We start from the raw sequence: 71,096 nt of genomic DNA, 5'->3' as shown, positions 1-71,096 counted from the left end.
GTGGAACAGTTTGATATCACGCGTGGTCCTTGCATGCAAAGCCATACTAGTGCATTGATATAACATAGCCATTGAGTTAGAAGTACATCAGCCGGTATTTAGTTAGGCAACAACATTCACCCTTCATCCTCCACACGTGGGCAAAATTATCGGTGTACATATGGTGAGTTCAACCATCTCTCCCAGATACAATAGTATTTTGTTTCAGCACATCTACTCATATACACATATCTTTCGTGTTTGACAACCTCATTGGTAAGGGATATCCAGGCTGCGGTACAAGGACCGTCGGAGGACATCCATAGTCTTGGCCATCGTACAGAGGTTGGCAATATATCGTTGCATATTTTTGTCAAGGGCATCATCATCAAAAGCCGCTAGCAGGCACACAGCAGGTGTGCATACGCCCAGAGGTATCCCGGTGGCAGTCATAATCCGAATAACCTTAGTCCAAAACGCCTCAACAATAGGGCAGTCCCATATCAAATGCCAAAATGTACCCTCCATCGAGCCACATTTAGGGCACTTGGAATCTCCCCTACCCCCCATCTGAAGCAAGCGCTTAGGGGTAATGTATACTCTGTGCAGTATGAATAGTTGGATCTGTTGAAACCTCGCTGAAGTGGAGGAGATGCGAGGGCCACTCAGAGCAGCATCCCAAGCATCCTGAGACAGGGACCCCAAGTCTGCCTCCCATTTTAAGCGGAGGAGTGGCATGTCAGTCGGATGCTGTGAGGTGATGAGGCTAGAATATATCTGGGACATGAGGTGAGAGCCATCCAGGGATTGCAACATTAGCCTAACAGGGGACCGCTGTAATTGGATTGAGCTATCAGGGAACTGAGCAGAGCATGCATGTCGCAACTGTAAGTATCGATAAAAATAAGTATGGGGAATTAAATAGTCTGATTGTAGTCGTGAAAAGGATTTAAACACATTTCCAGAGTATAACTGCCCAATAGCGTATATACCCCATCTACCCCATATAACCCGAAGCCCAAGACCCCTCAGCTCCCTGAACCCAATAGTACCATCCAGTGGGGCATCTGGATCCCAGCCCTCACTTTGAAGCATAAACCCAGCTTGTTTTCAAATCATCACTGCCTGCTTAAATAATGGCAAATCAATCAAGTTGCCATTCCCAGACAGCAAGCAGTTCAACGGCGTGAGCCCAGGAGCCATTATAGATACCACCAAAGAAGGGAGGTCCAACCCCGACCCGTCCTTAAGCCAATCATGAATATGTGCCAGTTGAGTGGCCCAGTAATACAGTTTAAAAGATGGGACCGCCATGCCCCCAGATTCTCTATCCCGCGTTAGGGTGTCTAGTTTGATCCGTACCCTCTTGCTAGACCATATTATGGAGGATATGTAACTGTCCATGCGTTTAAATATCGCTTGAGGGATTTAGATTGGGGAGTGCTGTAATATATATAGCAACTTAGGTTGTGCCGTCATTTTTATGAGATTAATTCTCCCGGTGACAGTCAGTGGAAGCCTGCCCCACACCGCTATCCGGGATTTCAAGTAGTCCAATTGGGGTTTTACATTAAGGATTATATATCGGGATGGGTCGTTAGATATCCAAATACCTAGGTACTTAAAGATCTCCACCCATTGGAGTGGAAGGGATATTCTGCTAGTTACCGGACACCGACCCCTGCGCGGCATTATACAGGATTTGTCCCAGTTGATCAGAAGGCCCGAGTATAACCCAAATTCATTGATTATATTGAGGATCATAGGCATGGTGACGGGGTAATTGGAGACAAAGAGTAATATGTCATCTGCGTATAAAGCTATTTTGTCCTCTCTCGGGCCAAGTTTAAAACCGGTTATAGTGGCAGTATTTCTAATGATGCACGCCAACGGTTCTACCACCAGTGCGAACAAGGCAGGGGACAGGGGGCAGCCTTGCCTGGTCCCCCTCTGCAGTGGGAATGAGGAGGAGACAAAGCCATTAACCGATATCCTAGCCCTAGGGTTTGAGTACAGCAATTTAACCCATTTTATAAAGCCAGGACCTATCCCGAATCTCTCCATGGTCCCCCAAAGGAACTTCCACTCCACAGAGTCAAACGCTTTAGCAGCGTCCAAAGAAACAATAATCGAGGAGTGGTCGTCCCCATGTGGGACCTGCAGGTGGGTAAACAATCTCCTAAGATTGATCAGAGTAGATTTCCCAGGCATGAACCCGGTTTGGTCGTCATGAACCAGTTGGGTTATAACTGAGTTGAGTCTAATCGCAAGTATTTTAGCTAGTATTTTGACATCAGTGGGTAGCAGGGATATAGGCCAGTAAGACTCCACTTTAGTGGGGTCCTTATCGGGCTTCAGCAGAACAATAATCAGTGCCTCAGACATTGATTCAGGTACCTTACCCTCCTGAAACATTCCCTCATAAAGAGCCAGCAATTTAGGTGCGCAGAATTCCCTATGCTTCTTGTAAAGCTCTGCAGGTATACCATCCAACCCCGGCGCCTTACCACCAGGGAAGGACTGTATGGCCCTCTCCACTTCAGCCAGAGAGATCGGGGAATCAAGGAGTTCTCGCGCATCAGGGGTCAGTGTAGGCATGGGGACAGCGTTAAGGTATGATACGAGGTCTCCCTCAGTGCAGGTCAACTTAGTATTGTATAGATGAATATAGTAGTCTAGAAATTGGTTGACTATGTCTGGGGTATGGTCATACACCGTGCCATTCTGACCCAGGAAACTAATCACAGTATTAGATGGCTGTTCAGTGCGTGCCAGTCTGGCCAAGAACCCACCCGGTCTGTCGCCTGTGGCATAAACTGAATGTTTAGTAAAGAGTAGTCTATACTTGGCTTTGTCAGTCAGACAGTCAGTCCATTCCCTCTGTGCTCTCAGCCAGGCCTCCTTAGAGGAAGACGAATTATCAGTCAGGTAGGCAAGTTCCAGGGACCTACAGGAGGCCTCAAGAGTAGTCTCCCTTTCCCTATATGATTTCTTCAAAGTCGAAACCGCCCGTATAAGGGTGCCCCGTAAGTGGGACTTAAATGCATCCCAAAGTATAGATAGAGGAGCAGTACCTTCATTAAACTGCAGAAACTCCGCCCACTGTTTCTCCAGTTCCCCATCACCATCCAACCTAGTAAGCCAGAAAGGGTTTAGCTTCCAAAACGCCTGGCCCCGCATCCCCCCCATGTCCAGAACCAAGGAAACCGGGGAGTGATCAGAGATCCCCCTGGTTTCAAGCTGTACCGAGCGGACCCGCGGCAACAAGTCAGGAGAGATCAGAGCAAGGTCTATTCTAGAAAAGGTAGAATGTGTGAGTGAGAAGCAAGAATACTGTTTAATTCCAGGGTGTCTTTGACGCCACACATCTACTAGTCCCATGCCCTCCACCATAGCTCTGAATGAACCTCTGCCAGGTCCGGGGGATATTCCAGCAGCCGAGAGCCGATCTAAGATCGGGTCTAAGGTGTTGTTGTAGTCCCCCAGGCTAATGACGGGAGCATCAGGAAATAAAGCTAAAAATTCTGCAGCCTTTTTAAGGATTTCCGGGGAGTATGGGGGAGGTATATAAAGTGCTATCAGCACGAGTGATATGGCATGGATCTGGCATGTAATAAAAACTGATCTGCCCCATGGGTCGATTTGTACCTGCTCTATCTTAAACGGGACACGTTTCTTGATCAGGATGGAGACTCCCCGAGAAGAGGAGGTGTGGGTTGAATGATAAGACCAACCCACCATGGTTTTTTTAACGACAGGACTCTAGCCCCAACTAGGTGAGTCTCCATCAGGCAAATGACGTCTGCCCCCATCTGTTTAAGTTGTCTAAGGACCAGCGTACTTTTAACCTTGTCATTAAGACCCCTTACGTTCCAGGAGATAAATTTAACTAAGTTAGTTGCCGTAATATCGCTGTATATCGTATATCTAGGACTTCGCCGGCCCACACGTCATTCAGCAAGCTCCACATATCACCACCAATATCATAGCATTTCACATCTTCCACATACCATAATGCAGTTAAAAAGGAAAAACAGAAACAAGTCAGCAGTTGCATAATAATCCTGATAACTATACCCCAGGGTACCGCCCCAGATCTCAAGGTACCTCTACTCCCAAATCCCACCCTCCCCACCCTGTATACCACCCCCAACATTGGCATACTTGGATCCCTACAACAAGAAACTATCCCCACCCCCCGTCTACTAGAAAAGACTCTCTAAAATCCTAACTACCCAGCAAAGAACTGGCGGGCAAAAAATACAGTGACGACTAGACATGTCACAGCGCCCTCCGTACATTTAAAACATACTCCCATTAGGCAAGAAAAAATTTCCCCACATAAAACGGTCTATGTGGCATTGCATCCTGGCGTAAAGCAAAACCTTCAGGCCATTCCTAAACCCAAGAATCCCCTTAAGTGTACCAGTAATGAGTCCAACCTTCTCAGGCAGGTCTCCCTGCAACCAACACCCAGCCTCCCACCACTAAGGGGGCATGGCATAGAGCCCCTATCAAACATAGTAAATTCAACAAACAGGGAGAGGTGACCCAAACGTGACATACACCCCATCTGCCCCCACATGAATAGCAGACAGGAATAGGTGTCGAGTTGTGTAAGAAAGTGTCCTTAGCAAAAGAGCAATCATGCGTCCTCTTTAATCTTCTGCCATAGCCCGTCTGGCCGGCCTAGCAGTGTCCAGCCACACAGAGGCCTCCCGAGGGGTGGTAAAGAATTTCGCCTCGCCATCTACCACAACTCTCAACTCTCAACTTAGAAGGGAACATCATGGCATAGGATATGTTGAGTTCACGAAGACGTCTCTTAACCGGGGCCCTGTTCTTTTGGACTTCCACCGCAAAGTCAGGGAATATGGATACACGGGAGCCATTCCATAACAGTGGACCCTTAATACGATTCAGTCGCAGTAGAGCATCCCTGTCACGGTAGTTGAGGAGCTTAGCTATCAGGGTGCGGGGAGGCGCCCCCGGTGGGGGAGGACGGAAGGGAACCCGGTGAGCCCTTTCCACAGTGAAAAAAGGTGAGAAGGATTCCATCCCGTAGCTGTCAGTGAGCCATTTTTCAACAAATTTTTCAGGAGCCTGGCCTTCCTCGCGCTCCGGGAGGCCCACAAAACGCACGTTGCATCTTCTCAAGCGCCCTTACATATCGAGCAGTTTGTGTTGTACATCCGTCATTTGGGCGGTAATGTTAGTAATCTTGGCTCCCAGTGGCTTAACTGAGTCCTCAAGGGAGGAAGTGCGAGCTTCCACCTCTCCTACCCGTTCCCGGACCCGTTGAAGGTCGTGATGTATAATAGATAGATCAGATTGTACTTGACCAATTTTATCCGCCAAACTGGCCTCGCTTGCCGCCACGGCCTCCAGAACTTTCTGTAGGGCAGCATCAGGAGAAGCGTCCGAGGTGGCCAAGTCACTCAGAGATTTAGGCGGAGGGGAGGGGGTGCGGTCAGGAGTCACCTCTTTACGGGCAGGAGTGGATGACCGGGAATACTTCTCTAGCTTAGCAGCAGCAGATTGCTGTGGTTTCACCATTATACTGTAGTGTAAAAAGAAGCTCCCAGGCAAAAGTTGATAGTATATAATAAAATAGTGAAAAAGTTCTGCAGGATAAATATCAGACTCCAGTCAGAAGGGAGCAAGCAGCCCCACTGCAAAGGTATACAGACACTGTGTGAGTAAACTGACGGCACTTCACGCCGCCGTCCAGGATACAGACTTATGGGGTGCGGGTCCCAGCAGAAGAGCAGTCACATGCGTGCAGGAGGTTATTGGGGCCAGGGCAATGCGTAGCCCAGCATAGACATGGGGCTCCCTCCCCCCCTCAGTAGTCTCCGGCAGCAGGCACGGGCCGTATAGGCGTCATGATTTGGTCTAAGGGGGAGGCACAGCAAAGCCCAAGCGTACCGCTAACCTTACCCCTCCAGGCCTCCGAGTTGGTAACTCCGTCCGTTGTCCCCGACCTCTGCTGTGTCCGGCGCCGCTCTATACACGAGCCGCAGCTGCAGCGTCTTCCTCCTGTAATGGCGCCGGCTCCTTCCCGCGCTGTGAACCCGGCAACACTCTTCAGGCCCGCATTGCCGCGGCAGCCGCCGTATGCCTCCAGAAGTGCGAACACCACAGGCAGGGCAAGTTCCCCCAAGCATAAATGCCTCTCAGGGTGTAGATGGGAGATCAGGATATGTTATTCAGGATAATGGAGACGGAGAGCGCCGATCAGAAGCAGCTACTCCATGTCCGTGAAGCCACGCCCCCATACATATGCAAATTTATAGGTGCATGTTCAGGTGTATGGAGGCCGGTTCATATATAATTATGTATATATGTGCATACCGATATATAGATATATATGCACCTAGAACTCATGGTCCCCCGTGCGCGTATACATTATTATTATGTTCACTTCTATATTGAATCATTCTTGATTATTACAACAATATATTTACCCAATAATAGCCCAAGCATACAAATGACACCATAATTTAGCTTATCTCATTTAAACCTAATTCCTTCCTGTGAGTTTACTTAATTTCACAATGCAACCAGTCCAATTATCAATATTCAATCAGGTATAATTGTTTGCAATTACACACATTAGTTCATATTCTCCGGTCTACAGGTCCCACTTTATTATTTTTATATTTTTTAATTTTAAATTTGTTATTTTTTTATTTTTTTTTATTTTTATTATATTTATTTCTCAATATTTTTCAACAAAGTTTATTGTTTTTCATTCAATGCCGCAATTCATAGGTTTTTCACAATCATTAATACTCCCCTTCATGTTACAAGACCTTATTACGGCTTTAACCAGTCAATCACTGTAATCATTCCCAATTAATTGGACCCACTATGCCTTTATAAGGAGGTACGAGGGAGCCAGGGAGCAGGCACCCAGTGAACAAGCTCCACCGAGCGAAACGTACGTCACTTCCGGTCCGGTGCTCCGAACTTCCGGTCGGCGGACCGCGGACACCGGCGTCTCCTTGCCAGGCTCACCTTTCTTCACGGACACTTTAGAGGCTGCGTCCAGCTACCTGAGGGTGTACTTTACCCCTCCATGTAACAGTAGGTCTCTGGGTTTCTCTTTGAAGCAACACCATTTTCGAGTTGCCACGGACTCTTTGTTGTTTTTTGTAATTATCATGACAGCCGCATGTATGAACTAACAAGGGACATATGCATATACCAGCATTTATCAGAGGCATATTTTTCTGTCAATTACATCAACAACTGTGGAGACATTTATATCTTTAACAGCTAAAGCAGCTCTAGGGTCCGTTTTTCATTATTATTATGTCAGTATCTACCTATTACTGTTTTCATGATTATATATAAGGGACTCTTTTTTGGATACATCATATATTCAAAATAAGTTGTATATCGCTTTTGTCACCATTGTTTTTTTTCAAACAGTGTTCACTACACATGACTCATTAGAGAGTATTATTTCAGTACAATATACAACACATGTGATTTATTATAGATTAATATCAACAGTCCCTTAAGCAACAATAATCTATATTAATCATAACAGATTTCTGGGACACCCTCTCATTCTGTTTAAACCATTGTGGGGGCTCTGCAATGCAATCTGGCAACAGAGCACCGCATTGTTAAAAAACAGGACAGTAGAAGTGCCCCCCTTTGCTTTCTTCGGTTTCAGTTTCGTCTCACCCCACCCTCTCATTTTTTCATTCGATGCCCAGGCAGATGATCAAAAAACAGAAGTGGTGTGTCACTCCAAACTGATCCCTCTTTTTTTCTTTTCTCTTTCTCTTTTGTTTCATTCTCTCTCAGTTACTCCACCCCTCCAATTCCTAGCAGGGCCACACCGTTATCAGGACTTCCACCAACCTGGGAAGCCCCACTTGACATTTTTTGACAAAAACCTGTGATCGCTCTGGTTTCCATAGGACCAATAGCCATCATCATATGGGATTCAAGACCTACCATGCAACAGAGGTGGCACCTCAACGGTTCACATTTTGAAGCCAAGACCCAGTAGACCTAATATTAATTCTCAAGTGCAGGAGAATACCAGAGACAATCCTCTCAGGATATATGATACAGAATTCCTGGTGTCATTCAGTGTGGGATATATCTACCTGCGGTCAAACCATACTGAGTATGCCCAACCTCGTCTGATCTTGGAAGCCAAGCACTGTGGGCCAGGTCAGTACCTGGTTGGGAGACCACCAGGGAATACCGGGTACTGCAGGTATTTTTATCCAAATCCAGGACACGGGATCTGGAAATACCATCTTCAACCTTTTTTTTTTCCCTTCCTTTGCAGATTCCTGAGTTAATCAGGAATTCTAAATGAGCCTGGCACACATTATATTAATTTGAGGTTTTTCTTTTCGGATCATATTTTCACCAATATATATTGTTATAATCTCAGAAAGAAAACCTCACATAAACACACACAATTTTTTATACTGGAGACATCCACATATTTTCGCTTATAGATCCATTAAGCCTAATTATATCGTTATTACATCAAGTGAATTATTATTATTATTTTAGGATAATATTATAACAATCAATAATAATTTTTGATTAATAGCAACTCCCCCCTTTTCCCCTCCCTTTCTTTGCCTCTTTTCCAATATTTTAGGAAGGTTAACAATAAAAGTTATATTTTAATTACAATTCATCATTTCATTTACAATAAAAGCGTGCCCCAGAAAAGACATATAGTCTTTCTTTTTCTTCTTGGCTCCAGTACTATACGGGAACCATTCCTTTTTCTGTTCATTAAGTTTACTGAACTATCTCTGGGAGCACCACCAACCCAGCGCCCAATACTAATCATGTGTTTTGTATATTGGCCAGATGTTGGTTTATATTAGAGCTATTGCTTTAATGATATTATCTTATAGTATCAAATACTCAAATTGAGTGATCCTGTGCAGACTCTACCAATCCTTTTTCAGGGACAGATGAGTCATCAGTGATATGCAAATCATCTTTTATTACAATAAACATATATTGAATACTTTTCTGCCAATCTGGCTGTAATTTTGCATTATCGTAGTCGACACTGGAGTCAAACTCCATGTCGATATCAGTGTCTATTATCTTGGATAATGATAATTGAGAGACTCTGACGGTCTCTGCGACATAGGGACAGACATGGGTAGATTTCCTGTCTGTTTTCTAACCTTCTTTGTGCAGTAACTTTACCTTAGCACTAAATTACACATATCCAAACAGGTGTCGGCGTTGTTGACGGCGACACCTTCTCACACACATATTTGCTCCATCTCCTCCTTATGGGAGCCTTCTACATCAGACATGTCGACACACATGTACCGACACACCACACACTCAGGGAATGCTCATCTGAAGACAATTCCCCCACAAGGCCCTTTGGAGAGACAGAGAGAGAGTATGCCAGCACACACCCCAGCGCTATATAACCCAGGAATCACAGAGTCAATTAATGTTAACCCTGTAGCTGCTGTAGTATGTAATTGCGCCGAATTATGTGCCCCCCCTCTCTTTTTACCCTCTTCTATGGTAACTGCAGGGCAGAGACTGGGGAGCTTTCTCTCAGCGGTGCTGTGGAGAAAAACATGGCGCTGGTAAGTGCTGAGGAAGAAGGCCCGTCCCCTCAGTGGCGGGCTTCTGTCCCGCTATTTTGTGTATAAACTGGCTGGGGCTCATGCATATATACAGTGCCCAGCTGTATATATGCCCTATTTTGCCAGGAGGTACTTAATTGCTGCCCAGGGCGCCCCCCCTGCGCCCTGCACCCTACAGTGACCGGAGTGTGTGGGTGTAATGTGGGAGCAATGGCGCACAGCTGCAGTGCTGTGCGCTACCTCATATGAAGACTAGAGTCTTCAGCCGCCGCTTTTGCTTCTTTCCACGCCGGCTTCTTGCTTTTGACTCTGCGAGGGGGGCGGCGGCGTGGCTCTGGGATCGGACGACCAAGGGTGAGTTCCTGTGTTCGAGCCCTGTGGAGCTAATGGTGTCCAGTAGCCTCAGAAGCGCGACCTATCCGCAGTTAGTAGGTTTGCTTCTTCCCCTCAGTCCCACATAGCAGAGAGTCTGTTGCCAGCAGAAGCTCTCTGAAAATAAAAAACCTAACAAAATACTTTCTTTTTAGCAAGCTCAGATTCTAACTGAGGTCATGAGGAGGGGCATAGAGGGAGGAGCCAGTGCACACCAGTAGACCTAATTTTTTTTTTGGAGTGCCTTGTCTCCTGCGGAGCCAGTCTATTCCCCATGGTCCTTACGGAGTCCCCAACATCCACTAGGGCGTTAGAGAAAAGGGAATTGTACATTCCTTAAGAAAAGTATTAAATAGTTTGGTCAGTGGATCTATTAGGGTAGTGGCTAAGAGTTTGTAGAATTCCCAGAGAATCCATCTGTCCCAGTAGTTTTAAAATTCTTAAGTTGGCGAATTGCCTTTTCTATTTTTGAGTGTGGGATAAGGGGCACATATGGCTTCTGCCAAAACAGGGTGAGGAGAGGGGGTAACAATACGTTCCCAGAAAGATGTTTTAGCTGGCACATCAATTATAGGGGAATCATATATTTGTAAAATTCCGAGAGTACATTAGTAATATCTTTGGATGACGAGGCCATTTGACCATCTGAGTGGAGACGGGATTGTATCAGAGATTCGGGGGAGATACCTTTCAGCATATTGGAGAGCAGTTACCCCGTTTTATTCCCGAATCTGTAGAATCTTTGTTTTTTGTGGAAAGTGTGTCTATCGCCCTGATATGAAAGTACTGCATCAAATTTAACTTTTGCAGCGGAATTGTTTTTTATTTTGAGGGGGAAGGATCTTGCTTAAATAAAACACATACTTCTGTCAGATGTTTTTGGATTCATTTGTAATTTTCAGCAAATATTTTTTCCTCTGAGATGTAGTTTATAATTTGACCTCGTATAACTGCTTTTGCAGTCTGCAGAAAGAGCATAGGATCGGATTGAGCAATTTGCGCATTATCTTTACTATATAGGTCCCAAAATTCCTCTAAACACTACCTGGAAACTCTGAGAAGAGAAGTCCGTAGGGAAACGCCACCTCTTAAAGGAGCCTACATCCAGCATGGTAGAGAAAGCCATCCAAGCTAATGAGTGGTCTGAAATTGCCATTGGTATCATTGTTAGTTTCTACTACGTTGGGAGCAATCAGACGTCAGAAGGAAATCTATCCTAGAAATAGTGTTATGAGGGGCAGAGGCGCAGGTGTAATCCTGCTCTGTAGGATGGAAAAATCTCCAAATATCTGTTACTTTCAGTTGTTCAAAAAAATAAGAATTTACTTACCGATAATTCTATTTCTCGTAGTCCGTAGTGGATGCTGGGGACTCCGTAAGGACCATGGGGAATAGCGGCTCCGCAGGAGACCGGGCACAAAAGTAAAGCTTTAGGACTACCTGGTGTGCACTGGCTCCTCCCCCTATGACCCTCCTCCAAGCCTCAGTTAGGATACTGTGCCCGGACGAGCGTACACAATAAGGAAGGATTTTGAATCCCGGGTAAGACTCATACCAGCCACACCAATCACACCGTATAACTTGTGATCTAAACCCAGTTAACAGCATGATAACAGAGGAGCCTCTAGAAAAGATGGCTCACTACAGCAATAACCCGATTTTTGGTAACAATAACTATGTACCAGTATTGCAGACAATCCGCACTTGGGATGGGCGCCCAGCATCCACTACGGACTACGAGAAATAGAATTATCGGTAAGTAAATTCTTATTTTCTCTGACGTCCTAGTGGATGCTGGGGACTCCGTAAGGACCATGGGGATTATACCAAAGCTCCCAAACGGGCGGGAGAGTGCGGATGACTCTGCAGCACCAAATGAGAGAACTCCAGGTCCTCCTCAGCCAGGCTATCAAATTTGTAGAATTTTACAAACGTATTTGCTCCTGACCAAGTAGCTGCTCGGCAAAGTTGTAAAGCCGAGACCCCTCGGGCAGCCGCCCAAGATGAGCCCACCTTCCTTGTGGAGTAGGCATTTACAGATTTTTGGCTGTGGCAGGCCTGCCACAGAATGTGCAAGCTGAATTGTACTACAAATCCAACGAGCAATAGTCTGCTTAGAAGCAGGAGCACCCAGCTTGTTGGGTGCATACAGGATAAACAGCGAGTCAGATTTTCTGACTCCAGCCGTCCTGGAAACATATATTTTCAGGGCCCTGACAACGTCTAGCAACTTGGAGTCCTCCAAGTCCCTAGTAGCCGCAGGCACCACAATAGGCTGGTTCAGGTGAAACGCTGACACCACCTTAGGGAGAAACTGAGGACGAGTCCGCAGTTCTGCCCTGTCCGAAAGGAAAATCAGATAAGGGCTTTTACAGGATAAAGCCGCCAATTCTAACACGCGCCTGGCCCAGGCCAGGGCCAACAGCATGACCACTTTCCATGTGAGATATTTTAACTCCACAGATTTAAGTGGTTCAAACCAATGTGACTTTTGGAACCCAAAAACTACATTGAGATCCCAAGGTGCCACTGGAGGCACAAAAGGAGGCTGTATATACAGTACCCCTTTTACAAACGTCTGAACTTCAGGGACTGAAGCTAGTTCTTTTTGGAAGAAAATTGACAGGGCCGAAATTTGAACCTTAATGGACCCCAATTTCAGGCCCATAGACACTCCTGTTTGCAGGAAATGTAGGAATCGACCCAGTTGAAATTCCTCCGTCGGGCCTTACTGGCCTCGCACCACGCAACATATTTTCGCCAAATGCGGTGATAATGTTTTGCGGTTACATCCTTCCTGGCTTTGATCAGGATAGGGATGACTTCATCCGGAATGCCTTTTTCCTTCAGGATCCGGCGTTCAACCGCCATGCCGTCAAACGCAGCCGCGGTAAGTCTTGGAACAGAGCCACGAATATAGTGCTTACTCCTCTCCATCTTATAATTCTCAGTACCTTGGGTATGAGAGGCAGAGGATGGAACACATACACTGACCGGTACACCCACGGTGTTACCAGAGCGTCTACAGCTATTGCCTGAGGGTCCCTTGACCTGGCGCAATACCTGTCGAGTTTTTCCCAACGGTTTATAATCATGTGGAAGACTTCTGGGTGAAGTCCCCACTCTCCCGGGTGAAGGTCGTGTCTGCTGAGGAAGTCTGCTTCCCAGTTGTCCACTCCCGGAATGAATACTGCTGACAGTGCTATCACATGATTTTCCGCCCAGCGAAGAATCCTTGCAGCTTCTGCCATTGCCCTCCTGCTTCTTGTGCCACCCTGTCTGTTTACGTGGGTGACTGCCGTGATGTTGTCCGACTGGATCAACACCGGCTGACCTTGAAGCAGAGGTCTTGCTAAGCTTAGAGCATTGTAAATGGCCCTTAGCTTCAGGATATTTATGTGAAGTGATGTCTCCAGGCTTGACCATAAGCCCTGGAAATTCCTTCCCTATGTGACTGCTCCCCAGCCTCGCAGGCTGGCATCCGTGGTCACCAGGACCCAGTCCTGAATGCCGAATCTGTGGCCCTCTAGAAGATGAGCACTCTGCAACCACCACAGGAGGGACACCCTTGTCCTTGGTGACAGGGTTATCCGCTGATGCATCTGAAGATGCGACCCGGACCATTTGTCCAGCAGGTCCCACTGGAAAGTTCTTGCGTGGAATCTGCCGAATGGGATTGCTTCGTAGGAAGCCACCATTTTTACCAGAACCCTTGTGCATTGATGCACTGAGACTTGGCTCGGTTTTAGGAGGTTCCTGACTAGCTCGGATAACTCCCTGGCTTTCTCCTCCGGGAGAAACACCTTTTTCTGGACTGTGTCCAGGATCATCCCTAGGAACAGAAGACGAGTCGTCGGAACCAGCTGCGATTTTGGAATATTGAGAATCCAACCGTGCTGCCGCAACACTACCTGAGATAGTGCTACACCGACCTCCAACTGTTCTCTGGATCTTACCCTTATCAGGAGATCGTCCAAGTAAGGGATAACTAAAACTCCCTTCCTTCGAAGGAGTATCATCATTTCGGCCATTACCTTGGTAAAGACCCGGGGTGCCGTGGACCATCCAAACGGCAGCGTCTGAAACTGATAGTGACAGTTCTGTACCACAAACCTGAGGTACCCTTGGTGAGAAGGGTAAATTGGGACATGAAGGTAAGCATCCTTGATGTCCAGAGACACCATGTAGTCCCCTTCTTCCAGGTTCGCAATCACTGCTCTGAGTGACTCCATCTTGAATTTGAACTTCTCTATGTAAGTGTTCAAAGATTTTAGATTTAAAATCGGTCTCACCGAGCCGTCCGGCTTCGGTACCACAACAGTGTGGAATAATACCCCTTTCCCTGTTGCAGGAGGGGTACCTTGATTATCACCTGCTGGGAATACAGCTTGTGAATGGCTTCCAAAACTGCCTCCCTGTCGGAGGGAGACGTCGGTAAAGCCGACTTTAGGAAACGGCGTGGGGGAGACGTCTCGAATTCCAATTTGTACCCCTAAAATACCACCTGAAGGATCCAGGGGTCTACTTGCGAGTGAGCCCACTGCGCGCTGAAATTCTTGAGACGGGCCCCCACCGTGCCTGAGTCCGCTTGTTAAGCCCCAGCGTCATGCTGAGGGCTTGGCAGAGGCGGGAGAGGGCTTCTGTTCCTGGGAACTGGCTGATTTCTGCAGCCTTTTTCCTCTTCCTCTGTCACGGGGCAGAAATGAGGAACCCTTTGCCCGCTTGCCCTTATGGGAACGAAAGGACTGCGCCTGATAATACGGCGTCTTCTTATGTTGAGAGGCGACCTGGGGTAAAAACGTGGATTTCCCAGCTGTTGCCGTGGCCACCGGGTCTGAAAGACTGACCCCAAATAACTCCTCCCCTTTATAAGGCAATACTTCCATATGCCGTTTGGAATCCGCATCACCTGACCACTGTCGTGTCCATAACCCTCTTCTGGCAGAAATGGACAACGCACTTACTCTTGATGCCAGTCGGCAAATATTCCGCTGTGCATCACGCATATATAGAAATGCATCTTTTAAATGCTCTATAGGCAATAATATACTGTCCCTATCTAGGGTATCAATATTCTCAGTCAGGGAATCCGACCACGCCACCCCAGCACTGCACATCCAGGCTGAGGCGATTGCTCGTCGCAGTATAACACCAGTATGTGTGTAAATACATTTTAGGATACCCTCCTGCTTTCTATCAGCAGGATCCTTACGGGCGGCCATCTCAGGAGAGGGTAGAGCCCTTGTTTTTACAAGCGTGTGAGCGCTTTATCCCCCCTAGGGGGTGTTTCCCAACGCACCCTAACCTCTGGCGGGAAAGGATATAATGCCAATAACTTTTTAGAAATTATCAGTTTTTATCGGGGGAAACCCACGCTTCATCACACACCTCATTTAATTTCTCAGATTCAGGAAAACTACAGGTAGTTTTTCCTCACCGAACATAATACCCCTTTTGGTGGTACTCGTATTATCAGAAATATGTAAAACATTTTTCATTGCCTTAATCATGTAACGTGTGGCCCTACTGGAAGTCACATTTGTCTCTTCACCATCGACACTGGAGTCAGTATCCGTGTCGGCGTCTGTATCTGCCATCTGAGGTAACGGGCGCTTTAGAGCCCCTGACGGCCTATGAGACGTCTGGACAGGCACAAGCTGAGTAGCCGGCTGTCTCATGTCAACCACTATCTTTTGTAAAGAGCTGACACTGTTAATTCCTTCCAACAGTTCACCCACTCAGGTGTCGACCCCCTAGGGGGTGACATCCCTATTACAGGCAATTTGCTCCCCCTCCACATAATTTTCCTCCTCATACATGTCGACACAAACGTACCGACACACAGCACACACACAGGGAATGCTCTGATAGAGGACAGGACCCCACTAGCCCTTTGGGGAGACAGAGGGAGAGTATGCCAGCACACACCAGAGCGCTATATATATATACAGGGATAACCTTATATAAGTGTTTTTCCCCTTATAGCTGCTGTATTGTTAATACTGCGCCTAATTAGTGCCCCCTCTCTTTTTTAACCCTTTCTGTAGTGTAGTGACTGCAGGAGAGAGCCAGGGAGCTTCCCTCCAACGGAGCTGTGAGAGAAAATGGCGCCAGTGTGCTGAGGAGATAGGCTCCGCCCCTTTTTTGCGGACTTTTCTCCTGCTTTTTTATGGATTCTGGCAGGGGTTAAAATTCATCCATATAGCCCTGGGGGTTATATGTGATGTATTTTCGCCAGCCAAGGTATTTTTATTGCTGCTCAGGGCGCCCCCCCTAGCGCCCTGCACCCTCAGTGACCGAAGTGTGAAGTGTGCTGAGGAGCAATGGCGCACAGCTGCAGTGCTGTGCGCTACCTTGGTGAAGACAGGATGTCTTCTGCCGCCGATTTTCCGGACCTCTTCTTGCTTCTGGCTCTGTAAGGGGGCCGGCGGCGCGGCTCTGGGACCGGACTCCATGGCTGGGCCTGTGTTCGATCCCTCTGGAGCTAATGGTGTCCAGTAGCCTAAGAAGCCCAATCCACTCTGCACGCAGGTGAGTTCGCTTCTTCTCCCCTTAGTCCCTCGATGCAGTGATCCTGTTGCCAGCAGGTCTCACTGAAAATAAAAAAACTAAAACTAAACTTTTCACTAAGCAGCTCAGGAGAGCCACCTAGTGTGCACCCTGCTCGTTCGGGCACAAAAATCTAACTGAGGCTTGGAGGAGGGTCATAGGGGGAGGAGCCAGTGCACACCAGGTAGTCCTAAAGCTTTACTTTTGTGCCCAGTCTCCTGCGGAGCCGCTATTCCCCATGGTCCTTACGGAGTCCCCAGCATCCACTAGGACGTCAGAGAAAATGGGATACCTAGGGGAGGGGGGTAGGTGTGTATGAGAATTAGTGTCTAAATACCTGGAGGCAATAATATTAAAATCACCACCTATCAGAAGGTGCATGTTCGCAAAAAGTAGCAGATTTGCTAATAAATGGATAAAGAACGGTTTGGAATAGGCATTGGGAGCATATACTGTACATAAGACATGGCATATTATAAATAGTGACATGTAGAATTAGAAAGCGACCTTTAGGGTCTATGACAGAAGAGACAATCTTGATTGGAAGTTGCTTCCTTGCCAAAATTAATACACTTCTAGCTTTGGAAGAGAAAGGTGCATCTGCTAGCACCCTCGTTTAAGTGCTTTAGGGGAGAATAAATGCGTTTCCTGTAAGAAAATTTTATTTTTATTTAATTTTATTTAAATATAGAAAAATTTTCTTTTTGATGGGTGAATCATCCCACCTACATTCCACGTGCCTAGTTTCTAAGTAACCATACATTTTCACAAAGTACGGGCACACACATATATATCACAAGGAAAATTTTCTCTAACACGTTTAGCAGAGCCGCACGAAAAGGCCACATGGTCAACCAAATACAGAGTGAGTGGGGAGGGAGGACACATGAGGAAGGAGGGGGAGACAAGACAACATACAGAAGTAAAGTATAGAAACAACAAGGAATATAACCGTAAATAGAGTGGCCTATGTACTGAGACATAGGAGACTTCATGGTTATAATTATCAGAACAGTAGACTATATAATGGAGGCTACATCTCCTGGCCATAGGTACAACAGTATAAAAGCAATATATAACTAAAGTTGACTCCAATTAAACAATCAAAAGAACACTATTTCTGAATAAAAGTAGTTAGAGGGATATAGTGGAACTAGGAAATATATCTAGACCCTAATATAAAACAAGAACATAGAAGGAATAATATAGCACATAAAATAATAGCGGGAAAAAATGGACCAGACATCACCAGTAGTCACACAAAGAAATGTAAAATAAAGGGACTAAAACATTCCAACATTCGCGCCCTCCCATTCCAAGTCTTTGTTGCATCTGGAAGCAGACAACAATGCTTCTTTGTTCAGAAAGTTCAGGCAGCGGAAAAGTAGTCCCAAAATACAAATTGAAAGAGGACTTATCCTGCGCTCCACAGTGTAGTCACAGTTCAAGCGGTTCCAGAGATTTAAGACTTGTACGTATAACATAAAATTGAAAGAGGAGATGCGCATATAGTACAGTTTTAATATGGCACATAAAACAAATTAAAATCAGATAAAAGACAAAATACATATAAATAGCAGCATATTTTATACATAGGACTTCCAATTTATCTCCGGCTTACTCTGACGAAGCGAATGCGAAACGTACGTACCTGAGCATCCTACGTATCGGTTCCTCATGTCTGATTACATTGTACACTCCAATTAATATTACTCTTGTATAGTAGAGATTGTGCAGCTTCTAAATTTATATACTAATATCGAGCAGTACAGCGATATCCGGAGATAGGGGCGATTGTGGCCAGTACAGGGGCGGCCCTGCACCGTTTGTACTAATTAAGATCCTAGACTGCACATACATGCCTGGATAGCAGATGTTATTGTAACTAAGGGACTCGTTACACTGTTACCTTTTAGAGCCAGCAAATATATATTATAAGGGTCACAGAGACAGTGGGAGTTACGACAAACATATTACACGTGCAGAATGTGTCACGAGGTCCAGACCATATTATATGCACAATTGGATGGTACCCCTCTGGAATAGATATGTATATCACATATTTATACAATAATTGAGTAATACTCAAACTACATTCTTACCTGGTATTTATTAGCATATTAAAAAATTAGATTTTCCTCATAGGTACATTAACAGGGATGTGTTAGGATCATGATTAGGTGTTTAGTCGCATGTTACATTTTAAAAGAAAGATACACACACGGTTAATTTATATGTGAATAAAAAAAGAAGGTACCTGAGTCAATCTACTGTATATAATGTGCGTATGAGGAATCCTATAGAATTATAATACAGGTAGTATTAATCTATCTGAAATCATATATGCCTACAATTGTGTGCACATGTAATTATTGTCAAATAACTAATGTCTAAATGAGAGGTCTCAATAAGGAGGTTCAATCATATACATTACGGATGGATGGGATATAAGCAAGCCAGAATATCTACTGAAAGATGCTATCACTATTTGTATCAGTAGGAGAAAGGAATTTCTGTGGGTGAAAGGGAAGATCATAGAGTCACTCCCTCTGATATTATATAATTAAGTCTGATACCTACAAGTTAGAGACCCAGAGGAATAAAATCTAACATATAAGGAAAATATTAGCTTCAGAATTTTTCTAAAAAAGATCTGATGCTAGAAAATAATTTGTGATGTTATTGTTTTTTTATTTATTCTATATCGAATTGCTCATACATCTAGCAATACCTGACACTTTAAGTGAGAGGTAGAATTATTGTTCATCTGACACTATAGGTGAGAGATTATTCACTGACACATACAGTGGAATTATATATGGACGACACCTGACACTATATGTGAGAGGTGACTTGTTGATTTAATCATCACTTGGTACATCTGACACTAGAAGTGAGAGATGATCCACGTATCTATACTGTGGGGATATATGTGAAGGACACCTGACACTATGAGAGGTGACCTGTTGATTGAATCCATACTACAATATTAAAGTACTTTCACTCTATAGCCGGATTCTATAAGTGAATAAATAATGTTTCGGATTATACAGAATTATTCCCATTATTGTAGAGGATATAATTAATCTTTTCCTTTATCATCATTTAAAGTTAAATCAACTATAAGGCTTGCTGGTCTCCTATTCATTAGGCTGAACGGAATCAGATAGTAAGGATCTATATATTCAGATCCCCTCCTACAGAAGAATTACATGGCATGCATGTGTGCAATATTAGCTGTAGGACATGAAGGATTATTCTGTAACTAAATTCCATGTAAGGACTATGTCTGGCCAGTGAGCCAATGACCAAAGACATTAATAACGAGAGACATTGTTACATATTCATGATTGTATCATATACAGCTGTATCTAGTCTATCTGCCAGGCAGTTTATTTTACATCTATATAGGAATACACAACAATAAAGGAGTTATATGAAAACTTAGAAACAATTTCATAAGAAACAGATCGAGATCTATACGGAGTGTACTTAGACGTTATATTCGGAGAACAGATACGAAAGAGACGCTCATCAGTTTTTTATATTTTTTATTGTTTTGTGCAATTCACAGTCTTGTTATGTCGTCACATTAAATGTACATGTTAGAATATTACGCAGAAGTTATCTGAGGAAATGAAATAGAACATGTCAACACATATTTTTAAGAAATTAATTAAAAGTGAATTTTTATCCTAATATACTACTTAGTGCACCAGAAACAGATCCTTTTCCTTTTTTCCTCTTATATCCTAAATGTACTCTTACATGATCTGTGGTAGCACCCCCACAAACTCTACGATTATTTGACATAGTATCAAGATTTGGGGTTTCCGTCAATATTGATCCATAGATATTTATACAAGACAGACACAACAATTCCATTGCAACAGTTCCCTTTACTCCAGAATAAAATGGTTCCTCACCTGAGTGAGGTCTATTGTGTTCAAAAAGAGCGGATTTATTTCTCAGAGTATGGAAATGGCCTCTCACCTGTGTGACTTCGCTGATGTTTAACAAGGTGTGATTTCTGGATAAAACATTTACCACACTCAGAGCAAGAAAATGGCTTCTCACCTGTGTGACTTCTCTGATGTTTAACAAGTTGTGATTTGCCTGCAAAACATTTCCCACACTCAGAACATGGAAATGGTTTCTCATCTGTGTGAATTCTCTGATGTATAACAAGTGTTGATTTCTGGGTAAAACATTTCCCACACTCAGAGCAAGAAAATGGCTTCTCACCTGTGTGACTTCGCTGATGTTTAACAAGTTGTGATTTGCCTGCAAAACATTTCCCACACTCAGAACATGGAAATGGCTTCTCATCTGTGTGAATTCTCTGATGTATAACAAGTGTTGATTTCTCGGTAAAACATTTCCCACACTCAGAGCAAGAAAATGGTTTCTCACCTGTGTGACTTCTCTGATGTTTAACAAATTCTGATTTCTCAGTAAAAAATTTCCCACACTCAGAGCAAGAAAATGGCTTCTCACCTGTGTGACGTCTGTGATGTGTAACAAGTGATGATACCTGTGTAAAACGTTTCCCACACTCAGAGCAAAAAAATGGCTTCTCACCTGTGTGACTTCGCTGATGTGTAACAAGATGCGATTTGTATGTAAAACATTTCCCGCACTCAGAACATGGAAATGGCTTCTCACCTGTGTGACTTCGCTGATGTTGAACAAGATTTGCTTTCTGTGCAAAACATTTCCCACACACAGAACATGGAAATGGCTTCTCACCTGTGTGACTTCGCTGATGTATAACAAGTTTTGATTTCTGTGCAAAACATTTCCCACACTCAGAACATGGAAATGGATTCTCACCTGTGTGACTTCGCTGATGTATAACAAGTTTTGATTTCCGTGCAAAACAGTTCCCGCACACAGAACATGGAAACGGCTTCTCACCTGTGTGACTTCTCTGATGTACAACAAGATATGATCTCTGTGTAAAACATTTCCCGCACTTAGAACATGGAAATGGCTTCTCACCTGTGTGACTTCTGTGATGTCTAACAAATTCTGATTTCTTGGTAAAACATTTCCCACACTCAGAGCAAGAAAATGGTTTCTCACCTGTGTGACTTCTCTGATGTTGAACAAGATTTGATTGCTGGGCAAAACATTTCCTGCACTCAGAACACGGAAATGGCCTTTCACCTGCCATACCTGTCTGTGGCTTTGTGTTCTGTGTAAAACATTTGGCATCTGTAGAACAGGGAAACTCTGTATCTACTCTCAGAGCTGTAACAGATGCACCAATATCAGAGTGATCAGGAGAACATTCCCCAGGATCAGGGGGACCAGCTGATAGAGCTGGATGTATCATTGGGGTAATGGGGTTATCTCCTGGAGAATCCTGTCTACTGTCATTATCTTTTATGTCACAATCCAGGGATAACATTAGATGTCCTTCTGAGATATTCCTGCTTGTGTGTCCATCTGCTGGAAATAAAACACATTACATGGCATGACATTTTCTGTAACAATATTAATCTTGTAATCAATAGGAGAAGATGACTTTCTGGGACACTTAGGGTGAGAATCAAATGATATATCACGCCCAATTTCCTTGCTAAAATGATCTCCGTTATCGCGCATATTGCGCCCATAGTAATCAGGTTTAGCTGTGTAAAAGGTTGGGTGCCTCGCTAGTCCGGGCGTAGCGAGCTGAAATAATGATACAACGTCCCTGAGGGCAGAAACAGAACGGGTGTGAAAAGTGGTGAAAAGAATTGAATCCCGCCCTCAATTGTAAATGTGTGTAATAAAACATACCTTTTAATGAAGGCTTTATAATATTGCGTCTCAGACTATCATTGTGTCCACCCTCCTGAGAACACTCACAATAACAAATGTAATATTATAATAAGACTTCGATATCTCTCTCTCTTGTACTGGTAACTAACCATGAAGTATAAATGGAGATGTAGGCACTCTCCAAGTCCTATGTCAGTACCAATGTAAAACAATGGATGGGGAACATATCTTATGAACTGGAGATTCTAGATAATCAATAACATCAGTCATATGAGCTGATGGATCAGAGAAAAGGAGAGTTATGGTGGACTGACCATGGTTAATGCTCTTTCTGCGAGGTACACTGGGTTCCACAGGGAAACTTTGGGGTGTAGAGTGGATCTTGATCCAGAGGCACCAACAGGCTAACACTTTAGCTGTCCCATGATGCATTGGGGCCTTCTCTATAACCCCACCTCCAGGCACTGAGAGCTCAGTTTCGTTAACCAGTCCAATGTAGGAGCATTAAGAGAGAAGGCAGATGTTAGTCAAATAGAACCACATTCTCATGACAGGAGAAGAGACCATTGGCTAATGCCATACAAACAGCCCTGTGGAACCCAATGTACCTAACAGAAAGAGAGCGTCAACCATGGTAAGTCTACCATCTACTTTTCTGCAGCATGGTACACTGTATTCCACAGGGAAACATCAGGGATGTCCTAAAGCAGTTCCTCAAGGGAGGGGTCACGCCTTAGCATGTATGAGAACCTGGCGTCCAAAGGAAGCATCCCGGGAGGCGGAAGTATTAAAGACAGAGAACCTAATGAACGGGTTCTCTGAGGACAATGTAGTCGCCTTGCACAATTGTTCTGGGGACGCACCACGGCGGGTCGCCCAAGAAGGTCCAACCGCCCGAATAGAATGGGCTTTAATAGCAGTAGGAGCTGAGAGTCCAGCCTGTGCATAAGGTTGTGCAACCACCATTCTAATCCATCCGGCTAAGGTTTACTTATTCGCAGGCCAGCCACGTTTTAGGAAACCAAACAGCACAAAAAGGGTATCTGACCTCCTGATGGAGGCAGTCCTCTCCACGTAGATACAGAGAGCCCTTACCACACCCAAAGACCACTCTTTGGAGGACAATTCAGAAGAGATAAAGGCCGGAACCACAATCTCTTGGTTAAGGTGAAACGATGGCACCATCTTAGGTAAATAACTGGGACGAGTTCGTAGAATTGCCCGGTCACAATGAAATATCAGAAAGGGTGGACGACAGGGCAATGGGCCTAAGTCTGACACCCTTCTAGAAGAGGCAATAGCCAGTAAAAACAGGACCATGGTCGTGAGCCATTTAAGGTCCGCCGACTCAAGAGGCTCAAATGTAGACTCTTGCAGTGCATTCAGGACAACAGACAGATCCCATAGAGCCACAGGAGGGACAGGGACATAGGGAGGCTGAATCCGGAACACACCCTGAGTGAATATATGAACGTCCGGTATAGACGCAATCTTTCTCTGAAACCATATGTGAACTTTGAGGGAAGCCAGACGAAGACCAAAGTCCAGGCCTCGTTGCAAAAAATAGGATTTTAATTACCTACTGGTAAATCCTTTTCTTTGGCTCCTAGTGGACCCGTCTATACCCCATGGTACTAAATGGATCCCCAATAACCTCTACGGACTACGAGAAAAGGAATTCCCAGTAGGTAATTAAAATCCTATCTTCTCTTATGTCTTAGAGGATACTGGGGATCCATTTAGTACCATGGGGAAGTACCAAAGCTCCCAAACCGGGTGGGAGAGTGCTGAGGGTCCTGCAGAACTGACTGACCAAACTGAAGGTCCTCAGAGGCCAAGGTATCGAACTTCTAGAACTTTGCAAAAGTGTTCAAACCTGACCAAGTAGCTGCTCGGCAGAGCTGTACAGCCGAAACACCGCGGGCTGCCGCCTAAGAAGAACCCAGTGACCTAGTCGAGTGGGCCTGTACAGATTTTGGAGTCGCCAATCCTGCCGTGGATAAGCATGCTGGATAGTGAGCCTGATCCAACGTGCAATAGACTGCTTTGAAGCAGGACACCCAATCTTATTGTTGTTAAAGAGCAAACAGCGAGTGTTCTCTTCACATACACCTTCAAAGCCCTCAAAACATCCAAAGACTTTGAAGTAATAGGAGGTGTTGGTAACAATCGGAACCACAATTGGTTGGTTGATGTGAAACGCCGACACCACCTTAGGAAGAAATTGCTGACGAGTCCTGAGTTCAGCTCTATCCCCATGGAAGATTAAATAGGGGCTCTTGTAAGACAACGCTACCAGCTCCAACACACGTCTTGCAGAAGCCAAGGCCAACAGTGTGACGGCTTTCCAGGTAAGAAATTTTACATCTACCTCCTGTAACGGTTCAAACCAGTCCGATTGAAGGAACAGCAGCACCAAATTGAGATCCCAAGGTGCCGTGGGAGGCACAAAGGGAGGCTTGGTGTGCAGAAGCCCTTTCAAGAACTTCTGGACCTCAGGAGAGAGACACCAATTGTTTCTGAAACAAAATGGACAAGGTCGAAATCTGGACTTTTACTGCTCTCACACCAAGAGACGTATTTCTTCCAAATACAGTGGTAATGTTTAGACGTTACCCTCTTCCTGGCTTGGATCATAGTTGGGATGAAAACGTCAAGCGTAGCCGTGTTAAGTCTTGATAAACAAACGGCCCCTGTTACAGGAGATCTTCGTGAAGAGGTAGAGGCCACAGATCTTCCAGGAACATCCCCAGAAGGTCCACGTACCAGGCCCTTCTTGGCCAGTCCGGAGCAATGAGAATTGCTTTAACTTTCTCCCTTTATATTCTTTTGAGAATTCTTGGGATCAGCGGAAGTGAAGAGAACACGTACACCACCTGATAGACCCATCAGAGCGTCCACTGCCTGTGGGTCTCTTGACCTGGAATAATACTGCTTGAGCTTCTTGTTGAGACAAGAGGCCATCATGTCGATTTGTGGACATCCCCATCGACCTGTCAAGCACCTGAACACCTCCGGGTGAAGGCCCCACTCCCCCGGATGCAGGTCGTGTGTGCTGAGGAAGTCTGCTTCCCAGTTGTCTACTCCCGGAATGAAGACCGCCAACAACGCCACAGCATGTTTTTCCGCCCAGAGGAGAATTCTTGATATCTCTGACATTGCTGCTTTGCTTTTCGTTCCTCCCTGTCAGTTTATGTACGTTATTGCTGTCACATTGTCCGACTGAACCTGAATTGCCAGATCTTGATGAAGATATGAGGCCTGCAGAAGGGCATTGTATACAGCCCTGAGTTCCAGAATGTTTATTGGAAGAACTTCTTGACTTGACCATCTTCCTTGAAACTGCACCCCCTGGTTGACCGCTCCCCCACCCTCTAAGGCTTGCGTCTGTGGTTAGCAGAATCCAATTCTGAATCCCGAACCTTCGGCCCTCGAATGGGTGAGAAGTCTGTAGCCACCACAGAAGGGAGAGCCTGGCCTTTGGCGACAGACAGATCCTCTGGTGCCCATGAAGATGCGATCTGCACCATTTGTCCAACAGGTCCAGCTGGAAGGGCCTCGCATGAAACCTTACGTACTGAAGTGACTTGTAAGAAGCCACCATTTTAGATGCACCAATATCCATGTTGGCTTCAGGACATCCTGAACCATCGAATGGATTACCAATGCCTTTTCCAATGGAAGGAACACCTTCTGCGACTCTGTGTCCAGTATCATTCCCAGGAATGGAAATCTCAGAGTTGGCACTAAATGAGATTTCGGGAGATTTAGAATCCAACCATGATCCAGGAGTAGTTTGTGTGTGAGACCAATGCTGCTCAACAACCTTTCCATGGACTGTGCTTTTTTCAGGCGATCGTCCAGGTACGGAATTATGTTCACTCTCTGCTAGCGAAGGAGAAACATCATCTCTGCCATCAACTTGGTGAACACCCTCAGTGTCGTGGAGAGACCAAATGGCAGGGCCTGGAACTGGTAGTGACAGTCTTGTAGTGCAAAGCGTAGATAACCCTGGTGAGGTGGCCAGAGCGGAATGTGAAGGTACGCATCCTTGATATCCAGAGACACTAGGAATTCCCTCCCCCCCAGTAGCTTTGGAGATCCATTTGTCCAGTTCATCTCCAAATAAGGACTCTCCTGTGAAGGGTAGACCTTCCACGTCTTTCCTGGAGTCCGCATCAGCAATACACTGGCGTAACCATAAGCCGCTGCGTGCTGATACTGCCATAGCAGTGGTGTGTGCATTAAGCAAACCTACGTCTTTTATGGCTTCCACCATAAAGTTCGCAGAGTCCCGTTTATGTTGCAGGAATAACACAATCTCCCCCCTAGATAAGGAATCCAACCCTTCAATAAGGTTACCTGACCATTTAGCAATGGCTTTAGTAATCCACGCACATGCTATAGTGGGTCTCTGAGCCACCCCAGCATCTGTATACAAGGATTTGAGTGTAGTCTCAATCTTACGATCAGCTGCGTCTTTCAGGGAGGCTGCACCAGGGACAGGCAATACTATTTTCCGTGACAACCGAGACACAGATGCATCCACTATCAGTGGATTTTCCCATTTTTTCCTATCCTCAGGAGGAAAAGGACAAGATGAGAGTAACCTTTTAGGGATTTGAAATGTCTTATCAGGATTAACCAACGGTTCTTCGAACAGGGTACTTAATTCCTTTGATAGAGGAAAAGTGACTGAGGACTTCTTTTTCATATTAAAATAAGATTCCTCACACTCCTCTGTCACCTTATCAGATATTTGCAGAACATCTCTGATAGCGTCTATAAGAGCCTGTATTCCTTGTGACAGAGCTCCATCACCCCCTTCTGAATCCACCTCATCCTCTACCATGTCTGACACCTCAGCGTCAGAGTCAGTCGGCAAGATATGGGCCAGAGTTTGTTTTTGTGCCACGCCATCAAAGCCAGGTCTGGGTAGAGACAAGGGCCCTGTACGAGGCGGTCCGGGCGTTGAGGAAGTAGAAGAGGACGCTCTGTCGATAGAGAAGCAATGCCGCCTGGGCCATTCCAGAGCGACTAACAGTAGCATTCCTCCTTCTTGCTTGCAAGAAGTCCCAGAATCAGTGCAGCATGTAGTGATGGCGCCAAACGCCGACAGGGAGTGAGGGAGAAAGAGAAATATGCAGCTCCAGGGCGGGAACATTTCAGAAATGTGCACCAACTTACACACTGAGCTCCTGTGCACGGAGGCGGGGTTATATAGAGGAGGCGGTGCAATGCATCCTGGGAACAGTCAAAGCATTTAGACCGTTGGTGCCTCGGATCAAGATCAAACTCTACACCCCGGTGTAATTCCCTGTGGAATCACAGTGTACCCCGCTGTAGAAAAGTGGTTTATATATAGACCGGCGTGTCCTAATAGTGACACTCTCAGGGCATGTAATACCATAGGCAGAGGTACTGCTAGCACACAGTATGGCTGCTGGTAACACACAATGACATGATGTGAGGGAAAGAGCAGGAGTGTAATAGGGGCTGATTCCTCCTGACGTATGAGATACACCAGAGAGTGTGGGGAGGAGACTGGTCAGATCTCTGGGCTGGTAACACACAGTGACATGATGTGTGGGGAGAGCAGGAGTATAATAGGGGCTGATGGCTCCTGATGTATGAGATACACCAGAGAGTGTGGGGAGGAGACTGGTCAGATCTCTGGGCTGGTAACACACAGTGACATGATGTGAGGGTAGAGCAGGAGTATAATAGGGGCTGATGGCTTCTGATGTATGAGAAACATCAGAGTGTGGGGAGGAGACTGGTCAGATCTCTGGGCTGGTAACACACAGTGACATGATGTGAGGGGAGAGCAGGAGTATAATAGGGGCTGATGGCTCCTGATGTAAAAGATACACCATAGAGTGTGGTGAGGAGACTGGTCAGATCTCTGGGCTGGTAACACACAGTGACATGATGTGTGGGGAGAGCAGGAGTATAATAGGGGCTGATGGCTCCTGATGTATGAGATACACCAGAGAGTGTGGGGAGGAGACTGGTCAGATCTCTGGGCTGGTAACACACAGTGACATGATGTGAGGGTAGAGCAGGAGTATAATAGGGGCTGATGGCTCCTGATGTACGAGATACACCAGAGAGTGTGGGAAGGAGACTGATCAGATCTCTGGGCTGGTAACACAGTGACATGATGTGAGGGGGAGAGCAGGAGTATAATAGGGGCTGATGGCTCCTGATGTATGAGATACACCAGAGAGTGTGGGGAGGAGACTGGTCAGATCTCTGGGCTGGTAACACAGTGACATGATGTGAGGGGGAGAGCAGGAGTATAATAGGGGCTGATGGCTCCTGATGTATGAGATACACCAGAGAGTGTGGGGAGGAGACTGGTCAGATCTCTGGGCTGGTAACACACAGTGACATGATGTGAGGGGGACAGCAGGAGTATAATAGGGGCTGATGGCTCCTGATGAACGAGATACACCAGAGAGTGTGGGAAGGAGACTGGTCAGATATCTGGGCTGGTAACACACAGTGACATGATGTGAGGGGAGAACAGGAGTATAATAGGGGCTGATGGCTCCTGATGTATGAGATACACCAGAGAGTGTGAGGAGGATACTGGTCAGATCTCCGGGCTGGTAACACACAATGACATGATGTGAGAGGAGAGCAGGAGTATAATAGGGGCTGATGGCTCCCGACTCCCCCACTGGGCAGATACATTTCCCTCATTAGCCTGTACTGAGAGAGGAGGATGTAGGATAAGAGATTGCTGTAGTGACTGAGAAAGGAGAATATGTGACTCTCTTCTGTAATAAGTGTTTATTACTCACCTGTGCTGATATCTGTAGGGATCTCCTCATCCTTACACCACTGATCACCTCTCACATACGTCTCTTCTTCTCCCTCTATATCTTCTGCCTTCATATCAGTCACATACGTCTCTTCTTCTCCCTCTATATCTTCTGCCTTTATATCAGTCACATACGTCTCTTTTTCTCCCTCTATATCTTCTGCCTTTATATCAGTCACATGCGTCTCTTCTTCTCCCTCTATATCTTCTACCTTTATAACAGTTAGATACGTCTCTTCTTCTCCCTCTATAGCTTCTATTTTAATATCAGACAGACGTTCAACCTAAAAAAACAAAACCACTATAATGACATTTACATACAGTCAGTTTAAACAGAGATAAAACAGTATAATATCAGTGTATAAGACACACAGCTCCTCTACAGATCATATAGTGACAGTCACTTTGGTATATTGGGGAGACCCTAAATCCCACCTACCTGATCCTCCTGTGGGATCCTGTGATTCTCCTCTGTACAATCCTGGGAATACAGAGGACGGGGACATCTCTCTGGGGTATCTCTGTTACTGGGACCATCTGTAGGAGACACACAGTGACTGAGTACAGTGTATATATGTGATTATCAGATGATGTGTGTATATAGGGGGCCCCATACCTGCTCTCCTCTGTACAATACATGACCGTCTCCTCTTACCCAGTGATGTGAGGGGCCGGTGATTCTCCATCATCACGTCCTTGTACAGACCCCTGTGTTCCTCTATATACTCCTCCTCCTGCATGGAGACATAGACAGTGACATCCTGACACCTTATAGGAACCTGACACACACAGTGATACAGTCATCACCCAGACACATCCCCTGGTGTTACTGTATAATGCCCCATTCCCAGCAGTCACCTCTCCAGTCACCACCCAGACACATCCCCCGGTGTTACTGTATAATGTCTTATTCCCAGCAGCCACCTCTCCAGTCATCACCCAGACACGTCCACCGGTGTTACTGTATAATGTCCCAATCCCAGCAGTCACCTCTCCAATCATCACCCAGACACGTCCCCTGGTGTTACTGTATAATGTCCCATTCCCAGCAGTCCCCTCTCCAGTCATCACCCAGACACGTCCCACGGTGTTACTGTATAATGTACTATTCCCAGCATTCACCTCTCCAGTCATCACCCAGACACGTCCCCATGTGTTACTGTATAATGTCCCATTCCCAGCAGTCACCTCTCCACTTATCACCCAGACACGTCCCCTGGTGTTACTGTATAATGTCCCATTCCCAGCAGTCACCTCTCCAGTCATCACCCAGACACATCCCCCAGTGTTACTGTATAATGCCCCATTCCCAGCAGTCACCTCTCCAGTCAACAGCTGAATGATCTTGTTGGTGAGTTACAGGATCTTCTGATGTATCAGTGAGTGAGGTGGAGGCACCGTGATGGGACTCTGGGTTCTGGTCCGTCCTACTGACACAATGCGGTGGCTGCTGGGTGCCTTACACTCATCGGATGTCTTCTTCACTACTACGTAACTCTGCGAAATGGGGAAGACATCATTATCACTGTGACACTCCGAGATCCCCTCACCTCCGCAGTCATGTCCCTGTATTATTACTATAGATATAAGTGGCATCACTGTGACACTCCCAGATCCTCTCACATCCCCAGTCATGTACCTGTATTATTACTATAGATATAAGTGATGTCACTATATACACTCCCAGATCCCCTCACCTCCCCAGTCATGTCCCTGTATTATTACTATAGATATAAGAGATGTCACTGTAAATACTCCCAGATCCCCTCACCTCCCCAGTCATGTCCCTGTATTATTACTATAGATATAAGTGATGTCACTGTAAATACTCCCAGATCCCCTCACCTCCCCAGTCATGTCCCTGTGTTATTACTATAGATAGGGCTAACAGACAAGGGTGACATAGAAGTGGTAGACTGTGAGCATGGATAATAGGGTTAGGAGGACAGTTGGCTGGGTTTGGTGAAGAAGTGGGACTTGAGAGTCCATTTGAAGTTTTGTAGAGAGGTGGAGAGTCAGATGGGGAGAGCACGTGAGAAATCTTATAGGTAGGAATGGGAGGAGGTAATCAGTTGGCAGGAGAGACAGTGTTCATTAGCGGAGAGAAGAGGACAGGTGGAAGTGTCCAGAGAGAAGGTCAGAGATGCAAGAGGGAGAGGGGTGGGTGAGGGCTTTGCATGTGAGAAGCTTGAATTGGATTCTGAAAGGGAAGGGAAGCCAGCGAAGGGCTTGTAGGAGAGGAGAGGTGGACGTAGTACATTTGGTGAGAAATATGAGCCGGGCAGCAGCATTGAGAATAGACTGGAGTGGAGAGAAGCGTATGTCAGGAGTGCCAGTCAGGAGGAGATTACAGTAGTCCAATCTAGAGATGACCAGTGAGTGGATGAGGGTCTTAGTAGCGTCCTGGGTGAGAAAGGGTCTGATCTTGGATATGTTTTTAGGTGGAAACGGCAGTACTGTGAGAGGTGCTGAATGTGTGGTGTGAAGGAGAGGGAGGAAGGAAGGATTACTGCAAGACCTCACACTTGGGGGATAGAGGAGATAGTAGTGCCATCAATAGATAATGAGAGTGTGGGAGGGAGGGAAGATGATCAGCTCAGTGTTAGACATAAGTGTAAGCTAGTGCTGGGACATCCAGGAGACAGCAGAGAGACAGCTGGAGATACGAGGACAGCGGGGGAGAGGTCCGGGGAGGGAAGGTAGATTTCAGTATCATTAGCGTAGAGATGATATTTTAACCACCTGCCTGGCATTGTGGCATCAGATGGGACCATGCCTGCAAGTGCTTTATCTGACCTGGTGGCACAGGATGCGACCAATCAGATAGAGAATGTTAGCAGCGGCAGGGAGGAGAAACTTCCCTCCGCTGCTGCTCTCAGAGGGACCGGAAGATTCCTCTGCCTCCCCGCACTCTCCCCTACTGATTGCCGTGCTGCCCATCACTGCTGATTGGTCAGCACGGCAGGAACCCCCCTCCAGCGACTGCAGACAATGACACCCCCTGGGGAAGTGTAAATTAACTCCAGCAAGCCCCCCCTGTATCCCTGGAGGCTGTCCCGGCTTTCAAAATGAAAGCTGCGATGGTCGCAATGTTTTCCAATGTTCTGATGGTTGTGATGTTTGAAAAAATATAAAAATAAATATACATATTTATTCTTTTTAAAACTAAAACAGTGGACGCATAAATGTGGTATAGCGCATATTTTACCCCAGAATTGATGGTGGGGACACAAAAATAAACGCTGGGTCCCTCAGGACGCGCTGTAACCAGCAGCGCTGACCTGTCCTGTGCCGTCCGGTATACATACCAATGGAGGGAGGAACTTGGAAGAGTCGGAGACCATGAAGAGTATGATCTACCGCCCTCCCCCTCCTCCTCTGCTCCGCAGGCTTTCCCCCCGATTAGTGGCTGCAGGTGCCCTCCCTCTGCAAGTAGCGTGACTCAACCACTGGCAGCCCACTGGACCACTGCCCGGCTGACTCCGCTGCTGCTGGCAGTGTCCATGGAGCAGACCGGAGTGCTCTTTTTACAGGTAAGCGGTGGGGGCCTGGTCCCTGGAGGGTGGTGGTATGGTGGTGAGGTTTCTGTCTGCACTCTCTCCTGCCTCTCTGTCCCTCCTCCCCGCCGCCACTCTCTGTCCCTCCTCCCCGCCGCCACTCTCTGTCCCTCCTCCCTGCCGCCACTCTCTGTCCCTCCTCCCCGCCGCCCTTCTCCGTCCCTCCTCCCCGCCGCCACTCTCCGTCCCTCCTCCCTGCCGGCCCCTCTCCATCCCTCCTCCCTGCCACCCCCTCTCTCTGTCCCTCCTCCCTGACGCCCCCTCTCTCTGTCCCTCCTCCCTTCCGCCCCCTCTCTCTGTCCCTCCTCCCTGCCGACCCCTCTGTCCCTGCTCCCTGCCGACCCCTCTCTGTCCCTGCTCCCTGCCGACCCCTCTCTGTTCCTGCTCCCTGCCGACCCCTCTCTGTCCCTGCTCCCTGCCGACCCCTCTCTGTCACTCCTCCCTGCCGACCCCTCTCTGTCACTCCTCCCTGCCGACCCCTCTCTGTCCCTCCTCCCTGCCGCCCCTCTCTGTCCCTCCTCCCTGCCGACCCCTCTCTGTCACTCCTCCCTGCCGACCCCTCTCTGTCCCTGCTCCCTGCCGACCCCTCTCTGTCCCTGCCGACCCCTCTCTGTCCCTCCTCCCTGCCGCCACTCTCTGTCCCTCCTCCCTGCCGCTCCTCTCTGTCCCTCCTCCCTGCTGCCCCTCTCTGTCCCTCCTCCCTGCCCGCCCCTCTCTGTCCCTCCTCCCTGCCGCCCCTCTCTGTCCCTCCTCCCTGCCGCCCCTCTCTGTCCCTCCTCCCTGCCGCCCCTCTCTGTCCCTCCTCCCTGCCGCCCCTCTCTGTCCCTCCTCCCTGCCGCCCTTCTCCGTCCCTCTTCCCTGCCGCCCCTCTCTGTTCCTCCAGCCCACTCTCTATCCCTGCTGCCCCCTCTCTGTACCTGCTTCCCGCTGCCCCTTCTGTCCCTACTCCCCTGCCGCTCCGCTCTGTCCCTGCCGACCCCTCTCTGTCCCTCCTCGCAGCTGCCCCTCTCTGTCCCTGCCGCCCATCTCTGTCCCTCCTCCCCGCTGCTACCCTCTGTCCCTCCTCCCTGCCGCCCCTCTCTGTCCCTCCTCCCTGCCGCCCCTCTCTGTCCCTCCTCCCTGCCGACCCCTCTCTGTCCCTGCTCCCTGCCGACCCCTCTCTGTCCCTGCTCCCTGCCGACCCCTCTCTGTCCCTGCTCCCTGCCGACCCCTCTCTGTCCCTGCCGACCCCTCTCTGTCCCTGCCGACCCCTCTCTGTCACTCCTCCCTGCCGACCCCTCTCTGTCCCTGCTCCCTGCCGACCCCTCTCTGTCCCTCCTCCCTGCCGCCCCTCTCTGTCCCTGCTCCCTGCCGACCCCTCTCTGTCCCTGCTCCCTGCCGACCCCTCTCTGTCCCTGCTCCCTGCCGACCCCTCTCTGTCCCTGCTCCCTGCCGACCCCTCTCTGTCCCAGCCGACCCCTCTCTGTCACTCCTCCCTGCCGCCACTCTCTGTCCCTCCTCCCTGCCGCCCCTCTCTGTCCCTCCTCCCTGCTGCCCCTCTCCCCTGCCGACCCCTCTCTGTCACTCCTCCCTGCCGACCCCTCTCTGTCCCTGCTCCCTGCCGACCCCTCTCTGTCCCTGCCGACCCCTCTCTGTCACTCCTCCCTGCCGCCACTCTCTGTCCCTCCTCCCCGCCCCTCTCTGTCCCTCCTCCCCTGCTGCCCCTCTCTGTCCCTCCTCCTGCCGACCCCTCTCTGTCACTCCTCCCTGCCGACCCCTCTCTATCCCTGCTCCCTGCCGACCCCTCTCTGTCCCTGCCGACCCCTCTCTCTCCCTCCTCCCTGCCGCCCCTCTCTGTCCCTCCTCCCTGCCGCCCCTCTCTGTCCCTCCTCCCTGCCGCCCCTCTCTGTCCCTCCTCCCTGCTGCCCCTCTCTGTCCCTCCTCCCTGCCGCCCCTCTCTGTCCCTCCTCCCTGCCGCCCCTCTCTGTCCCTCCTCCCTGCCGCCCTTCTCCGTCCCTCTTCCCTGCCGCCCCTCTCTGTTCCTCCAGCCCACTCTCTATCCCTGCTGCCCCCTCTCTGTACCTGCTTCCCGCTGCCCCTTCTGTCCCTACTCCCCTGCCGCTCCTCTCTGTCCCTGCCGACCCCTCTCTGTCCCTCCTCGCAGCTGCCCCTCTCTGTCCCTGCAGCCCATCTCTGTCCCTCCTCCCTGCTGCTACCCTCTGTCCCTCCTCCCTGCCGCCCCTCTCTGTCCCTCCTCCCTGCCGACCCCTCTCTGTCCCTGCTCCCTGCCGACCCCTCTCTGTCCCTGCTCCCTGCCGACCCCTCTCTGTCCCTGCTCCCTGCCGACCCCTCTCTGTCCCTGCTCCCTGCCGACCCCTCTGTCCCTGCTCCCTGCCGACCCCTCTCTGTCCCTGCGCCCTGCCGACCCCTCTCTGTCCCTGCTCCCTGCCGACCCCTCTCTGTCCCTGCTCCCTGCCGACCCCTCTCTGTCCCTGCTCCCTGCCGACCCCTCTCTGTCCCTGCTCCCTGCCGACCCCTCTCTGTCCCTCCTCCCTGCCGACCCCTCTCTGTCACTCCTCCCTGCCGACCCCTCTCTGTCCCTGCTCCCTGCCGACCCCTCTCTGTCACTCCTCCCTGCCGACCCCTCTCTGTCCCTGCTCCCTGCCGACCCCTCTCTGTCCCTGCCGACCCCTCTCTGTCACTCCTCCCTGCCGCCACTCTCTGTCCCTCCTCCCTGCCGACCCCTCTCTGTCCCTGCTCCCTACCGACCCCTCTCTGTCCCTGCTCCCTGCCGACCCCTCTCTGTCCCTGCCGACCCCTCTCTGTCCCTGCTCCCTGCCGACCCCTCTCTGTCCCTGCTCCCTGCCGACCCCTCTCTGTCCCTGCTCCCTGCCGACCCCTCTCTGTCCCTGCCGACCCCTCTCTGTCACTCCTCCCTGCCGACCCCTCTCTGTCCCTGCTCCCTGCCGACCCCTCTCTGTCCCTGCCGACCCCTCTCTGTCACTCCTCCCTGCCGCCACTCTCTGTCCCTCCTCCCTGCCGCCCCTCTCTGTCCCTGCTCCCTGCCGACCCCTCTCTGTCACTCCTCCCTGCCGACCCCTCTGTCACTCCTCCCTGCCGACCCCTCTCTGTCACTCCTCCCTGCCGACCCCTCTCTGTCCCTGCTCCCTGCCGACCCCTCTCTGTCCCTGCTCCCTGCCGACCCCTCTCTGTCCCTGCCGACCCCTCTCTGTCACTCCTCCCTGCCGCCACTCTCTGTCCCTCCTCCCTGCCGACCCCTCTCTGTCCCTGCTCCCTGCCGACCCCTCTCTGTCCCTGCTCCCTGCCGCCCCTCTCTGTCCCTGCCGACCCCTCTCTGTCCCTGCTCCCTGCCGACCCCTCTCTGTCCCTGCTCCCTGCCGACCCCTCTCTGTCCCTGCTCCCTGCCGACCCCTCTCTGTCCCTGCCGACCCCTCTCTGTCACTCCTCCCTGCCGACCCCTCTCTGTCCCTGCTCCCTGCCGACCCCTCTCTGTCCCTGCCGACCCCTCTCTGTCACTCCTCCCTGCCGCCACTCTCTGTCCCTCCTCCCTGCCGCCCCTCTCTGTCCCTGCTCCCTGCCGACCCCTCTCTGTCCCTGCTCCCTGCCGACCCCTCTCTGTCCCTGCTCCCTGCCGACCCCTCTCTGTCCCTGCTCCCTGCCGACCCCTCTCTGTCCCTGCCGACCCCTCTCTGTCACTCCTCCCTGCCGCCCCTCTCTGTCCCTCCTCCCTGCCGCCCCTCTCTGTCCCTCCTCCCTGCCGACCCCTCTCTGTCCCTGCTCCCTGCCGACCCCTCTCTGTCCCTGCTCCCTGCCGACCCCTCTCTGTCCCTGCTCCCTGCCGACCCCTCTCTGTCCCTGCCGACCCCTCTCTGTCACTCCTCCCTGCCGCCACTCTCTGTCCCTCCTCCCTGCCGCCACTCTCTGTCCCTCCTCCCTGCTGCCCCTCTGTCCCTCCTCCCTGCCGCCCCTCTCTGTCCCTCCTCCCTGCGCCCTTCTCCGTCCCTCTTCCCTGCCGCCCCTCTCTGTTCCTCCAGCCACTCTCTATCCCTGCTGCCCCCTCTCTGTACCTGCTTCCCGCTGCCCCTTCTGTCCTTACTCCCCTGCCGCTCCTCTCTGTCCCTGCCGACCCCTCTCTGTCCCTCCTCGCAGCTGCCCCTCTCTGTCCCTGCCGCCCATCTCTGTCCCTCCTCCCTGCTGCTACCCTCTGTCCCTCCTCCCTGCCGCCCCTCTCTGTCCCTCCTCCCTGCTGCCCCCTCTCTGTCCCTCCTCCCTGCCGACCCCTCTCTGTCCCTGCTCCCTGCCGACCCCTCTCTGTCCCTGCTCCCTGCCGACCCCTCTCTGTCCCTGCCGACCCCTCTCTGTCACTCCTCCCTGCCGACCCCTCTCTGTCCCTGCTCCCTGCCGACCCTCTCTGTCCCTGCCGACCCCTCTCTGTCACTCCTCCCTGCCGCCACTCTCTGTCCCTCCTCCCTGCCGCCCCTCTCTGTCCCTGCTGACCCCTCTCTGTCCCTGCTCCCTGCCGACCCCTCTCTGTCCCTGCTCCCTGCCGACCGCTCTCTGTCCCTGCTCCCTGCCGACCCCTCTCTGTCCCTGCTCCCTGCCGACCCCTCTCTGTCCCTGCCGACCCCTCTCTGTCACTCCTCCCTGCCGCCACTCTCTGTCCCTCCTCCCTGCCGCCCCTCTCTGTCCCTCCTCCCTGCTGCCCCTCTCTGTCCCTCCTCCCTGCCGACCCCTCTGTCACTCCTCCCTGCCGACCCCTCTCTGTCCCTGCCGACCCCTCTCTGTCCCTGCCGACCCCTCTCTGTCACTCCTCCCTGCCGCCACTCTCTGTCCCTCCTCCCTGCCGCCCCTCTCTGTCCCTCCTCCCTGCCGCCCCTCTCTTTCCCTCCTCCCTGCCGACCCCTCTGTCACTCCTCCCTGCCGACCCCTCTCTGTCCCTGCTCCCTGCCGACCCCTCTCTGTCCCTGCCGACCCCTCTCTGTCCCTCCTCCCTGCCGCCCCTCTCTGTCCCTCCTCCCTGCCGCCCCTCTCTGTCCCTCCTCCCTGCTGCCCCTCTCTGTCCCTCCTCCCTGCCGCCCCTCTCTGTCCCTCCTCCCTGCCGCCCCTCTCTGTCCCTCCTCCCTGCCGCCCTTCTCCGTCCCTCTTCCCTGCCGCCCCTCTCTGTTCCTCCAGCCCACTCTCTATCCCTGCTGCCCCCCTCTCTGTACCTGCTTCCCGCTGCCCCTTCTGTCCCTACTCCCCTGCCGCTCCTCTCTGTCCCTGCCGACCCTCTCTGTCACTCCTCCCTGCCGCCACTCTCTATCCCTCCTCCCTGCCGCCCCTCTCTATCCCTCCTCCCTGCTGCCCCTCTCTATCCCTCCTCCCTGCTGCCCCTCTCTGTCCCTCCTCCCTGCCGACCCCTCTCTGTCCCTGCTCCCTGCCGACCCCTCTCTGTCCCTGCTCCCTGCCGACCCCTCTCTGTCCCTGCTCCCTGCCGACCCCTCTCTGTCCCTGCTCCCTGCCGACCCCTCTCTGTCCCTGCTCCCTGCCGACCCCTCTCTGTCACTCCTCCCTGCCGACCCCTCTCTGTCCCTGCCGACCCCTCTCTGTCACTCCTCCCTGCCGCCACTCTCTGTCCCTCCTCCCTGCCGCCCCTCTCTGTCCTTCCTCCCTGCCGACCCCTCTCTGTCACTCCTCCCTGCCGACCCCTCTCTGTCCCTGCTCCCTGCCGACCCCTCTCTGTCCCTGCCGACCCCTCTCTGTCCCTCCTCCCTGCCGCCACTCTCTGTCCCTCCTCCCTGCCGCCCCTCTCTGTCCCTCCTCCCTGCTGCCCCTCTCTGTCCCTCCTCCCTGCCGCCCCTCTCTGTCCCTCCTCCCTGCCGCCCCTCTCTGTCCCTCCTCCCTGCTGCCCCTCTCTGTCCCTCCTCCCTGCCGCCCCTCTCTGTCCCTCCTCCCTGCCGCCCCTCTCTGTCCCTCTCCCTGCCGCCCTTCTCCGTCCCTCTTCCCTGCCGCCCCTCTCTGTTCCTCCAGCCCACTCTCTATCCCTGCTGCCCCCTCTCTGTACCTGCTTCCCGCTGCCCCTTCTGTCCCTACTCCCCTGCCGCTCCGCTCTGTCCCTGCCGACCCCTCTCTGTCCCTCCTCGCAGCTGCCCCTCTCTGTCCCTGCCGCCCATCTCTGTCCCTCCTCCCTGCTGCTACCCTCTGTCCCTCCTCCCTGCCGCCCCTCTCTGTCCCTCCTCCCTGCTGCCCCTCTCTGTCCCTCCTCCTGCCGACCCCTCTCTGTCCCTGCTCCCTGCCGACCCCTCTCTGTCCCTGCTCCCTGCCGACCCCTCTCTGTCCCTGCTCCCTGCCGACCCCTCTCTGTCCCTGCCGACCCCTCTCTGTCCCTGCTCCCTGCCGACCCCTCTCTGTCCCTGCCGACCCCTCTCTGTCACTCCTCCCTGCCGCCCCTCTCTGTCCCTGCTCCCTGCCAACCCCTCTCTGTCCCTGCTCCCTGCCGACCCCTCTCTGTCCCTGCTCCCTGCCGACCCCTCTCTGTCCCTGCTCCCTGCCGACCCCTCTCTGTCCCTGCTCCCTGCCGACCCCTCTCTGTCCCTGCCGACCCCTCTCTGTCCCTGCCGACCCCTCTCTGTCACTCCTCCCTGCCGCCACTCTCTGTCCCTCCTCCCTGCCGCCCCTCTCTGTCCCTCCTCCCTGCTGCCCCTCTCCCCTGCCGACCCCTCTCTGTCACTCCTCCCTGCCGACCCCTCTCTGTCCCTGCTCCCTGCCGACCCCTCTCTGTCCCTGCCGACCCCTCTCTGTCACTCCTCCCTGCCGCCACTCTCTGTCCCTCCTCCCTGCCGCCCCTCTCTGTCCCTCCTCCCTGCTGCCCCTCTCTGTCCCTCCTCCCTGCCGACCCCTCTCTGTCACTCCTCCCTGCCGACCCCTCTCTGTCACTCCTCCCTGCCGACCCCTCTCTGTCCCTGCCGACCCCTCTCTGTCCCTCCTCCCTGCCGCCACTCTCTGTCCCTCCTCCCTGCCGCCCCTCTCTGTCCCTCCTCCCTGCTGCCCCTCTCTGTCCCTCCTCCCTGCCGCCCCTCTCTGTCCCTCCTCCCTGCCGCCCCTCTCTGTCCCTCCTCCCTGCCGCCCTTCTCCGTCCCTCTTCCCTGCCGCCCCTCTCTGTTCCTCCAGCCCACTCTCTATCCCTGCTGCCCCCTCTCTGTACCTGCTTCCCGCTGCCCCTTCTGTCCCTACTCCCCTGCCGCTCCTCTCTGTCCCTGCCGACCCCTCTCTGTCCCTCCTCGCAGCTGCCCCTCTCTGTCCCTGCCGCCCATCTCTGTCCCTCCTCCCTGCTGCTACCCTCTGTCCCTCCTCCCTGCCGACCCCTCTCTGTCCCTGCTCCCTGCCGACCCCTCTCTGTCCCTGCTCCCTGCCGACCCCTCTCTGTCCCTGCTCCCTGCCGACCCCTCTCTGTCCCTGCTCCCTGCCGACCCCTCTCTGTCCCTGCTCCCTGCCGACCCCTCTCTGTCCCTGCTCCCTGCCGACCCCTCTCTGTCCCTGCTCCCTGCCGACCCCTCTCTGTCCCTGCTCCCTGCCGACCCCTCTCTGTCCCTGCTCCCTTCCGACCCCTCTCTGTCCCTGCCGACCCCTCTCTGTCACTCCTCCCTGCCGACCCCTCTCTGTCACTCCTCCCTGCCGACCCCTCTCTGTCCCTCCTCCCTGCCGACCCCTCTCTGTCACTCCTCCCTGCCGACCCCTCTCTGTCCCTGCTCCCTGCCGACCCCTCTCTGTCCCTGCCGACCCCTCTCTGTCACTCCTCCCTGCCGCCACTCTCTGTCCCTCCTCCCTGCCGACCCCTCTCTGTCCCTGCTCCCTGCCGACCCCTCTCTGTCCCTGCCGACCCCTCTCTGTCCCTGCCGACCCCTCTCTGTCCCTGCTCCCTGCCGACCCCTCTCTGTCCCTGCTCCCTGCCGACCCCTCTCTGTCCCTGCTCCCTGCCGACCCCTCTCTGTCCCTGCCGACCCCTCTCTGTCACTCCTCCCTGCCGACCCCTCTCTGTCCCTGCTCCCTGCCGACCCCTCTCTGTCACTCCTCCCTGCCGCCACTCTCTGTCCCTCCTCCCTGCCGCCCCTCTCTGTCCCTGCTCCCTGCCGACCCCTCTCTGTCCCTGCTCCCTGCCGACCCCTCTCTGTCACTCCTCCCTGCCGACCCCTCTCTGTCCCTGCTCCCTGCCGACCCCTCTCTGTCACTCCTCCCTGCCGACCCCTCTCTGTCACTCCTCCCTGCCGACCCCTCTCTGTCACTCCTCCCTGCCGACCCCTCTCTGTCCCTGCCGACCCCTCTCTGTCACTCCTCCCTGCCGCCACTCTCTGTCCCTCCTCCCTGCCGACCCCTCTCTGTCCCTGCTCCCTGCCGACCCCTCTCTGTCCCTGCTCCCTGCCGACCCCTCTCTGTCCCTGCCGACCCCTCTCTGTCCCTGCTCCCTGCCGACCCCTCTCTGTCCCTGCTCCCTGCCGAACCCTCTCTGTCCCTGCTCCCTGCCGAACCCTCTCTGTCCCTGCCGACCCCTCTCTGTCACTCCTCCCTGCCGACCCCTCTCTGTCCCTGCTCCCTGCCGACCCCTCTCTGTCCCTGCCGACCCCTCTCTGTCACTCCTCCCTGCCGCCACTCTCTGTCCCTCCTCCCTGCCGCCCCTCTCTGTCCCTGCTCCCTGCCGACCCCTCTCTGTCCCTGCTCCCTGCCGACCCCTCTCTGTCCCTGCTCCCTGCCGACCCCTCTCTGTCCCTGCCGACCCCTCTCTGTCACTCCTCCCTGCCGACCCCTCTCTGTCCCTGCTCCCTGCCGACCCCTCTCTGTCACTCCTCCCTGCCGCCACTCTCTGTCCCTCCTCCCTGCCGCCCCTCTCTGTCCCTGCTCCCTGCCGACCCCTCTCTGTCCCTGCTCCCTGCCGCCCCTCTCTGTCCCTCCTCCCTGCTGCCCCTCTCTGTCCCTCCTCCCTGCCGACCCCTCTCTGTCACTCCTCCCTGCCGACCCCTCTCGGTCCCTGCTCCCTGCCGACCCCTCTCTGTCCCTGCCGACCCCTCTCTGTCACTCCTCCCTGCCGCCACTCTCTGTCCCTCCTCCATGCCGCCACTCTCTGTCCCTCCTCCCTGCTGCCCCTCTCTGTCCCTCCTCCCTGCCGACCCCTCTCTGTCCCTGCTCCCTGCCGACCCCTCTCTGTCCCTGCCGACCCCTCTCTGTCCCTCCTCCCTGCCGCTACTCTCTGTCCCTCCTCCCTGCCGCCCCTCTCTGTCCCTCCTCCCTGCTGCCCCTCTCTGTCCCTCCTCCCTGCCGCCCCTCTCTGTCCCTCCTCCCTGCCGCCCTTCTCCGTCCCTCTTCCCTGCCGCCCCTCTCTGTTCCTCCAGCCCACTCTCTATCCCTGCTGCCCCCTCTCTGTACCTGCTTCCCGCTGCCCCTTCTGTCCCTACTCCCCTGCCGCTCCTCTCTGTCCCTGCCGACCCCTCTCTGTCCCTCCTCGCAGCTGCCCCTCTCTGTCCCTGCCGCCCATCTCTGTCCCTCCTCCCTGCTGCTACCCTCTGTCCCTCCTCCCTGCTGCCCCTCTCTGTCCCTCCTCCCTGCCGACCCCTCTCTGTCCCTGCTCCCTGCCGACCCCTCTCTGTCCCTGCCGACCCCTCTCTGTCCCTGCCGACCCCTCTCTGTCACTCCTCCCTGCCGACCCTCTCTGTCCCTGCTCCCTGCCGACCCCTCTCTGTCACTCCTCCCTGCCGCCACTCTCTGTCCCTCCTCCCTGCCGACCCCTCTCTGTCCCTGCTCCCTGCCGACCCCTCTCTGTCCCTGCCGACCCCTCTCTGTCACTCCTCCCTGCCGCCACTCTCTGTCCCTCCTCCCTGCCGCCCCTCTCTGTCCCTCCTCCCTGCCGCCCCTCTCTGTCCCTCCTCCCTGCCGACCCCTCTGTCACTCCTCCCTGCCGACCCCTCTCTGTCCCTGCTCCCTGCCGACCCCTCTCTGTCCCTGCCGACCCCTCTCTGTCCCTCCTCCCTGCCGCCACTCTCTGTCCCTCCTCCCTGCCGCCCCTCTCTGTCCCTCCTTCCTGCTGCCCCTCTCTGTCCCTCCTCCCTGCCGCCCCTCTCTGTCCCTCCTCCCTGCCCGCCCCCTCTCTGTCCCTCCTCCCTGCCGCCCTTCTCCGTCCCTCTTCCCTGCCGCCCCTCTCTGTTCCTCCAGCCCACTCTCTATCCCTGCTGCCCCCTCTCTGTACCTGCTTCCCGCTGCCCCTTCTGTCCCTACTCCCCTGCCGCTCCTCTCTGTCCCTGCCGACCCCTCTCTGTCCCTCCTCGCAGCTGCCCCTCTCTGTCCCTGCCGCCCATCTCTGTCCCTCCTCCCTGCTGCTACCCTCTGTCCCTCCTCCCTGCCGCCCCTCTCTGTCCCTGCTCCCTGCCGACCCCTCTCTGTCCCTGCTCCCTGCCGACCCCTCTCTGTCACTGCTCCCTGCCGACCCCTCTCTGTCCCTGCTCCCTGCCGACCCCTCTCTGTCACTCCTCCCTGCCGACACTCTCTGTCACTCCTCCCTGCCGACCCCTCTCTGTCCCTGCTCCCTACCGACCCCTCTCTGTCACTCCTCCCTGCCGACCCCTCTGTCCCTGCTCCCTGCCGACCCCTCTCTGTCCCTGCCGACCCCTCTCTGTCACTCCTCCCTGCCGCCACTCTCTGTCCCTCCTCCCTGCCGACCCCTCTCTGTCCCTGCTCCCTGCCGACCCCTCTCTGTCCCTGCTCCCTGCCGACCCCTCTCTGTCCCCTGCCGACCCCTCTCTCTCGTCCCTGCCGACCCCTCTCTGTGCTCCCTGCCGACCCCTCTCTGTCCCTGCCGACCCCTCTCTGTCACTCCTCCCTGCCGCCACTCTCTGTCCCTCCTCCCTGCCGCCCCTCTCTGTCCCTGCTCCCTGCCGACCCCTCTCTGTCCCTGCTCCCTGCCGACCCCTCTCTGTCCCTGCTCCCTGCCGACCCCTCTCTGTCCCTGCTCCCTGCCGACCCCTCTCTGTCCCTGCCGACCCCTCTCTGTCACTCCTCCCTGCCGACACTCTCTGTCCCTCCTCCCTGCCGCCCCTCTCTGTCCCTCCTCCCTGCCGCCCCTCTCTGTCCCTCCTCCCTGCTGCCCCTCTCTGTCCCTCCTCCCTGCCGACCCCTCTCTGTCACTCCTCCCTGCCGACCCCTCTCTGTCCCTGCTCCCTGCCGACCCCTCTCTGTCCCTGCCGACCCCTCTCTGTCCCTCCTCCATGCCGCCACTCTCTGTCCCTCCTGCCTGCCGCCCCTCTCTGTCCCTCCTCCCTGCTGCCCCTCTCTGTCCCTCCTCGCTGCCGCCCCTCTCTGTCCCTCCTCCCTGCCGCCCCTCTCTGTCCCTCCTCCCTGCCGCCCTTCTCCGTCCCTCTTCCCTGCCGCCCCTCTCTGTTCCTCCAGCCCACTCTCTATCCCTGCTGCCCCCTCTCTGTACCTGCTTCCCGCTGCCCCTTCTGTCCCTACTCCCCTGCCGCTCCTCTCTGTCCCTGCCGACCCTCTCTGTCACTCCTCCCTGCCGCCACTCTCTGTCCCTCCTCCCTGCCGCCCCTCTCTGTCCCTCCTCCCTGCTGCCCCTCTCTGTCCCTCCTCCCTGCCGACCCCTCTCTGTCACTCCTCCCTGCCAACCCCTCTCTGTCCCTGCTCCCTGCCAACCCCTCTCTGTCCCTGCCGACCCCTCTCTGTCCCTCCTCCCTGCCGCCACTCTCTGTCCCTCCTCCCTGCCGCCCCTCTCTGTCCCTCCTCCCTGCCGACCCCTCTCTGTCCCTCCTCCCTGCCGCCACTCTCTGTCCCTCCTCCCTGCCGCCACTCTCTGTCCCTCCTCCCTGCCGCCACTCTCTGTCCCTCCTCCCTGCCGCCCCTCTCTGTCCCTCCTCCCTGCCGCCCCTCTCTGTCCCTCCTCCCTGCCGCCCCTCTCTGTCCCTCCTCCCTGCCGCCCTTCTCCGTCCCTCTTCCCTGCCGCCCCTCTCTGTTCCTCCAGCCCACTCTCTATCCCTGCTGCCCCCTCTCTGTACCTGCTTCCCGCTGCCCCTTCTGTCCCTACTCCCCTGCCGCTCCTCTCTGTCCCTGCCGACCCTCTCTGTCACTCCTCCCTGCCGCCACTCTCTGTCCCTCCTCCCTGCCGCCCCTCTCTGTCCCTCCTCCCTGCTGCCCCTCTCTGTCCCTCCTCCCTGCCGACCCCTCTCTGTCCCTGCTCCCTGCCGACCCCTCTCTGTCCCTGCTCCCTGCCGACCCCTCTCTGTCCCTGCCGACCCCTCTCTGTCCCTCCTCCCTGCCGCCCCTCTCTGTCCCTCCTCCCTGCCGACCCCTCTCTGTCCCTCCTCCTTGCCGCCCCTCTCTGTCCCTCCTCCCTGCCGCCCCTCTCTGTCCCTCCTCCCTGCCGCCCCTCTCTGTCCCTCCTCCCTGCCGCCCCTCTCTGTCCCTCCTCCCTGCCGCCCCTCTCTGTCCCTCCTCCCTGCCGCCCTTCTCCGTCCCTCTTCCCTGCCGCCCCTCTCTGTTCCTCCAGCCCACTCTCTATCCCTGCTGCCCCCTCTCTGTACCTGCTTCCCGCTGCCCCTTCTGTCCCTACTCCCCTGCCGCTCCTCTCTGTCCCTGCCGACCCCTCTCTGTCCCTCCTCGCAGCTGCCCCTCTCTGTCCCTGCCGCCCATCTCTGTCCCTCCTCCCCGCTGCTACCCTCTGTCCCTCCTCCCTGCCGCCCCTCTCTGTCCCTGCTCCCTGCCGACCCCTCTCTGTCCCTGCTCCCTGCCGACCCCTCTCTGTCCCTGCCGACCCCTCTCTGTCCCTGCTCCCTGCCGACCCCTCTCTGTCCCTGCTCCCTGCCGACCCCTCTCTGTCCCTGCTCCCTGCCGACCCCTCTCTGTCCCTGCTCCCTGCCGACCCCTCTCTGTCCCTGCTCCCTGCCGACCCCTCTCTGTCCCTGCTCCCTGCCGACCCCTCTGTCCCTGCTCCCTGCCGACCCCTCTCTGTCCCTGCCGACCCCTCTCTGTCACTCCTCCCTGCCGCCACTCTCTGTCCCTCCTCCCTGCCGACCCCTCTCTGTCCCTGCTCCCTGCCGACCCCTCTCTGTCCCTGCCGACCCCTCTCTGTCCCTGCTCCCTGCCGACCCCTCTCTGTCCCTGCTCCCTGCCGACCCCTCTCTGTCCCTGCTCCCTGCCGACCCCTCTCTGTCCTTGCCGACCCCTCTCTGTCACTCCTCCCTGCCGCCACTCTGTCCCTCCTCCCTGCCGACCCCCTCTCTGTCCCTCCTCCCTGCCGACCCCTCTCTGTCCCTCCTCCCTGCCGACCCCTCTCTGTCCCTCCTCCCTGCCGCCCCTCTCTGTCCCTCCTCCCTGCCGCCCCTCTCTGTCCCTCCTCCCTGCCGCCCCTCTCTGTCCCTCCTCCCTGCCGCCCTTCTCTGTCCCTCCTCCCTGCCGCCCCTCTCTGTCCCTCCTCCCTGCCGCCCCTCTCTGTCCCTGCTCCCTGCCGCCCCTCTCTGTCCCTGCTCCCTGCCGCCCCCACTCTCTGTCCCTGCTCCCTGCCGCCTCCTATCTCTGTCCCTGCCGCCTCCTCTCTCTGTCCCTGCCGCCCCCTCTCTCTGTCCCTGCCGCCCCCTCTCTCTGTCCCTGCCGCCCCCTCTCTCTGTCCCTCCTCCCCTCCCTCTGTCCCTGTTCCCTTCTGTCCCTGTTCCCTTCTGTCCCTGCTGCCCACCTCTCTGTCCCTGCTCCTCGCTGTCCCCTCTGTCACTACCGCCCCTCTCTGTCCCTGCTCCCTCCCTCTGTCCCTGCCGCCCGTCTCAGTCCCTCCTCCCTGCCGCCCCTCTCTGTCCCTCCTCCCCCTCTCTGTCCCTGTTCCCTGCTGCCCCTCTGTCCCCTGCTGCCCCCTCTGTCCCTCCTCCCCCTCTCTGTCCCTGTTCCCTTCTGTCCCTCTGTCCCTGTTCCCTTCTGTCCCTGTTCCCTTCTGTCCCTGTTCCCTTCTGTCCCTGCTGCCCCCCTCTCTGTCCCTGCTGCCCGCTCTCTGTCACTACCGCCCCCTCCCTCTGTCCCTGACGCCCGTCTCAGTCCCTCCTCGCTGCTGCCCCTCTCTGTCCCTTCTCCCTGCTGCTACTCTCTGTCCCTACTCCCTGGTACCATATAAAACGTGTGTAACGAGCTCTGCCTGGCGCAATGTGTGCAACGAGCTCTGCCTGGCGCAATGTGTGCAACGAGCTCTGCCTGGCGCAATGTGTGCAACGAGCTCTGCCTGGCGCAATGTGTGCAACGAGCTCTGCCTGGCGCAATGTGTGCAACGAGCTCTGCCTGGCGCAATGTGTGCAACGAGCTCTGCCTGGCGCAATGTGTGCAACGAGCTCTGCCTGGCGCAATGTGTGCAACGAGCTCTGCCTGGCGCAATGTGTGCAACGAGCTCTGCCCGGCGCAATGTGTGCAACGAGCTCTGCCCGGCGCAATGGGTGCAACGAGCTCTGCCCGGCGCAATGGGTGCAACGAGCTCTGCCTGGCGCAATGGGTGCAACGAGCTCTGCCTGGCGCAATGGGTGCAACGAGCTCTGCCTGGCGCAATGTGTGTAACGTGCTCTACCTGGCGCAATGTGTATAACGTGCTCTACCTGGAGCAATGTGTATAACGTGCTCTACCTGGAGCAATGTGCTCTACCTGGAGCAATGTGTATAACGTGCTCTACCTGGCGCAATGTGTATAACGTGCTTTACCTGGTGCAATGTGTATAACGTGCTCTACCTGTGTGGTGTAATGTGAATTGGTACTCTTATGTGGCCACGCTCCTTCCCCATGAAGCCACGCCCCTACATTTTTGGTGCACTCCTTCGGCACGCACTGTCCTTGATTTAAAGTATGGAGCAAATGTACTTTCTGCCAAGGGCACTGAAATGTCTAGACAGAGCGGGACAGGAGAGGACGAGGGCAGGAGAGGGGGCGTTAGGAGAGGATGGAGGCAGGAGAGGGGGTATTAGGAGAGGATGGGGGCAGGAGAGGGGGTATTAGGAGAGGATGGAGGCAGGAGAGGGGGTATTAGGAGAGGATGGAGGCAGGAGAGGGGGTATTAGGAGAGGATGGAGGCAGGAGAGGGGGTATTAGGAGAGGATGGAGGCAGGAGAGGGGGTATTAGGAGAGGATGGAGGCAGGAGAGGGGGTATTAGGAGAGGATGGAGGCAGGAGAGGGGGTATTAGGAGAGGATGGAGGCAGGAGAGGGTGTATTAGGAGAGGATGGGGGCAGGAGAGGGTGTAATAGGAGAGGATGGGGGCAGGAGAGGGGGTATTAGGTGAGGATGGGGGCAGGAGAGGGGGTAGTAGGAGAGGTTGGGGGCAGGAGAGGGGGTAGTAGGAGAGGTTGGGGGCAGGAGAGGGGGTAGTAGGAGAGGTTGGGGCAGGAGAGGGGGTACTAGGAGAGGATGGGGGCAGGAGAGGGGGTAATAGGAGAGGATGGGGCAGGAGAGGGGGTAATAGGAGAGGATGGGGGCAGGAGAGGGGTATTAGGAGAGGATGGGGGCAGGAGAGGGGTATTAGGAGAGGATGGGGGCAGGAGAGGGGGTATTGGGGGAGGATGGGGCAGGAGAGGGGTATTAGGAGAGGATGGGGCAGGAGAGGGGGTATTAGGAGAGGATGGGGGCAGGAGAGGGGGTATTAGGAGAGGATGGGGGCAGGAGAGGGGGTATTAGGAGAGGATGGGGGCAGGAGAGGGGGGTATTAGGAGAGGATGGGGCAGGAGAGGGGGTATTAGGAGAGGATGGGGGCAGGAGAGGGGGTAGTAGGAGAGGATGGGGGCAGGAGAGGGGGTAGTAGGAGAGGATGGGGGCAGGAGAGGGGTAGTAGGAGAGGATGGGGGCTGGAGAGGGGGTATTAGGAGAGGATGGGGGCAGGAGAGGGGGTATTAGGAGAGGATGGGGCAGGAGAGGGGGTATTAGGAGAGGATGGGGGCAGGAGAGGGGGTATTAGGAGAGGATGGGGGCAGGAGAGGGGGTATTAGGAGAGGATGGGGCAGGAGAGGGGGTATTAGGAGAGATTGGGGCAGGAGAGGGGGTATTAGGAGAGGATGGGGGCAGGAGAGGGGGCATTGGGGGAGGATGGGGCAGGAGAGGGGGGTATTAGGAGAGGATGGGGGCAGGAGAGGGGGTATTAGGAGAGGATGGGGGCAGGAGAGGGGGTATTAGGAGAGGATGGGGTAGGAGAGGGGGTATTAGGAGAGGATGGGGGCAGGAGAGGGGGTATTAGGAGAGGATGGGGCAGGAGAGGGAGTGTTAGGACAGGATGAGGGCAGGAGAGGGGGTATTAGGAGAGGTTGGGGCAGGAGAGGGGTATTAGGAGAGAATGTGGCAGGAGAGGGGGTATTAGGAGAGGATGGGGCAGGAGCGGGGGTATTAGGAGAGGATGGGGGCAGGAGAGGGGGTATTAGGAGAGGATGGGGCAGGAGAGGGGGTATTAGGAGAGGTGGGGGCAGGAGAGGGGGTATTAGGAGAGGTGGGGGCAGGAGAGGGGGTATTAGGAGAGGATGGGGGCAGGAGAGGGGGTATTAGGAGAGGTTGGGGGCAGGAGAGGGGGTATTAGGAGAGGATGGGGGCAGGAGAGGGGGTATTAGGAGAGGATGGGGGCAGGGGAGGGGGTATTAGGGTAGGATGGGGCAGGAGAGGGGGTATTAGGAGAGGTTGGGGCAGGAGAGGGGGTATTAGGAGAGGTTGGGGGCAGGAGAGGGGATATTAGGAGAGGATGGGGGCAGGAGAGGGGGTAATAGGAGAGGATGGGAGCAGGAGAGGGGGTAATAGGAGAGGATAGGGGCAGGAGAGGGGGTATTAGGAGAGGATGGGGGCAGGAGAGGGGGTATTAGGAGAGGATGGGGTATTAGGAGAGGATGGGGCAGGAGAGGGGGTAATAGGAGAGGATGGGGGCAGGAGAGGGGGTAATAGGAGAGGATAGGGGCAGGAGAGGGGGTATTAGGAGAGGATGGGGGCAGGAGAGGGGGTATTAGGAGAGGTTGGGGCAGGAGACAGGTGGGATGAGGGGACATTACCTGGAGGATGAGGCGGCAGGAGAGATCACACCGTGGACACAGAGGGATGTGTACCGGAAGTGGGCGGGGCTGTATTTCCGAGTCATCGTTACCATAGCGCATTGGATTATGGGGAGTGACTATCACGGTAACTCAGCAACCAGGAGCAGCCCCGCCCACTAACTGTCCATTGGCCGCAGGCTCGTCACACACACAGCCCCGCCCTCTTTCCCTCTCATAAACCGCAAAGCTCCGTCACTCATTAGCCGCAAACCCCGCCCACTCACTGCCCATAGGCCGCTGCTTAAAGACACTACCACTGAGCCCCGCCCTCTCTCCCTCTCATAGGTCGCATTGCCCCGTCACTGAATTACCGCCAGACCCGCCCACAGCACGCAGCTCCCGTCACTCATCATAAGCCCCGCCCACTCTCTGGCCCCGACTCCCTGTTACGTCTTTATCAGCGCAAACTCAGACTAAGCCAACATGGCGGCGCCCATAGGGAGCCGGGAACATGGCGCCTGCCCCGTCCTGATGCTGTGATGTGTGTATAATAATAATGGGTGATGTGTGGTCACAGCTGCTGTGTTACTGACCGGGCTGCAGCCACCTAGGCTTCATATTCCAGCACACACAGTGCCAGCCATGGTGGAGAGCCAGTGAGGGACTGGGGGGCGATGGCCCCATGGGGGGGAATGTAGAGACAGGGGCCCATGGGGGGGGGATGTAGTGACAGGGGCCCATGGGTGGGGAATGTAGTGACAGGGGCCCATGGGCGGGGAATGTAGTGACAGGGGCCCATGGGGGGGGAATGTAGTGACAGGGCCCATGGGGGGGGAATGTAGTGACAGGGGCCCATGGGCGGGGAATGTAGTGACAGGGGCCCATGGGGGGGATGTAGTGACAGGGGCCCATGGGGCAGAGTTGCCGACTTCTGGGCTGCTCTCTCCGGGAGAGAGCAGCCCGTCAGCTCAGCAGGGGGGGGGGCGGGTCTGAGATGCCGTGCAGGGGGCGGACCAGAGGCATAACGGGGGCGGGCCAGAGGCGTAACGGGGGCGGGGCTTCTGACGGCATCATTTAAGCCACACCCCCTGCTGTGTAATGCCGCGATTACCGGCATTATACAGCAGGGGGCGTGGTTACGATGACGCGATTCAACAAGAATCGCGCCATCACCTGCCCGGACCGCCCACTTTACTCGTTAAGTGGGCGGCTGGGCAGAGGGGGACCCCTGTGACCGGGAGACTTGCCTGCTCTTCCGGGGGGGCGGGAGGGTCACCCGTTTTTCGGGAGCCTCCCGCCCATTCCGGGAGGGTAGGCAAGTATGCCATGGGGGGAATGTAGTAACAGGGGCCCATGGGGGGAATGTAGTGAAAGGGGCCCATGGGAGGTATGTAGTGACAGGGGCCCATGGGGGGGAATGTAGTGACAGGGGCCCATGGGGGGGAATGTAGTGACAGGGGCCCATGGGGGAATGTAGTGACAGGGACCCATGGGGGGGAATGTAGTGACAGGGGCCCATGGGGGGGGGGGTGTAGTGACAGGGGCCCATGGGAGGAATGTAGTGACAGGGGCCCATGGGAGGAATGTAGTGACAGAGGCCCATGGGGGGGAATGTAGTGACAGGGGCCCATGGGGGGAATGTAGTGACAGAGGCCCATGGGGAGGAATGTAGTGACAGGGGCCCATTGGAGGTCTGTAGTGACAGGGGCCCATGGGAGGAATGTAGTGACAGAGGCACATGCGGGGAATGTAGTGACAGAGGCCCATGGGGAGGAATGTAGTGACAGGCACATGGGGGGAATGTAGTGACAGAGGCACATGGGGGGAATGTAGTGACAGAGGCCCATGGGGGGAATGTAGTGACAGAGGCACATGGGGGGAATGTAGTGACAGAGGCGCATGGGAGGAATGTAGTGACAGAGGCACATGGGAGGAATGTAGTGACAGAGGCACATGGGAGGAATGTAGTGACAGAGGCACATGGGAGGAATGTAGTGACAGAGGCACATGGGGGGAATGTAGTGACAGAGGCCCATGGGTGGAATGTAGTGACAGAGGCACATGGGAGGAATGTAGTGACAGAGGCACATGGGAGGAATGTAGTGACAGAGGCACATGGGGGAATGTAGTGACAGGGGCCCATGGGAGAAATGTAGTGACAGGGGCCCATGGGAGGAATGTAGTGACAGGGGCCCATGGGGGGAATGTAGTGAGAGGGGCCCACGGGGGGGAATGTAGTGACAGGGGCCCATGGGAGGAATGTAGTGACAGGGGCCCATGTGGGGAATGTAGTGACAGGGGCCCATGGGTGGAATGTAGTGACAGAAGCACATGGGGGGGAATGTAGTGACAGGGGCTCATGGGGGGAATGTATTGACAGGGGCACATGGGGGGGAATGTAGTGACATGGGCCCATGGGGGGGGAATGTAGTGACAGAGGCACATGGGAAGAATGTTGTGACAGGGGCACATGGGGGGGAATGTAGTGACAGGGGCCCATTGGAGGTCTGTAGTGACAGGGGCCCATGGGAGGAATGTAGTGACAGAGGCACATGCGGGGAATGTAGTGACAGAGGCCCATGGGGAGGAATGTAGTGACAGGCACATGGGGGGAATGTAGTGACAGAGGCACATGGGGGGAATGTAGTGACAGAGGCACATGGGAGGAATGTAGTGACAGAGGCACATGGGAGGAATGTAGTGACAGAGGCACATGGGGGGAATGTAGTGACAGAGGCCCATGGGTGGAATGTAGTGACAGAGGCACATGGGAGGAATGTAGTGACAGAGGCACATGGGAGGAATGTAGTGACAGAGGCACATGGGGGAATGTAGTGACAGGGGCCCATGGGAGGAATGTAGTGACAGGGGCCCATGGGAGGAATGTAGTGACAGGGGCCCATGGGGGGAATGTAGTGAGAGGGGCCCACGGGGGGGAATGTAGTGACAGGGGCCCATGGGAGGAATGTAGTGACAGGGGCCCATGCGGGGAATGTAGTGACAGGGGCCCATGCGGGGAATGTAGTGACAGGGGCCCATGGGGGGGAATGTAGTGACAGAGGCCCATGGGTGGAATGTAGTGACAGAGGCACATGGGGGGGAATGTAGTGACAGGGGCTCATGGGGGGAATGTATTGACAGGGGCACATGGGGGGGAATGTAGTGACATGGGCCCATGGGGGGGGGAATGTAGTGACAGAGGCACATGGGAAGAATGTTGTGACAGGGGCACATGGGGGGGAATGTAGTGACAGAGGCACATGGGAGGAATTTAGTGACAGGGGCCCATGGGGGGGGAATGTAGTGACAGAGGCCCATGGGGGAATGTAGTGACACGGGCCCATGGGGGGAATGTAGTGACATGGGCCCATGGAGGGAATGTAGTGATAGGGGCCCATGGGGGGAATGTAGTGACAGGGGCACATGTGGGGAATGTAGTGATAGGGGCCCATGGGGGGAATGTAGTGACAGGGGCCCATGGGGGGGAATGTAGTGACAGGGGCCCATGGGGGGGAATGTAGTGACAGGGGCCCATGCGGGGAATGTAGTGACAGGGGCCCACAGGGGGAATGTAGTGATAGGGGCCCATGGGGGGGAATGTAGTGACAGGGGCCCATGGGGGGGAATGTTGTGATAGGGGCCCACGGGGGGGATGTAATGACAGGGGCCCACGGGGGGAATGTAGTGATAGGGGCACATGGGTGGAATGTAGTGACAGGGGCCCATGGGGGGGAATGTAGTGATAGGGGCCCATGGGTGGAATGTAGTGATAGTGGCCCATGGGGGGGAATGTAGTGACAGGGGCACACGGGGGGATGTAGTGACAGGGGCCCACGGGGGGAATGTAGTGACAGGGGCCCATGGAGGGGAATGTAGTGATTGGGGCCCATGGGTGGAATGTAGCGACATAGGCCCATGGGGGGAATGTAGTGACAGGGGCCCATGTGGGGAATGTAGTGATAGGGGCCCATGGGGGGAATGTAGTGACAGGGGCCCATGGGGGGGAATGTAGTGACAGGGGCACATGCGGGGAATGTAGTGATAGGGGCCCATGGGGGGAATGTAGTGACAGGGGCCCATGGGGGGAATGTAGTGACAGGGGCCCATGGGGGGAATGTAGTGACAGGGGCCCATGCGGGGAATGTAGTGACAGGGGCCCACAGGGGGAATGTAGTGATAGGGGCCCATGGGGGGGAATGTAGTGACAGGGGCCCATGGGGGGGAATGTTGTGATAGGGGCCCACGGGGGGGATGTAATGACAGGGGCCCACGGGGGAATGTAGTGATAGGGGCCCATGGGAGGAATGTAGTGACAGGGGCCCATGCGGGGAATGTAGTGACAGGGGCCCATGCGGGGAATGTAGTGACAGGGGCCCATGGGGGGGAATGTAGTGACAGGGGCCCATGGGTGGAATGTAGTGACAGAGGCACATGGGGGGGAATGTAGTGACAGGGGCTCATGGGGGGAATGTATTGACAGGGGCACATGGGGGGGAATGTAGTGACATGGGCCCATGGGGGGGGAATGTAGTGACAGAGGCACATGGGAAGAATGTTGTGACAGGGGCACATGGGGGGGAATGTAGTGACAGAGGCACATGGGAGGAATTTAGTGACAGGGGCCCATGGGGGGGAATATAGTGACAGAGGCCCATGGGGGAATGTAGTGACACGGGCCCATGGGGGGAATGTAGTGACATGGGCCCATGGAGGGAATGTAGTGATAGGGGCCCATGGGGGGAATGTAGTGACAGGGGCACATGCGGGGAATGTAGTGATAGGGGCCCATGGGGGGAATGTAGTGACAGGGGCCCATGGGGGGAATGTAGTGACAGGGGCACATGCGGGGAATGTAGTGATAGGGGCCCATGGGGGGAATGTAGTAACAGGGGCCCATGGGGGGAATGTAGTGACAGGGGCCCATGGGGGGGAATGTAGTGACAGGGGCCCATGCGGGGAATGTAGTGACAGGGGCCCACAGGGGGAATGTAGTGATAGGGGCCCATGGGGGGGAATGTAGTGACAGGGGCCCATGGGGGGGAATGTTGTGATAGGGGCCCACGGGGGGATGTAATGACAGGGGCCCACGGGGGGAATGTAGTGATAGGGGCACATGGGTGGAATGTAGTGACAGGGGCCCATGGGGGGGAATGTAGTGATAGGGGCCCATGGGTGGAATGTAGTGATAGTGGCCCATGGGGGGGAATGTAGTGACAGAGGCACATGGGAGGAATGTAGTGACAGGGGCCCATGGGAGGAATGTAGTGACAGGGGCCCATGGGAGGAATGTAGTGACAGAGGCACATGGGAGGAATGTAGTGACAGGGGCCCATGGGGGGAATGTGGTGACAGGGGCCCATGGGGGGAATGTAGTGACAGGGGCACATGGGAGGAATGTAGTGACAGAGGCCCATGGGGGGGAATGTAGTGACAGGGGCCCATGGGGGGAATGTAGTGACAGAGGCCCATGGGGAGGAATGTAGTGACAGGGGCCCATTGGAGGTCTGTAGTGACAGGGGCCCATGGGAGGAATGTAGTGACAGAGGCACATGCGGGGAATGTAGTGACAGAGGCCCATGGGGGGAATGTAGTGACAGAGGCACATGGGGGGAATGTAGTGATTGGGGCCCATGGGTGGAATGTAGCGACATAGGCCCATGGGGGGAATGTAGTGACAGGGGCCCATGTGGGGAATGTAGTGATAGGGGCCCATGGGGGGAATGTAGTGACAGGGGCACATGGGGGGGAATGTAGTGACAGGGGCACATGCGGGGAATGTAGTGATAGGGGCCCATGGGGGGAATGTAGTGACAGGGGCCCATGGGGGGAATGTAGTGACAGGGGCCCATGGGGGGGAATGTAGTGACAGGGGCCCATGCGGGGAATGTAGTGACAGGGGCCCACAGGGGGAATGTAGTGAGAGGGGCCCATGGGGGGGAATGTAGTGACAGGGGCCCATGGGGGGGAATGTTGTGATAGGGGCCCACGGGGGGGATGTAATGACAGGGGCCCACGGGGGGAATGTAGTGATAGGGGCACATGGGTGGAATGTAGTGACAGGGGCCCATGGGGGGGAATGTAGTGATAGGGGCCCATGGGTGGAATGTAGTGATAGTGGCCCATGGGGGGGAATGTAGTGACAGGGGCACACGGGGGGGATGTAGTGACAGGGGCCCACGGGGGGAATGTAGTGACAGGGGCCCATGGGGGGGAATGTAGTGATTGGGGCCCATGGGTGGAATGTAGCGACATAGGCCCATGGGGGGAATGTAGTGACAGGGGCCCATGCGGGGAATGTAGTGATAGGGGCCCATGGGGAGGAATGTAGTGACAGGGGCCCATGCGGGGAATGTAGTGACATTGGCCCATGGGGGGGAATGTAGTGACATGGGCCCATGGGGGGGGGAATGTAGTGACAGAGGCACATGGGAGGAATGTAGTGACAGGGGCCCATGGGAGGAATGTAGTGACAGGGGCCCATGGGAGGAATGTAGTGACAGAGGCACATGGGAGGAATGTAGTGACAGGGGACCATGGGGGGAATGTGGTGACAGGGGCCCATGGGGGGAATGTAGTGACAGGGGCACATGGGAGGAATGTAGTGACAGAGGCCCATGGGGGGGAATGTAGTGACAGGGGCCCATGGGGGGAATGTAGTGACAGAGGCCCATGGGGAGGAATGTAGTGACAGGGGCCCATTGGAGGTCTGTAGTGACAGGGGCCCATGGGAGGAATGTAGTGACAGAGGCACATGCGGGGAATGTAGTGACAGAGGCCCATGGGGGGAATGTAGTGACAGAGGCACATGGGGGGAATGTAGTGACAGAGGCACATGGGAGGAATGTAGTGACAGAGGCACATGGGAGGAATGTAGTGACAGAGGCACATGGGGGGAATGTAGTGACAGGGGCCCATGGGAGGAATGTAGTGACAGGGGCCCATGGGAGGAATGTAGTGAGAGGGGCCCACGGGGGGGAATGTAGTGACAGGGGCCCATGGGAGGAATGTAGTGACAGGGGCCCATGCGGGGAATGTAGTGACAGGGGCTCATGGGGGGAATGTATTGACAGGGGCCCATGCGGGGAATGTAGTGACAGAGGCACATGGGTGGAATGTAGTGAGAGGGGCCCACGGGGGGGAATGTAGTGACAGGGGCCCATGGGAGGAATGTAGTGACAGGGGCCCATGCGGGGAATGTAGTGACAGAGGCACATGGGGGGGAATGTAGTGACAGGGGAACATGGGGGGAATGTAGTGACAGAGGCCCATGGGGGGAATGTAGTGACATGGGCCCATGGGGGGGGAATGTAGTGACAGAGGCACATGGGAGGAATGTAGTGACAGGGGCCCATGGGAGGAATGTAGTGACAGAGGCACATGGGAGGAATGTAGTGACAGGGGCCCATGGGAGGAATGTAGTGACAGGGGCTCATGGGGGGGAATGTGGTGACAGGGGCCCATGGGAGGAATGTAGTGACAGGGGTCCATGGGAGGAATGTAGTGACAGGGCCCATGGGGGGAATGTTGTGACAGGGGCACATGGGGGGGAATGTAGTGACAGAGGCCCATGGGGGGGAATGTAGTGACAGGGGCCCATGGGGGGAATGTAGTGACATGGGCCCATGGAGGGAATGTAGTGATAGGGGCCCATGGGGGGAATGTAGTGACAGGGGCACATGCGGGGAATGTAGTGATAGGGGCCCATGGGGGGAATGTAGTGACAGGGGCCCATGGGGGGGAATGTAGTGACAGGGGCACATGCGGGGGATGTAGTGATAGGGGCCCATGGGGGGAATGTAGTGACAGGGGCCCATGGGGGGAATGTAGTGACAGGGGCCCATGGGGGGGAATGTAGTGACAGGGGCCCATGCGGGGAATGTAGTGACAGGGGCCCACAGGGGGAATGTAGTGATAGGGGCCCATGGGGGGGAATGTAGTGATAGGGGCCCATGGGGGGGAATGTTGTGATAGGGGCCCACGGGGGGGATGTAATGACAGGGGCACACGGGGGGAATGTAGTGATAGGGGCACATAGGTGGAATGTAGTGACAGAGGCCCATGGGGGGGAATGTAGTGACAGGGGCCCATGGGGGGAATGTAGTGACATGGGCCCATGGAGGGAATGTAGTGATAGGGGCCCATGGGGGGAATGTAGTGACAGGGGCACATGCGGGGAATGTAGTGATAGGGGCCCATGGGGGGAATGTAGTGACAGGGGCCCATGGGGGGGAATGTAGTGACAGGGGCACATGCGGGGAATGTAGTGATAGGGGCCCATGGGGGGAATGTAGTGACAGGGGCCCATGGGGGGAATGTAGTGACAGGGGCCCATGGGGGGGGAATGTAGTGACAGGGGCCCATGCGGGGAATGTAGTGACAGGGGCCCACAGGGGGAATGTAGTGATAGGGGCCCATGGGGGGGAATGTAGTGACAGGGGCCCATGGGGGGGATTGTTGTGATAGGGGCCCACGGGGGGGATGTAATGACAGGGGCCCACGGGGGGAATGTAGTGATAGGGGCACATGGGTGGAATGTAGTGACAGGGGCCCATGGGGGGGAATGTAGTGATAGGGGCCCATGGGTGGAATGTAGTGATAGTGGCCCATGGGGGGGAATGTAGTGACAGGGGCACACGGGGGGGAATGTAGTGACAGGGGCCCACGGGGGGAATGTAGTGACAGGGGCCCATGGGGGGGAATGTAGTGATTGGGGCCCATGGGTGGAATGTAGCGACATAGGCCCATGGGGGGAATGTAGTGACAGGGGCCCATGCGGGGAATGTAGTGATAGGGGCCCATGGGGGGAATGTAGTGACAGGGGCCCATGGGGGGGAATGTAGTGACAGGGGCACATGCGGGGAATGTAGTGACAGGAGCCCATGGGGGGAATGTAGTGACAGGGGCCCATGGGGGGAATGTAGTGACAGGGGCCCATGGGGGGGAATGTAGTGACAGGGGCCCATGCGGGGAATGTAGTGACAGGGGCCCACAGGGGGAATGTAGTGATAGGGGCCCATGGGGGGGAATGTAGTGACAGGGGCCCATGGGGGGAATGTTGTGATAGGGGCCCACGGGGGGGATGTAATGACAGGGGCCCACGGGGGGAATGTAGTGATAGGGGCACATGGGTGGAATGTAGTGACAGGGGCCCATGGGGGGGAATGTAGTGATAGGGGCCCATGGGTGGAATGTAGTGATAGTGGCCCATGGGGGGGAATGTAGTGACAGGGGCCCACGGGGGGGATGTAGTGACAGGGGCCCACGGGGGGAATGTAGTGACAGGGGCCCATGGGGGGGAATGTAGTGATTGGGGCCCATGGGTGGAATGTAGCGACATAGGCCCATGGGGGGAATGTAGTGACAGGGGCCCATGCGGGGAATGTAGTGATAGGGGCCCATGGGGAGGAATGTAGTGACAGGGGCCCATGCGGGAAATGTAGTGACAGGGGCCCATGGGGGGGAATGTAGTGACATGGGCCCATGGGGGGGGAATGTAGTGACAGAGGCACATGGGAGGAATGTAGTGACAGGGGCCCATGGGAGGAATGTAGTGACAGGGGCCCATGGGAGGAATGTAGTGACAGAGGCACATGGGAGGAATGTAGTGACAGGGGCCCATGGGGGGAATGTGATGACAGGGGCCCATGGGGGGAATGTAGTGACAGGGGCACATGGGGGGAATGTAGTGACATGGGCCCATGGAGGGAATGTAGTGATAGGGGCCCATGGGGGGAATGTAGTGACAGGGGCCCATGGGGGGGAATGTAGTGACATGGGCCCATGGGGGGGGGAATGTAGTGACAGAGGCACATGGGGGGGAATGTAGTGACAGGGGCCCATGGGAGGAATGTAGTGACAGAGGCACATGGGAAGAATGTTGTGACAGGGGCACATGGGGGGGAATGTAGTGACAGAGGCACATGGGAGGAATTTAGTGACAGGGGCCCATGGGGGGGAATGTAGTGACAGAGGCCCATGGGGGAATGTAGTGACACGGGCCCATGGGGGGAATGTAGTGACATGGGCCCATGGAGGGAATGTAGTGATAGGGGCCCATGGGGGGAATGTAGTGACGGGCCCATGGGGGGGAATGTAGTGACAGGGGCACATGCGGGGAATGTAGTGATAGGGGCCCATGGGGGGAATGTAGTGACAGGGGCCCATGGGGGGGAATGTAGTGACAGGGGCACATGCGGGGAATGTAGTGATAGGGGCCCATGGGGGGAATGTAGTGACAGGGGCCCATGGGGGGAATGTAGTGACAGGGGCCCATGGGGGGGATGTAGTGACAGGGGCCCATGCGGGGAATGTAGTGACAGGGGCCACAGGGGGAATGTAGTGATAGGGGCCCATGGGGGGGAATGTAGTGACAGGGGCCCATGGGGGGGAATGTTGTGATAGGGGCCCACGGGGGGATGTAATGACAGGGGCCCACGGGGGGAATGTAGTGATAGGGGCACATGGGTGGAATGTAGTGACAGGGGCCCATGGGGGGGAATGTAGTGATAGGGGCCCATGGGTGGAATGTAGTGATAGTGGCCCATGGGGGGAATGTAGTGACAGGGGCACACGGGGGGGATGTAGTGACAGGGGCCCACGGGGGGAATGTAGTGACAGGGGCCCATGGGGGGGAATGTAGTGACAGGGGCCCATGGGGGGAATGTAGTGACAGGGGCCCATGGGGGGGAATGTAGTGACAGAGGCCCATGGGGAGGAATGTAGTGACAGGGGCCCATTGGAGGTCTGTAGTGACAGGGGCCCATGGGAGGAATGTAGTGACAGAGGCACATGCGGGGAATGTAGTGACAGAGGCCCATGGGGGGAATGTAGTGACAGAGGCACATGGGGGGAATGTAGTGACAGAGGCACATGCGGGGAATGTAGTGACAGAGGCCCATGGGGGGAATGTAGTGACAGAGGCACATGGGGGGAATGTAGTGATTGGGGCCCATGGGTGGAATGTAGCGACATAGGCCCATGGGGGGAATGTAGTGACAGGGGCCCATGTGGGGAATGTAGTGATAGGGGCCCATGGGGGGAATGTAGTGACAGGGGCACATGGGGGGGAATGTAGTGACAGGGGCACATGCGGGGAATGTAGTGATAGGGGCCCATGGGGGGAATGTAGTGACAGGGGCCCATGGGGGGAATGTAGTGACAGGGGCCCATGGGGGGGAATGTAGTGACAGGGGCCCATGCGGGGAATGTAGTGACAGGGGCCCACAGGGGGAATGTAGTGATAGGGGCCCATGGGGGGGAATGTAGTGACAGGGGCCCATGGGGGGGAATGTTGTGATAGGGGCCCACGGGGGGGATGTAATGACAGGGGCCCACGGGGGGAATGTAGTGATAGGGGCACATGGGTGGAATGTAGTGACAGGGGCCCATGGGGGGGAATGTAGTGATAGGGGCCCATGGGTGGAATGTAGTGATAGTGGCCCATGGGGGGGAATGTAGTGACAGGGGCACACGGGGGGGATGTAGTGACAGGGGCCCACGGGGGGAATGTAGTGACAGGGGCCCATGGGGGGGAATGTAGTGATTGGGGCCCATGGGTGGAATGTAGCGACATAGGCCCATGGGGGGAATGTAGTGACAGGGGCCCATGCGGGGAATGTAGTGATAGGGGCCCATGGGGAGGAATGTAGTGACAGGGGCCCATGCGGGGAATGTAGTGACATTGGCCCATGGGGGGGAATGTAGTGACATGGGCCCATGGGGGGGGGGAATGTAGTGACAGAGGCACATGGGAGGAATGTAGTGACAGGGGCCCATGGGAGGAATGTAGTGACAGGGGCCCATGGGAGGAATGTAGTGACAGAGGCACATGGGAGGAATGTAGTGACAGGGGACCATGGGGGGAATGTGGTGACAGGGGCCCATGGGGGGAATGTAGTGACAGGGGCACATGGGAGGAATGTAGTGACAGAGGCCCATGGGGGGGAATGTAGTGACAGGGGCCCATGGGGGGAATGTAGTGACAGAGGCCCATGGGGAGGAATGTAGTGACAGGGGCCCATTGGAGGTCTGTAGTGACAGGGGCCCATGGGAGGAATGTAGTGACAGAGGCACATGCGGGGAATGTAGTGACAGAGGCCCATGGGGGGAATGTAGTGACAGAGGCACATGGGGGGAATGTAGTGACAGAGGCACATGGGAGGAATGTAGTGACAGAGGCACATGGGAGGAATGTAGTGACAGAGGCACATGGGGGGAATGTAGTGACAGGGGCCCATGGGAGGAATGTAGTGACAGGGGCCCATGGGAGGAATGTAGTGAGAGGGGCCCACGGGGGGGAATGTAGTGACAGGGGCCCATGGGAGGAATGTAGTGACAGGGGCCCATGCGGGGAATGTAGTGACAGGGGCTCATGGGGGGAATGTATTGACAGGGGCCCATGCGGGGAATGTAGTGACAGAGGCACATGGGTGGAATGTAGTGAGAGGGGCCCACGGGGGGGAATGTAGTGACAGGGGCCCATGGGAGGAATGTAGTGACAGGGGCCCATGCGGGGAATGTAGTGACAGAGGCACATGGGGGGGAATGTAGTGACAGGGGCACATGGGGGGAATGTAGTGACAGAGGCCCATGGGGGGAATGTAGTGACATGGGCCCATGGGGGGGGAATGTAGTGACAGAGGCACATGGGAGGAATGTAGTGACAGGGGCCCATGGGAGGAATGTAGTGACAGAGGCACATGGGAGGAATGTAGTGACAGGGGCCCATGGGAGGAATGTAGTGACAGGGGCTCATGGGGGGGAATGTGGTGACAGGGGCCCATGGGAGGAATGTAGTGACAGGGGCCCATGGGAGGAATGTAGTGACAGGGCCCATGGGGGGAATGTTGTGACAGGGGCACACGGGGGGGAATGTAGTGACAGAGGCCCATGGGGGGGAATGTAGTGACAGGGGCCCATGGGGGGAATGTAGTGACATGGGCCCATGGAGGGAATGTAGTGATAGGGGCCCATGGGGGGAATGTAGTGACAGGGGCACATGCGGGGAATGTAGTGATAGGGGCCCATGGGGGGAATGTAGTGACAGGGGCCCATGGGGGGGAATGTAGTGACAGGGGCACATGCGGGGGATGTAGTGATAGGGGCCCATGGGGGGAATGTAGTGACAGGGGCCCATGGGGGGAATGTAGTGACAGGGGCCCATGGGGGGGAATGTAGTGACAGGGGCCCATGCGGGGAATGTAGTGACAGGGGCCCACAGGGGGAATGTTGTGATAGGGGCCCATGGGGGGGAATGTAGTGACAGGGGCCCATGGGGGGGAATGTTGTGATAGGGGCCCACGGGGGGGATGTAATGACAGGGGCACACGGGGGGAATGTAGTGATAGGGGCACATAGGTGGAATGTAGTGACAGAGGCCCATGGGGGGGAATGTAGTGACAGGGGCCCATGGGGGGAATGTAGTGACATGGGCCCATGGAGGGAATGTAGTGATAGGGGCCCATGGGGGGAATGTAGTGACAGGGGCACATGCGGGGAATGTAGTGATAGGGGCCCATGGGGGGAATGTAGTGACAGGGGCCCATGGGGGGGAATGTAGTGACAGGGGCACATGCGGGGAATGTAGTGATAGGGGCCCATGGGGGGAATGTAGTGACAGGGGCCCATGGGGGGAATGTAGTGACAGGGGCCCATGGGGGGGAATGTAGTGACAGGGGCCCATGCGGGGAATGTAGTGACAGGGGCCCACAGGGGGAATGTAGTGATAGGGGCCCATGGGGGGGAATGTAGTGACAGGGGCCCATGGGGGGGAATGTTGTGATAGGGGCCCACGGGGGGGATGTAATGACAGGGGCCCATGGGGGGAATGTAGTGATAGGGGCACATGGGTGGAATGTAGTGACAGGGGCCCATGGGGGGGAATGTAGTGATAGGGGCCCATGGGTGGAATGTAGTGATAGTGGCCCATGGGGGGGAATGTAGTGACAGGGGCACACGGGGGGGAATGTAGTGACAGGGGCCCACGGGGGGAATGTAGTGACAGGGGCCCATGGGGGGGAATGTAGTGATTGGGGCCCATGGGTGGAATGTAGCGACATAGGCCCATGGGGGGAATGTAGTGACAGGGGCCCATGCGGGGAATGTAGTGATAGGGGCCCATGGGGGGAATGTAGTGACAGGGGCCCATGGGGGGGAATGTAGTGACAGGGGCACATGCGGGGAATGTAGTGACAGGAGCCCATGGGGGGAATGTAGTGACAGGGGCCCATGGGGGGAATGTAGTGACAGGGGCCCATGGGGGGGAATGTAGTGACAGGGGCCCATGCGGGGAATGTAGTGACAGGGGCCCACAGGGGGAATGTAGTGATAGGGGCCCATGGGGGGGAATGTAGTGACAGGGGCCCATGGGGGGAATGTTGTGATAGGGGCCCACGGGGGGGATGTAATGACAGGGGCCCACGGGGGGAATGTAGTGATAGGGGCACATGGGTGGAATGTAGTGACAGGGGCCCATGGGGGGGAATGTAGTGATAGGGGCCCATGGGTGGAATGTAGTGATAGTGGCCCATGGGGGGGAATGTAGTGACAGGGGCCCACGGGGGGGATGTAGTGACAGGGGCCCACGGGGGGAATGTAGTGACAGGGGCCCATGGGGGGGAATGTAGTGATTGGGGCCCATGGGTGGAATGTAGCGACATAGGCCCATGGGGGGAATGTAGTGACAGGGGCCCATGCGGGGAATGTAGTGATAGGGGCCCATGGGGAGGAATGTAGTGACAGGGGCCCATGCGGGAAATGTAGTGACAGGGGCCCATGGGGGGGAATGTAGTGACATGGGCCCATGGGGGGGGAATGTAGTGACAGAGGCACATGGGAGGAATGTAGTGACAGGGGCCCATGGGAGGAATGTAGTGACAGGGGCCCATGGGAGGAATGTAGTGACAGAGGCACATGGGAGGAATGTAGTGACAGGGGCCCATGGGGGGAATGTGATGACAGGGGCCCATGGGGGGAATGTAGTGACAGGGGCACATGGGGGGAATGTAGTGACATGGGCCCATGGAGGGAATGTAGTGATAGGGGCCCATGGGGGGAATGTAGTGACAGGGGCCCATGGGGGGGAATGTAGTGACATGGGCCCATGGGGGGGGGAATGTAGTGACAGAGGCACATGGGGGGGAATGTAGTGACAGGGGCCCATGGGAGGAATGTAGTGACAGAGGCACATGGGAAGAATGTTGTGACAGGGGCACATGGGGGGGAATGTAGTGACAGAGGCACATGGGAGGAATTTAGTGACAGGGGCCCATGGGGGGGAATGTAGTGACAGAGGCCCATGGGGGAATGTAGTGACACGGGCCCATGGGGGGAATGTAGTGACATGGGCCCATGGAGGGAATGTAGTGATAGGGGCCCATGGGGGGAATGTAGTGACGGGCCCATGGGGGGGAATGTAGTGACAGGGGCACATGCGGGGAATGTAGTGATAGGGGCCCATGGGGGGAATGTAGTGACAGGGGCCCATGGGGGGGAATGTAGTGACAGGGGCACATGCGGGGAATGTAGTGATAGGGGCCCATGGGGGGAATGTAGTGACAGGGGCCCATGGGGGGAATGTAGTGACAGGGGCCCATGGGGGGGATGTAGTGACAGGGGCCCATGCGGGGAATGTAGTGACAGGGGCCACAGGGGGAATGTAGTGATAGGGGCCCATGGGGGGGAATGTAGTGACAGGGGCCCATGGGGGGGAATGTTGTGATAGGGGCCCACGGGGGGATGTAATGACAGGGGCCCACGGGGGGAATGTAGTGATAGGGGCACATGGGTGGAATGTAGTGACAGGGGCCCATGGGGGGGAATGTAGTGATAGGGGCCCATGGGTGGAATGTAGTGATAGTGGCCCATGGGGGGAATGTAGTGACAGGGGCACACAGGGGGGATGTAGTGACAGGGGCCCACGGGGGGAATGTAGTGACAGGGGCCCATGGGGGGGAATGTAGTGATTGGGGCCCATGGGTGGAGTGTAGCGACATAAGCCCATGGGGGGAATGTAGTGACCGGGGCCCATGCGGGGAATGTAGTGATAGGGGCCCATGGGGAGGAATGTAGTGACAGGGGCCCATGCGGGGAATGTAGTGACAGGGGCCCATGGGGGGGAATGTAGTGACATGGGCCCATGGGGGGGGAATGTAGTGACAGAGGCACATGGGAGGAATGTAGTGACAGGGGCCCATGGGAGGAATGTAGTGACAGGGGCCCATGGGAGGAATGTAGTGACAGAGGCACATGGGAGGAATGTAGTGACAGGGGCCCATGGGGGGAATGTGGTAACAGGGGCCCATGGGGGGAATGTAGTGACAGGGGCACATGGGGGGAATGTAGTGACATGGGCCCATGGAGGGAATGTAGTGATAGGGGCCCATGGGGGGAATGTAGTGACAGGGGCCCATGGGGGGGAATGTAGTGACAGAGGCACATGGGGGGGAATGTAGTGACAGAGGCACATGGGAAGAATTTAGTGACAGGGGCACATGGGGGGAATGTAGTGACATGGGCCCATGGAGGGAATGTAGTGATAGGGGCCCATGGGGGGAATGTAGTGACAGGGGCCCATGGGGGGGAATGTAGTGACAGGGGCACATGCGGGGAATTTAGTGATAGGGGCCCATGGGGGGAATGTAGTGACAGGGGCCCATGGGGGGAATGTAGTGACAGGGGCCCATGCGGGGAATGTAGTGATAGGGGCCCATGGGGGGAATGTAGTGACAGGGGCCCATGGGGGGAATGTAGTGACAGGGGCCCATGGGGGGAATGTAGTGACAGGGGCCCATGGGGGGAATGTAGTGACAGGGGCCCATGGGGGGGAATGTAGTGACAGGGGCCCATGGGGGGGAATGTTGTGATAGGGGCCCGCGGGGGGGATGTAATGACAGGGGCCCACGGGGGGAATGTAGTGATAGGGGCCCACGGGGGGAATGTAGTGATAGGGGCACATGGGTGGAATGTAGTGACAGGGGCCCATGGGGGGGGAATGTAGTGATAGGGGCCCATGGGTGGAATGTAGTGATAGTGGCCCATGGGGTGGAATGTAGTGACAGGGGCACACGGGGGGGAATGTAGTGACAGGGGCCCACGGGGGGAATGTAGTGACAGGGGCCCATGGGGGGGAATGTAGTGATTGGGGCCCATGGGTGGAATGTAGCGACATAGGCCCATGGGGGGAATGTAGTGACAGGGGCCCATGCGGGGAATGTAGTGATAGGGGCCCATGGGGGGAATGTAGTGACAGGGGCCCATGGGGGGGAATGTAGTGACAGGGGCACATGCGGGGAATGTAGTGACAGGAGCCCATGGGGGGAATGTAGTGACAGGGGCCCATGGGGGGAATGTAGTGACAGGGGCCCATGGGGGGGAATGTAGTGACAGGGGCCCATGCGGGGAATGTAGTGACAGGGGCCCACAGGGGGAATGTAGTGATAGGGGCCCATGGGGGGGAATGTAGTGACAGGGGCCCATGGGGGGGAATGTTGTGATAGGGGCCCACGGGGGGATGTAATGACAGGGGCCCACGGGGGGAATGTAGTGATAGGGGCACATGGGTGGAATGTAGTGACAGGGGCCCATGGGGGGGAATGTAGTGATAGGGGCCCATGGGTGGAATGTAGTGATAGTGGCCCATGGGGGGGAATGTAGTGACAGGGGCCCACGGGGGGGATGTAGTGACAGGGGCCCACGGGGGGAATGTAGTGACAGGGGCCCATGGGGGGGAATGTAGTGATTGGGGCCCATGGGTGGAATGTAGCGACATAGGCCCATGGGGGGAATGTAGTGACAGGGGCCCATGCGGGGAATGTAGTGATAGGGGCCCATGGGGAGGAATGTAGTGACAGGGGCCCATGCGGGGAATGTAGTGACAGGGGCCCATGGGGGGGAATGTAGTGACATGGGCCCATGGGGGGGAATGTAGTGACAGAGGCACATGGGAGGAATGTAGTGACAGGGGCCCATGGGAGGAATGTAGTGACAGGGGCCCATGGGAGGAATGTAGTGACAGAGGCACATGGGAGGAATGTAGTGACAGGGGCCCATGGGGGGAATGTGATGACAGGGGCCCATGGGGGGAATGTAGTGACAGGGGCACATGGGGGGAATGTAGTGACATGGGCCCATGGAGGGAATGTAGTGATAGGGGCCCATGGGGGGAATGTAGTGACAGGGGCCCATGGGGGGGAATGTAGTGACATGGGCCCATGGGGGGGGAATGTAGTGACAGAGGCACATGGGGGGGAATGTAGTGACAGGGGCCCATGGGAGGAATGTAGTGACAGAGGCACATGGGAAGAATGTTGTGACAGGGGCACATGGGGGGGAATGTAGTGACAGAGGCACATGGGAGGAATTTAGTGACAGGGGCCCATGGGGGGGAATGTAGTGACAGAGGCCCATGGGGGAATGTAGTGACACGGGCCCATGGGGGGAATGTAGTGACATGGGCCCATGGAGGGAATGTAGTGATAGGGGCCCATGGGGGGAATGTAGTGACAGGGGCCCATGGGGGGGAATGTAGTGACAGGGGCACATGCGGGGAATGTAGTGATAGGGGCCCATGGGGGGAATGTAGTGACAGGGGCCCATGGGGGGGAATGTAGTGACAGGGGCACATGCGGGGAATGTAGTGATAGGGGCCCATGGGGGGAATGTAGTGACAGGGGCCCATGGGGGGAATGTAGTGACAGGGGCCCATGGGGGGGAATGTAGTGACAGGGGCCCATGCGGGGAATGTAGTGACAGGGGCCACAGGGGGAATGTAGTGATAGGGGCCCATGGGGGGGAATGTAGTGACAGGGGCCCATGGGGGGGAATGTTGTGATAGGGGCCCACGGGGGGATGTAATGACAGGGGCCCACGGGGGGAATGTAGTGATAGGGGCACATGGGTGGAATGTAGTGACAGGGGCCCATGGGGGGAATGTAGTGATAGGGGCCCATGGGTGGAATGTAGTGATAGTGGCCCATGGGGGGAATGTAGTGACAGGGGGCACACGGGGGGGATGTAGTGACAGGGGCCTACGGGGGGAATGTAGTGACAGGGGCCCATGGGGGGGAATGTAGTGATTGGGGCCCATGGGTGGAGTGTAGCGACATAAGCCCATGGGGGGAATGTAGTGACCGGGGCCCATGCGGGGAATGTAGTGATAGGGGCCCATGGGGAGGAATGTAGTGACAGGGGCCCATGCGGGGAATGTAGTGACAGGGGCCCATGGGGGGGAATGTAGTGACATGGGCCCATGGGGGGGGAATGTAGTGACAGAGGCACATGGGAGGAATGTAGTGACAGGGGCCCATGGGAGGAATGTAGTGACAGGGGCCCATGGGAGGAATGTAGTGACAGAGGCACATGGGAGGAATGTAGTGACAGGGGCCCATGGGGGGAATGTGGTAACAGGGGCCCATGGGGGGAATGTAGTGACAGGGGCACATGGGGGGAATGTAGTGACATGGGCCCATGGAGGGAATGTAGTGATAGGGGCCCATGGGGGGAATGTAGTGACAGGGGCCCATGGGGGGGAATGTAGTGACAGAGGCACATGGGGGGGAATGTAGTGACAGAGGCACATGGGAGGAATTTAGTGACAGGGGCACATGGGGGAATGTAGTGACATGGGCCCATGGAGGGAATGTAGTGATAGGGGCCCATGGGGGGAATGTAGTGACAGGGGCCCATGGGGGGGGGGATGTAGTGACAGGGGCACATGCGGGGAATTTAGTGATAGGGGCCCATGGGGGGAATGTAGTGACAGGGGCCCATGGGGGGAATGTAGTGACAGGGGCCCATGCGGGGAATGTAGTGATAGGGGCCCATGGGGGGAATGTAGTGACAGGGGCCCATGGGGGGAATGTAGTGACAGGGGCCCATGGGGGGAATGTAGTGACAGGGGCCCATGGGGGGAATGTAGTGACAGGGGCCCATGGGGGGGAATGTAGTGACAGGGGCCCATGGGGGGAAATGTTGTGATAGGGGCCCACGGGGGGATGTAATGACAGGGGCCCACGGGGGGAATGTAGTGATAGGGGCACATGGGTGGAATGTAGTGACAGGGGCCCATGGGGGGGAATGTAGTGATAGGGGCCCATGGGTGGAATGTAGTGATAGTGGCCCATGGGGGGGAATGTAGTGACAGGGGCACACGGGGGGGAATGTAGTGACAGGGGCCCACGGGGGGAATGTAGTGACAGGGGCCCATGGGGGGGAATGTAGTGATTGGGCCCATGGGTGGAATGTAGCGACATAGGCCCATGGGGGGAATGTAGTGACAGGGGCCCATGCGGGGAATGTAGTGATAGGGGCCCATGGGGGGAATGTAGTGACAGGGGCCCATGGGGGGGAATGTAGTGACAGGGGCACATGCGGGGAATGTAGTGACAGGAGCCCATGGGGGGAATGTAGTGACAGGGGCCCATGGGGGGAATGTAGTGACAGGGGCCCATGGGGGGGAATGTAGTGACAGGGGCCCATGCGGGGAATGTAGTGACAGGGGCCCACAGGGGGAATGTAGTGATAGGGGCCCATGGGGGGGAATGTAGTGACAGGGGCCCATGGGGGGGAATGTTGTGATAGGGGCCCACGGGGGGGATGTAATGACAGGGGCCCACGGGGGGAATGTAGTGATAGGGGCACATGGGTGGAATGTAGTGACAGGGGCCCATGGGGGGGAATGTAGTGAAAGGGGCCCATGGGTGGAATGTAGTGATAGTGGCCCATGGGGGGGAATGTAGTGACAGGGGCCCACGGGGGGGATGTAGTGACAGGGGCCCACGGGGGGAATGTAGTGACAGGGGCCCATGGGGGGGAATGTAGTGATTGGGGCCCATGGGTGGAATGTAGCGACATAGGCCCATGGGGGGAATGTAGTGACAGGGGCCCATGCGGGGAATGTAGTGATAGGGGCCCATGGGGAGGAATGTAGTGACAGGGGCCCATGCGGGGAATGTAGTGACAGGGGCCCATGGGGGGGAATGTAGTGACATGGGCCCATGGGGGGGAATGTAGTGACAGAGGCACATGGGAGGAATGTAGTGACAGGGGCCCATGGGAGGAATGTAGTGACAGGGGCCCATGGGAGGAATGTAGTGACAGAGGCACATGGGAGGAATGTAGTGACAGGGGCCCATGGGGGGAATGTGATGACAGGGGCCCATGGGGGGAATGTAGTGACAGGGGCACATGGGGGGAATGTAGTGACATGGGCCCATGGAGGGAATGTAGTGATAGGGGCCCATGGGGGGAATGTAGTGACAGGGGCCCATGGGGGGGAATGTAGTGACATGGGCCCATGGGGGGGGAATGTAGTGACAGAGGCACATGGGGGGGAATGTAGTGACAGGGGCCCATGGGAGGAATGTAGTGACAGAGGCACATGGGAAGAATGTTGTGACAGGGGCACATGGGGGGGAATGTAGTGACAGAGGCACATGGGAGGAATTT

The 71,096-nt window shown here is 55.4% G+C and overlaps 1 protein-coding gene and 1 pseudogene across 3 annotated transcripts; one reads left to right on the top strand and one right to left on the bottom strand.

Moving 5' to 3' along the window:
* Positions 1-8,106: 8,106 nt before the first annotated feature.
* LOC134984210 (5S ribosomal RNA) lies at positions 8,107-8,224 on the top strand (annotated as a pseudogene).
* An 11,821-nt stretch (positions 8,225-20,045) lies between these two features.
* On the bottom strand, positions 20,046-49,861 carry LOC134984168 (gastrula zinc finger protein XlCGF26.1-like). Of its 3 annotated transcripts, none has more exons than XM_063949791.1 (6): positions 49,671-49,861; positions 30,430-30,606; positions 29,726-29,843; positions 29,549-29,646; positions 29,090-29,393; positions 20,046-21,965 (listed from the first exon to the last, which is right to left on the bottom strand). In XM_063949791.1, exons 3-6 carry the CDS (start codon positions 29,796-29,798, stop codon positions 20,473-20,475), a joined length of 1,968 nt encoding a protein of 655 aa, XP_063805861.1. In that variant the 5' UTR covers positions 29,799-29,843; positions 30,430-30,606; positions 49,671-49,861; the 3' UTR covers positions 20,046-20,472. The 3 variants fall into 3 exon arrangements, with proteins under 3 accessions (XP_063805861.1, XP_063805862.1, XP_063805863.1); XM_063949792.1 differs by having other exon boundaries at positions 20,046-21,962; XM_063949793.1 differs by having other exon boundaries at positions 29,765-29,843.
* Positions 49,862-71,096: the final 21,235 nt, after the last annotated feature.

The sequence above is a fragment of the Pseudophryne corroboree genome (assembly GCF_028390025.1).
Source record: "Pseudophryne corroboree isolate aPseCor3 chromosome 3 unlocalized genomic scaffold, aPseCor3.hap2 SUPER_3_unloc_4, whole genome shotgun sequence".
NCBI classification, from domain to species: domain Eukaryota; kingdom Metazoa; phylum Chordata; class Amphibia; order Anura; family Myobatrachidae; genus Pseudophryne; species Pseudophryne corroboree.
Note: the sequence above shows the minus strand (reverse complement) of the source record. Positions and strands in the feature narration are given on the sequence as shown.

What these genes read in the sequence shown, in the direction of transcription:
- LOC134984168 (XM_063949791.1), bottom strand. Translation starts at nt 29,798, where the DNA reads ATGATGGAGAATCACCGGCCCCTCACATCACTGGGTAAGAGGAGACGG. An exon ending in GGATCCCACAGGAGGATCAG is followed by an intron (nt 29,394 to 29,548) that starts GTAGGTGGGATT and finishes TTGTTTTTTTAG; the next exon opens with GTTGAACGTCTGTCTGATAT. An exon ending in CCCTACAGATATCAGCACAG is followed by an intron (nt 21,966 to 29,089) that starts GTGAGTAATAAA and finishes TTTTATTTCCAG; the next exon opens with CAGATGGACACACAAGCAGG.